Below are 72,089 nucleotides of genomic sequence, written 5' to 3'. Positions count from 1 at the left end.
TAAATGTTGAACTTGTTTCAGTTGAGGGGGGGGTGCAGGACATTGCTTTCTGCCTGGAACAGTGCTTTGGCCTACTTGTTAGTTTGGCTGACGTATAAAGCCCAGATGTAGTTCTAGAGCTGTTGTAAATTGTTTTGGAAGGCTTCTGCAGACAGATGAATTATTGTTGGATACCAGGATAGTCTGGATGGAATTATCACAAGAAAAGATTGAGGAAGTTTTCATTTGCTTCAGGCGCAGGGGTTTAGTTTATGTGTCTGAGCCAATGTTGTGTTTTCAGCAGAAGAATTGCTTGTGGGAGATTTAAGCCGGCCGATCAGGAATCCCTTGAGATTTGACAAGTCATGACCTTCATGCAGTAGCTGTTAATTATGTGTTTAATCGTTTAGGATGTCTTTACTTTCAATCTTAATAACTCACCCTTTCCCCTCAAGCACTTAGCAAACGCAGTAGATTAGCAGTCATGTTTGAAGGTATATCTCTAAAGGTGACGGCAATGTCGTTTTTTACGGGGCATAAAAATTGGCGCCAGGCAGAGATTTCATGTGGGCTTACAATGGAACCAAAAGGCATGTGATTTACAAAGTGGAAAGGAAAGTAGAAACACATCTATTTACTGTTGCTGCGACAGCCCCGAGTGATCAGATGTAATCCTCGAAGGTAGATAATAAGCTTTTATCACAGGGGTTTGTTCCTTCCTTTGTGTGAGGACAGAGCTGTTAACGAACACTACGCTCTCCACACTGACAAACGTGTGCTTATTTAACTGTTTAACATCAATTCAAAGGTCCTGTCTGCTTTAAAAGCCTATTCACGAAGCAACAATGCTCATATAATGCTATAGGTTGATTGAGCCTAAAAATCTTTATTAATTCCTGGTTTTTACAACTTTTCTTACAATGAATAATATTCTCAAGTTTCTCTAAAGTATGATGTGCTTTCATCAGTCAGGGGTTTTTATCTTTTTCACAGTTTACAGTCACAACTAAAAGTCAATGTTACCCAAGAGAACAACTAGGAAATGTGTTGCAGTGTTGTGTGTGCCACTTTTTTCCCCCACCATTTTTGGATTGAATGCCGCTTCATCGTTTGAGCTTTGTTTTCTTAGCTTTGATAACGTTGAATTGAAGCAAATCTTTTTATCCACGCAGATGTTTGCAGCAGCAGTCAGTAGTTAACGGTTCGCACAGCCCTGCTCCGGCAGCTGGCGTTACCTCTGAGGACTGGTTCAATCACAAGAGGCTTTCATGTGTCAAAGAATTTGAATAGTGACCTCTGTGACTCCGTGGAACGCTGGAGATGTGTTCTGCAGGTTACAACGCTAATCTTGGCTGAAGTCTAAACAGGGATTTATTAGCAATGCTGCGTACATGAATAACAAATTCCCATCTCAGTCACATTTTAAAAGCTTTTGAGTATTCTGGAGGTGTCGGCAAGGATATTTGGAGGTGAGTTTAATTAGAGCACAACTCCCATCTGCAGTGCTGGCAAAAGAATGCATAATAGCTTGAAGACACAAGAAAGCCGCTTTATAAGCTTGTCATGGTTTTGATTTCTTTACTCTTCACTTTATTTCTTCATGGTCCTAGAGGATAGGTGTAGAAACTCAAAAACGTTCTGTTATGAGCAGGACAAGTATTATGGCAGACATATAATAACCTTTTTTGCTTGCAGTATTAGTTAACCTCAGGCGCTCAAAGTATTTATTGGTGTCTCTCTCTGTTGCTTGCATGTGAATGCAGGTGTTCAAATATGAGCTAAAGCAATTGCGTTTTCTTTTCCTCCAGAAATGAGCCAGCAAGAGTCTGCAGCATGACGACACAAGAGAAGGGTAATTGTCGGTCATGTATATCTTGGCAAAATGCTGGCTCCTTAAACATCACTTCCAAGTAATGGAAGTGGGCCAAAGAATAATTCATAACAATTGCAGCCATGACCTTATGATAATATAGGAATATACACATTACATTTTGTAAAAGGGTTCAAGCAGCTGTGAATAAAATGAAAATAAATGTCATTATCCAAACAAAGTAATTGCCAGATTAAAGGATTGTTTATGTCTTGGTGTTCGGTGTAAGTAGGTCATGATAGATGGCCGTGTTCCCACCTGTTTTAGTCATTTTCCAAGGCAACCTTGCTTTCACACTGAGCTCCACTAAAAGCTGATAACTGGTTTAATGGAATTTTAACATGATCATGAAGAAGATTTCACCCTGTTAAAGATTGAGCACACCTGTGAGAGAGTGAATGACAATCATATTCACAGATTAGTCGGTAAGGATTAGGAGAAAGGAGCTCGCAGCTCAAACAGCACTTTTCATCGGGATACAGGGCAGCATGTGATCGCTCTCTGTCACTGTCCTGGCTCTGTTTAAAAACATTGCAGTGTAAGAGTGTGAGAATCAAGATTTCATGATTACTACTCAGATTAATAGAATATTACAGTCAGGAACATCTGTTTTGTTCTATGTCCAATCCTCTTTTAGAATATTAATGGCACAAATTTGGCTTAATACTGTGTATCTGCAGGGGTAGGTAATGACGTCTGAACAATGACTTTGCTACAGTTTGAGATTCCTACTTTACAAACTCAATTTTCAGCCCACACTGTCTGAGACCGGAAATGCAAATGCAAGGCAGTAGTATTTGCAGCATAATATATGTATATTTCCTCTTACAAGAAGTGGAGAAATCCAGTAGAAATCCAGTACCTCTACAGATAATGTTTCTGTTTTATCTCTGTTCTTAAGTCTCTACTGTTAAAATATGACATTGTTTGTGTCTGTTTCAATTCAAATGTATTTTTTTAAATGCTTTAAGCAGTACAACTTAAAGCATATTCACCTCAGTTGTTTTGGGTTTGGCATGATTCATTCAGCGACAGATATCTCAAAACATGGCACAGTACATGAAACCAAAGATTCTGCATCTGCTTGTCTTCATACTTACATTACAGCTTTTAAGATTCAAGTTAACTGGCCCTTCATCATTGCTTTTATAGCCTATCAGTCCTTTATTGTAACTGTAAACATAGAAAGGAAATGGTCACAAATTGTATTATTTTATTTTTTTAATTGTATTATTTCATTTTTTAAGTTGAACATGAAAATGAAACGGTGACCAGCTTAAGTAATTTAGCCACGAGGTGAATATAAAACAAGGGGTCCCATTATTCTCTTGGGTTAGTCTTTCGTTTGATCGACAGATTTCCTTATTCTTTATTTTACATGTGACTCATTTTGAAGGGGGATTAAGAGTCCTATTGTTCTCTGTAGTGAACGCTCAACATGGAAGCAGAGCAGAGGGGTGACCTCTCGCTCCGTTTCTCTCGTGATGTGGCGTTCAGGTATGAATCAGACAGCCAGCTGTGACGGCTGATCATGGAAGCTGTCAACCAGAGAACTTTTCAAGGCAGTCCAGGTTCATCGCCAACTGCTTCCGAGCAAGATTGATGCCAGAGCTGCGTTGAAGGATTGCTCTCTGGTGCAGTCATTGGGCACAGAGATTGAGGCTCACCCATGGCAGAGCAATGGTGACACGACTCATCACCAGAGAATTATATGGAGAGAAGGGAGATGGAAAACACAAGGTCCCTACTCAATCAATCCTGTTTACTGGAAAATCAGAATGAGCACCAAATTGGAGGATCAGAGTACAGTAAAACAGGACGCCTGGAGCTGACTAGCTTTTTATTCACAGTGCTGCCGTCGGTAGATATTTTTTTTTGTTGTTGTTGTTTTTACTGAATGTTGCTTGATGTGCTGAAACAGCAACCCAGCACAGCATCCCAGTGGTTCACAAACAAACCTGCAAAAAGAATGGCTTAAACACACAATAAATTCCCCATGCATTTCACTATTTTGCCAAACCATGTGCAATAGTAAACCCTAGTTAGATTCTATAGATAGAGGAAAACAAGCAAGAGGGGCTTTTGGCAGTTTAGCTGAAACTGGATTCTGAGTACACAGTGGCTGTCCACAACAGGCTTGTTTAACAGTGCATGGTATGCGTTGGAGTGCTGCAATGTCATCGTGTCAGAGAGAAATGTCAAATGTTGTGTTAATATTTGGTTATCTGCACATCCATAATGTGGCTCTTGATAAGAACGGCATTTGTATTGTCATTCACACTCAGACTGATAAAGAGTTTGTTGTGGGACTTTTATTCAATAACAATTTTTCACAAAAGATAAAAGTGTTTTCATTCTGTACCGACCTAGTTTAAAAAATGGCACATACCTATATTTCTTGCTTCGTTTATAGTTTTTTATGGTCCATCATTCATTACTTTCATCCCCTCATCATTTTATTTGTTTTCACAAAAGCGCCTCGTGCTCAATGATTTTTTTTGAAGTATAGATGGGCTCTCCAGGCAATTATTTTACCGGAGTGAACGATTAGCTCTCTAAACAAATTCCTCTACCTATTCCCACCAAGGAGGACTGAAGGTCATCCATCTGTCTGGCTCCATTTTTCCTGTGCTTTGTTGTTGAGTTGCTTTTCCAATATGTGAGGAGAGTCATTCCGTTCAATACACCGCCTGCCCCGGCACTACTGCTCGCAACAGTGATAAATCACAACACAGAGAAACAGAACTTTATTTGCATTCAGCTTCCATCCACTTTTGAAGACGCCGATTTGAAATTGAATTTTTCCCCTCCCAGCTCTCTCTTTCTCTTCAGTAAGAGGCTATGATCTCAGAGCTCTGAGCTATCTACCTTGTTTTCAGGGGGGAACCTGATTCAGCTTGAATCTGTTAAAGCACAGCAAACGTTTGCATACCCATATAAATGCCACTCGCAGGTCACCGTGTTCTCTGGTCAATAGCAAGAAATCCATGGTGGGCGAAAAAAAATATTATTTTAGTGCAGTAGTCTTTCAATCTAGCGAAAACATTAGAAGGTGCATGGTCATTTATGCCACCATAAGTTATGGTGATTACGCTGAGAGGAGAGAGCGGCTGGGGCAGGCCCAGAGGATGCAACCCGCCACCAGATTTTGGAAGATAAACAGCGGGGCATGTGGCAGGATGTTGACTGGCTCCCTCCTGGCTTTGCAGGCTGCAAAGGGAATCTATCACGTCAAAGAGGCCATAGCCTCCAGCGTTCTCCAGATTGCTCCCTCTGCATTACGTACTCACACACGCATGCACACACACACAAAAGCGTGCCTGCTCAAGGGCTGGCCCCTTCCACTTGACCGCTCTCGGTGGCAGAGAGGGTATATACTCCCTGTGACAGTGGCACTCTGTTGTCCTCCTGGAGATGGAGCTCAGCCCCTCCAACCTGCCTCGCTGCCGAGAGCTGGCCCACATCGAGCCTCGTGCGCTGTGACCTTCATGTCCTACAAGCAGAGGTGAAAAGCTGAGCGATCCTGGATCGACAACTTGCATCCGGCTTCTTGCCGAACGATGTTTCCTCGTTCTGAACGAATTAGAGATAATTTTGCATTCATCTGTGAGTAACATGAGTCAACAGTGTTGCCGGTGTAAAGCCAGGACAATTTGCTCTGCTCGATCTGTTCTGAAAATGACTGACAGAGTGCTGATGAAGCCCGAACAGCCTCAAAGCCACTGGGTCACCGGATGCCAAGATATTGTGCTACTTGGATTGCATTTGAGTCTGAGCCACCCTTTGGAAGCAGGAAAACAATGATCTCACAATATTTCTCAGCCTTTTTTATTTTGTTTTATTCATTCTAACTTACATCAGGATGCATACAAAGGACATGCTCATTTCAAGAATTATAAATTCACCCCATGTTGAATAAAACATAATGATCAATTAAAAAAAACTTATAATTCAACATAAAAAAGATATTAACATATAATATGTTATATTTTTTAAATACATTAAGCCTCAACAATAAAAGCCATGTATATATATTAAAAGTGTAGAGGTAGAGCGCTTGTCCCGTAACCACAAGGTTGGTGGTTCAAACCCCTCTACCGGCAACATGCCGAGGTGTCCTTGAGCAAGACACCTAACCCCAAGTTGCTCCCCGGGCGCTTCATTGCAGCCCACTGCTCCTCCGGGATGGGTTAAATGCAGAGAAATAATTTCCCCATTGTGGGACTAATAAAGGCTTAATTATTATTATTATTTTAAACTTATGCAGTCACAGAACTGAATTTCAGTTTTACTCTACATTGTGTTATTTTTAAATCGCATAAGAAAATAAGGGATATCCCCAATTCTCACGAGTTGTCAGGCTTCTGAAACAACACATTTATGTGGTAGGACTGCACTGTTGCTGCTGCTGCATGGATTTACATTACATCACCATAATCTAGGACAAAAAGTTCTACTGCAACTTTTCTTTTTCCTTTTCAAGAGTTTTTTCATGAGGCAGTGAGCTTGGAAGTTTTGAGCAAATACCAAACCTTAATCTACTTGAATGTTCGCCTTAAGCATTCAACATATTATTTATACATTAAGTTGTTGACTTAGTCATAGTTTCCCTATTGGTGTAATGTTACTTTTGAAAAAAGATGGTAATGCATATCCTCTAGAATTGTCAAACTAACCATTTACTGCAAAAAGTCCTCCTCCTAACCTAATAGCAGTGGTCATTTATGTCGCTGCATATCTTTTTTTAGAATAATCTTGATTTTACATTTACTCTTGTGAGTCCAGCAGATAAGTTTTTCTAGTAGCACACCTGCAGCTTGACTGACAGACTAATCTGTTCAGTGCAATAATTAACACTCTGAGAGGTTTCCACTGTCTCGGCACAGTAGCACTGGTTAAATGATTTTCTTAAGAGTCACAAGTTACTTACTATGACCACCTTCACAAAAATGGTTTTATGCACTGCTGGCCTTTGCACCATTAAATACATTAAGCATGCTGTGATTAGATCTTGAGTGAGGGCATTATGTGAAGAATTGATTTGATCCTTTGAATAATCATTCTCGCTTTCCTTAATACAGTCAATACAGTGGGCAGTAATGAGTAGAATGCAGGATTACATCAGAGGTCCTTCGACATTTCATTGGATCCTGGATTGCTTGGGGCACAGACATCCCTCCTTGCTAGGCCTAATGAAGCATTGTGCACTCCTGTGGCAGCCTACTTAATCTCCCCACCATGGCTGGATTGTTTGAGAAGAAACCCTGTGTTGGGAGGTTGGCTATGTGAGCCCAACTTCCCATCAGGAGTTCAAAGAGTCGACATAAGGTGCCATCTGCATAGGTGTGCAGTCCAAATGGTTTGAGTTGTTTAAGTGATTTTAGACTTGTTTTGATTGGTGATGATGCACAGAATCATTTGGTGGTTCTCAAATTATGTGTCTTTTTTCTCTGCTGCCCAGATCTTTAAGTTCTTACTGGAGCATTGATAGCACAAAATTTTGGGGGGGGGGGGGTAGAATAGTTTTTGTTACCCTTTAGTGTAGAAACTATTACTAGTTATTTCTTATTAGCCAGGTTAAAGGATATCTAAAAGTACAAAATCATATGCAAATGCATTTTTAACTGTATCCCTCTATTGTTGCATTGTTATGCTCCCCTCCGACAGGAATGATTTGGAAAATGTAAATGTTTTTCCATGTTAAAGCACTAGCATTTGAGGAGCTATACATAAAGCAGTACTCAAATAACCTTCTTCTTCTCACTAATCTACAACATTGAAGAGGACTGCAGATTAGGATGCAGTGCCAGTCACAGCACTGTTTGGACGATAGTTGCAGCACAGATACAGAAGAGAAGGTTCTTTTGTTGATGGCTACAACTGTAGGTTGTATCTGCTCACTTGTCACAGTTTGCCACACTGGAAGCCAGCAGCACACATCCAGAGAAAAAGTTTGACATCTCCTTTGTCTCTGAAAATGCTGGAGCCCTGACACTGCTGAACGCCGACTGGCTTTTCTTCTTTATGATTATAGAGTCAGCGAGTGCTTCACCAGATGTCATCACACTGTTCTGTTTATGTTGGCATGTTGAGGGGTGAAACATTGTTATAGAAATGCATTACCACCCTTCATTAAACTGAGACCAATCGCAGGCAGGATTATGTAAATGAACCCTGATATGAGAATCAGTATGCCCAGGACAACGGTGCCAAGAAGAGCTGGCTGGGAAGCTCTCACTCAGAGCCAAGAGTCTCTGGCTCCAGCAGTGGAGAGCATGTGTTGGTCCCGATGTTGGAGTTACTTTGCATTTTCGCTCCTGACAGTCTTCATCATCCGTTTGGAAATCGTAGAGGTAATTGGGGAATATGTCAGCACACAGATAAAAAGGTAGTCATTAACTCCTCTTGGAGAAAGCTTTTATTCCTTATTGTTCGTCAAATTGAGTGCAGTGGTCCATTTTTAAGAACGATACAAATCACAGTGGAAATCAATCAAGAAATGACCTTAGCCATCTGTGCATCTCCCTGTTCTTTATCACATCAGACTGGCTGGTTACAATCTGGCACGCATACATAGGCGCATACATACAGACACAGAGAGGGAGGGTGACACCACAGTCATTAGCAGCATATTTTTGGAGAAATCACTTCTGGTGTGATGCTGGAACTGTTGCAATTAATCTACACTGCTTGTTATATCACAAGCTCCTATGATAAACCGGCTGCATATTCCATTGAAACAAAGGAAGAGATAAATTGCACACATACTTTTAGATGTGTCTGTATTAGACAATTGAAACAGTATAATTCAGAATTGTACAATAACATTAAGTGGTCTCCACTCAGAGAGACTAATCCCATCAGCTCAGGGAGAGAGCAGGACCTGAGCAGTAGCTCCAAGAGGGCTCACATCCCCACACAATAAAGATGGACATCTTCCCAAGTGGGCACCACCAGGCACATTTTTAATATGCATGCCATAGAGAAGAGCCTTCATACGGAGCATCAGCATCTCTGAGTGTGTGGCTGCCCAGGGAAGTAAAGCTCCACAGGGCTGAAGGTAATGGCCATATTGCCTGCAGCTCTACCAGGGAAGGGATGAGTCTTGCCGGAGGCCACTGTCAGGAGAGGAGGGCTGAGCTCAGTACTTGTCATGGCTCCTGTATAAGAACCGCTTTGAGATCCCTACCCCGACAGAGTGCTTTCCTAAGTATTGGCGGAGGAAAATCCCACTGATATTAAGTGTTTCTGCAAAGCTCTGATGCCCTCTCCGTGAAATGATGATTAGATGACAGCAGCTGGAGAGATGCTCTGGTTTGAAAATTAGACCGTATCAATTATTCAAAGATTCACCTGGCTTCTTTGCTCACTTCCGGGCCCCAAGATTCGTTGACGCTCCTTTCAAGCCTCTTTGGGGATGTTCGCGGAGTGGCAGAGGCAGCTTGTATGGATGGCTGTGTAAAACAAGAACAACACTAATTTTGACTGATGTCCTGTGTATCCATAATTAAACCAAACATCATCCCTAGGGCTAGATATATATATCAGAAAAGATGAGTCATGCTATGGGCCTGTGGAACAGCATGAAATAATGCCCTTGGTTGTTAGCACTTTGTCATGGAGCCACAGATCACAATGACCAGACCCCATGGCACCACAGACCACCACTGGGCAGTGGACATTATTACAGGAAGGCCTGTGGTTCTGATGTGATATAGAGTTTACCCTGAGGATGTTCTGCACAGACAAAATAGCTATTTCTTTTCTTTAATGGTCATTCTGTCAGTGATGTATTGTACATAATTCAAAATGATTGGAAATGTGAGGCCTTCTTTAATAGCCTTTAGAATCTGGCAGTGCAGATTGTTGGTTTACTGATGTCTTTTTAAGTGCGCAGGCTCTCTCGGTTTCTTTGATATCAAATTGTCTTTTTGCAGGATTGTGATGAAAGCCAAAATGTATCTCAGCACATTTTTAGTCGTCCCCCCCCACGGTAATGACAGCATGCACTATGTTCAATATATTTAGGTAGTTTGCAGATAGTATTTACAATCTGTCTTCCGTTGCTGGTGACAAACACCTTGCCTATAGCGTAAGAGAGGGAGAGAAAATGGTTTAGATGGACGCATCACTGAGAGCTCCAGAGGACTGTCTGAGCTCTCTGACAGGGATTATACAGAGGTTAGTGTAAGAGGTGCTTGTCTCTTCAGCTAAGCACTTATGAGACCAGGCAAAAAGGTTGTAAGATATTGTATGTACATTTCAATACCAGTGGTATCGGTTAAGTTGCCAGAGCTTGTCTTTGAAGATTTTGCATTGCTGCCGTCCAATTTCATCGAACCACTCGTCATTATAGCATTATTAAAAATGCTGTACTTTAGAAAAGCCCAAGGGTTCTACCATTTATAGATATCTCACTCCTTGCATAATCAGTTAATAGAGGCATTTGGCATTGAGAATGACAGTTAAATCTAAGGTCAAAGAGAAGAAGGAAGGGAATCTGTGAATTCGATGCAGATGAACACTCGATGCCAACATATTGGGCAGCTCTGGTTGCTCTTTCTGGAAGTGTCCTGGGTCCCTCTGGGAGCAGAAACATGATCAGATTTATAGGGCAACAGCTGCCACCCCGCTCTCCTCAGGCTACTTGGCTGCAGGGAGATTTGTTAGTATTCACTCTCATCACTGATAATCTGATACCCATTTTTGACCAAGCAGCATAATGATGATAATTCTTAAGAGTATCAGCTTATCCCTGACTGCTTCAATAGACCAGTTCATTTAAGAGTGTGGCTTCCTCCCCACACATTGTGTGTGTGTGTGGGTGTCTACGTGTGTGTTTGACCGTATGGATATTCTTGACGCAGCCGGAGGATTTCACTATAAAGAGGTGTTGAAGTGAAGTCAACCTGATGCACATTGATCTGTCTGCACAAGGTTCATTGACTGTACAATCTATGGGTTTTTTCAAATGCTCACAACGTGTCTGTTGTAGATTTGATATAACTCGGTGGTACTTAGTTTCAATCAATCCATACGCTGAATTTTCTGTGAAAGGTGATCAGACTTTATCCATCATACTTTAGGACAACTTGCTGAAGAGCTCCGGCTTGTCAAATCCTTTAACACCACTTTAAAAACCTTACTGTTTTAGTCTTATTGTAGTGGAAGGTAGTGGTAACTAATTACATTAACTAAGTACATTTTGTTTTATTTTTATGGCTGCTGTTTATGCGTCAAACACTGCAGTGTTAAAGTCTTGCATGACAGCTATGACATGTGTCTACGCCCCCAGCTGTGAATCTGCTGTAGGTGCATTGCCACTGCTTTATTACAGCAGCGTGCTAAAAGCACAGATGAACGATCGTCTACAACGATGTAGACTGTCAACTAGCAGTTATGCTTATCAAGTCCATTTTTCTGATGAAGATTATTTGACAGCCAATATTACTAGTCTCTTTGCAAATTGTGTTTGTACTAACAAAACATGTTGTCAACAATGTGCCACTTCTTCACCGATTAAAGGATAAAAATGCTGATTACACATTAATTCCTCCACTAAACTAATATATCTCAATATGTCTCCCTCGTGTTGTAGTTGAAGTAGTAATGTTAGTAGAAGTTACTCAACAAGGAGTCCCAACAGTTACCAATCCCTACAGGTAATACTGTCAGCTACACAGATTGAGTGCTGTGCCTACTGGCCCTACCATGTAAGCCTTCTAAGTAGTATGTACTCTATGGCTGGAGAGTTGGAGGAGTTTTTGCAAAAAGTCACCACTGAGAGTCCTGGGAAGCCAAGGCTCGATAGTTTCAGTGAAAGAGAACGTTCATGCTGAGCCGATGATACAGTCTACCGCAACTCCAGCGATTTTTTTTTGTGCCTCTGTCTTCTGCCTGTGCTTCCTTGCCAAAATTGGATATCGTCCTTCTGTCATGAGTCATTGGCTCTTTTCAGTGTTGTTAAACCTGTTCAATCTGGCTCCTTCTTGTGTGCCGGTGAAATTGAATGAACAGAGGGCTTGTCGAAACAGAATGATTGGTTACAATTCATGAAAGAACATCAGTTTGTCTAAGTGATACTGTAGCTTTACCTGATGTTACATCTTTTAAGTTGTCAATGGAAAAGTTCAACAAACAGACTTTACTTCCCAAATGTTGCTGGATTATTCTTGATTAATAGGTCTCAGACTGCACTTTTAACTTGCCCTGACCCTCCTTAAACACACTCACACACACTTATCTGATGTTTCCTAGGTCCAGTAGCCTACCTACAGCATCGCTGAGACACTCATTAGCTGTCTTTTTCGCAGTTGATCCTGGCCTAGATGCTTATGCTAAAGCAGTTCTGTCAGGCCAAGCTGCTGGTGTCAGAAATAATGGTACTGTAGGTTTATGGGTATACGAAAAGTGCGGTGAGTGCACTTTCTTTCTCTCCAAAAGAGGAATAATGAAGTACATGGTCCGCGGTCCCCATGGGAGGTGTAATTTCATTTGCACACCTGACAGTCTGTGATGTGCATTCCTTTCTCAGGAGCAGAAAACATGATTTATTTGCTCTGCTATTTTTGTCTGACCTAATTGGACATTATTTGCATCACATCAATGACAGGTGTAAATGTACCAAAGGAATATCAAAGTTAAATATTATTCCCCAAAGGCTGAAAATATAGATGTTCAGGCTTTACAGTAGACTATGAAATATGTTATGCCTGCTGTCCTTGGTTAGTGTTATATTTCCAAACCCTGTCAGCTAAACCCTGAACACAGAATCATGAATTAACTATGAGACAACACAGAAAGAGACAGAGAAATACTGTGACAAATTCAGTCTCATCTTTACATCTTTACACCAGCTCGATTTCTTGATCATAGCCCCCTAACTGTGACCGCATGTGGCCACATAAACTGATGTTCTGCCACCCGTGTGAACAAATCATTATAAACTGACGGTCATCTGTTGAGGGTTCTGATGCTGTTCCAACCTTCACTTTTACTGTAGTTCATGTGTAAAATGTTGTTTGAGCTGCAATCTGCCAATATCCAATATCAGCTACCCTGTAAAACCAGAGCAATCTCTCCTTGTAGCTCTGTTATGGGATGTTCATCTCACAACAGATGTGTCAGTAATGTGGCCAAGATACGGGAGCTGTTGGTATTATAGGTTGGTATAAATTGAGGCCTTGTAAATCACGCTTTACTTCATCTATGACCGGCCCATCTTGGGATGATGATTCAGTTCCACTTAAAATAATTGAACCCTGATATACAATATTACTTGGAAATGAATAATAATTTAGTTTGAGAGATTGTCATGATTAACTGAGTGTTTGTACGTGGATGTAATGCAAAGCAGTAGATTCAATTGGGCATTTGGGCATCTCACAGGTGATTTTAGCCTCATTAGCTGCTGGAAATAGAATGCATTTTCCCAAACGATATGCTAAGCATATACGTATGTTCACCATTTGGCAAGATTTAGAGCTGCTGCAAGAGCCTGTCCTAAGCTTCAAATCATGAGTGCACACAATGTGTTTTTTCACCATTTCAACAAGGAGAAAGTTGCAATCTCAGTATGTGTGATTAGATTCAGCCTCAGAATTGAGTAACATTACATAACAGATTATGTCACACTTTATTTTTGTGGGTGGCGAGGTTAGTCAAAGCCCCATTAATCATCTTGTATTATCACTGAATTAAATTACTTTGTGTAATATGAAGGGGGTTGCTGTTAGTGTTCAACTATTTATCCCCACCCCCTCTCTTTTAGCTCACTCTTTCAAACCATTCAGCAAATGTGCTGTAAAACAAATCTCACCAAACACATATAATATATTTTTATGCTCACACGTATTCCAGCAGCAGCAGATATCTGATAACTTGGCTCGTTTAATGGTGAAGCAGCCACAGACAGGGTTGATGTAGTCACGGAGTTTAGCAACAGATTGACAATCCTTGTCCATTTTTTTTTTCAGATCACTTTAAAATTCCACAGTAATATAGTATTTTCTTACTTGAAAAAAATCATCTTCATAATGTTTTGCAACTAAACAGTAAAATGTGCATTGCCTTATTGGAATTATATTCATTTCTAAACCAGAACAACAATAATGCTACACAAACGTCATGATTTAGGTAAACCTACTGAGTAAAGGTTTAAGTGCTTCAAACTGGCCTGATTGTGATTTGTAATTGCTGTTGCCAATCTGAAACTGCCTGCAAAATCTGGTGACATTTTTACTAATTACTTTTTTTTGTTCTGCTGAAGCTATGAATCCATGTAGAGGGCATCCATTGCATCCAGAAATGCTGCTCATTCTGTACACATGACATCTATATTGCATTCTGTCCATCCTGGGAGAAGGATCCCTCCTCTGTCGTTCTCCCAGAGGTTTCTTCCTTTTTTCTCCCTGTTAAAGGGTTTTTTAGGGGAGTTTTTCCTGTGCCGATGTGAGGGAAGGACAGAGGATGTCGCATGTGCACAGATTGTAAAGCCCTCTGAGGCAAATTTGTAATTTGTGATTCTGGGCTATACAAAATAAACTGAATTGAATTGAATTGAACACAAAAAGCTATCATGAACGAACCCTTAAGCAAGTATTGTTTTTTATTATGTGATACAGATGACATGAATCTCAAGCAGATGGAGTTTGGCTTGTTTAATTGATGCAAGATGCACAACTGAACTGTATCAGAAAACAAGAATGTCTCAAGTCTGATAGGTGATTTTGTTTTCATGATGCTCTGGTTTGTTTCAGTGAAAATTGGCTGTTGTGACATTTGCAAAATAGCAAGGGCGAGCTTCTGTTTGACCCTGTACTGTGGTCAGATCTGTTGCATGTTATACCTGGAAATTAACATTTATCTATTTTCCATTTGTCAGTTCTTTAGTTTATCCTTTCATGCATTTGGAGGTCAAAAGGAAGCAAACCTTTACATTTTTTAAAGGCTTTGGAATAAATAAAAAACATTCTTTGACTTGAATGAAATAAACACGTGCAAAATGGTTTGGTACAGTGCTATTGCTGATCAAATACAAAAGTCCATACGTTGTAGATAATTTAGGGACATTAGATGAGGATGCTTGTTCATCATAATGTATAGGAGAAAAACATGTTTTCTACTAATTTAAATTACTTAAAATGACTGTCATTCATTTTTATTGTCTTATGTTTAAAGGCATGTAAGCCTTTGTGCTGTTGTTTTATTGTTATATTTTTCCACCAATAGACAAAATGCACGTTTTAAATAATAATTGGTGTGCAGTGGCTAATTTGATATTGGAGCAGACTTTCACCATTCAGAACTAAACTGTTATAAACTATTTCCATTTAGAATCTAAGTTATCCATTGGCACTTTAAATTATTGTTGATTTTCATGTCCCACTTTTATTATGTTAGCCCTGAACATTAATGTTCTAATTACCATAAATGTTAGATATACCACCTTTGATGTAAATACTTAATATCAAAACTACTCTGGACACAAATGGAACCTTACATTTTCTGGCTCACAAGGTTGATCTGTCCCAACAGCCAACTGCAGGCAATCAATCTTTGCTGAGGAAGAGTATTCTTTCTGTCCATTGTGTGAGGAGTGTGATGGAGGGCTCAGCCAGGGACATTACTTAGCCATCACCCCACCCAGACTCCGCCCTCTCTCTAGGGGCTAAAATGGTACTTCAGCAATGGTGTGTGAAGAGCCCCTTCCCGCGCCATGCATCCATCACTTCAGACACATAGCAATCAAGACACATTAATTATTTTGATTGCGGGGAGGTTGCTTGGAAGGAGGGTTAATAAAAGTAGGGTAAACTAAACGGCATGCCTTTGCTTCATGGAATATAGTAAACAAACACATGAATGATATCCTGCACCAGAGAGCATTTTTAGTCAAGGGCATTCAGCATGGCTTGACTCGGATGACTGCTGAACTGACAATGCTGATAAAATTGAAGCTCTTGTTTTTCTGTCAACATGGGGACATGAGCAAATCGGATGATTGTTAGTCTATGAAGGAACTCTCTGCTAAACTGTCATAGATATCATTTATGACAGTGCTAAATTACACATAGCACAGGACGCAGAGAAATGAGTGAAACAGACACTTGTCTGGACAGGGGACTGAGATCAGGACATGTTGAAGTTGTATTGAGAATGTGAGAAGCTTGCCCTGGCAACAGCAGTCAATAGTTATGTATTTCCTATTTTCTCTGGAGTGAAGAGTAAAGCCATGAATACCTAATTAAACAAAGGCAAAATAGTCCAGTACAAACAACAACCCCCATTAGTATGAGCATAAAACAAATTCCACTTTCTCTTCAATGTTGCTGCATGGGGAATAAAATCTGGTGGCAACATGAAATGCTTATAGAGCAGAAAGTCGCTATTAACACACAATGGATCAAATTCTTTAGAACAGAAAAGTAAGGGTTTTCATGTGATTGCAATAATGAACATACCGAGCCTTATCTTAAAGCAGTGTCTTCACCCTTAGACCCCTGCAATTGGTGGATGAGAGAGCTATAATTATCGAGCATGGTGGGAGAAAAAGGTATTTATTGGCATTATCTCAGTTCATGATGTCAGTCTGACCCGATTAGCTCCTCTAGTGAAGAGTGAATGAGGTTATGAGTCTTATCAGGTGGGATTGTGCCTGTGAGCTGTTTGCTGTTTGTCTGTTTGCCTTTGTCAGTCATGAAGACCTTCTTACTGATGGCTGGGGTCCGGGAGGCTAAACCGACATTACAGTTTTTAATAGCAGCCGTACAGATACTGTGCTCCCTGTGCAGCACTGTGAAACCTTTGTTCTTTCTGCCTTCAAGCAAACATGCCTTTAATCAACTTCTGAACCTTGTGCTGAACAGTAGCTTAAGAGATCTGTTAATGAAAGCATTGCCCTATGTCCTAGGGTAAGGATTGACACTTCGACACACTGCGAAAGATGTTTGCAAAGCTATCATCATAACAACTTATGTCTCCCCTCATACACTTGGCATTGTCTGAGGTGGACAGACTGAAATGGTGCAACACAGCCCTGATGAGGTGTTTGTTCTTAGCTGAAGATATCTGTGGCGATCTAGGCAAAGACAACAGATTGCACATGATGGGTGAACAGAATTGACTTGCCATTTTGAGTGCAGGCTCCAAAAAGTTGAATAAGTACAACGCTGACATCCATTTCACAAGGATTCAGTGAATCTCTTCTTATCATGTGGGGACATACTTGAAAAGCAATAATATCTTGAATGTACCTTTATTACAGTAAAGCCAAAGCACTCCCATACAGGAGGGAGGCAGTGGGAAGATGGAACTACAAGGGCAAATTATAAGAACAATGATATTTCAAAGAGAAAGAGATGCCTAGCTGGTGATTCATTTTCAATGAGCAAAATACAATGATTATCATAAGGATATGGCAGACATGTCTCGCTCCTTAAAATGTTCCTGTTTGGAGAGAAGAAAACAAGTGGACTCAGCTGTTTGATATCTTCATACATATGGATCTCTCAGCTGCTTCTGAGAGCATTGTTCGAACCCATTTGAATCATTGTCAGCTGCTCCTTTCCATGATTGCAACAGTTTTGCTCCTGCTGGGAGATAAGAGGAAGTTTAGGTTAGTGTGTGAAAACGTGGTCTGAATGAATACAAATTCTGTTAATCAACAAAATGAATGTGCCCTTGCGGTTATCCAAGGGAAATTTCAGTGTGTTACTTTCTATAGTCATGGGTCATTCAATACTATATCTTCATAAAAAGAGGCTTTACAACTCCTTTCAAATGCTGTTCAGTAACTGTAATCTGTGGATGGTGCAGTCTCAAGGTGAATGTGTGTCATTTCTCTTTCTATTTGCTATGACATGTTGCAGAAAGACTGGGTGCCCTCAGAGCACAACTTTGATGATAGCTTCTGATGGCCTGCCCAGGTGCAAGAATAACATTAGACCTGTCGGACAGGTGGCTATGAGAGAGAGGAGGGCTTGGAGGCTCAATAATGAGGGGTACGCCAGCTAGACCCCCATCTGTTGCCATGCACAGAACTCTGATCCATTAAATTGTGGCACACTCAAGTTTTGTCACAGATGAGAAAATGTCTACTCCTCCGTAGTGTGATCACTGGGTTTCTATTACCTCGGAGCCATTTGAAGTCACCTGTTAAAGCCCATATTTTAATGGGCCATCTTGTGTCTTTTAGAGTTATTTTTTCAGTGACAGTTTTTGTTTTTCTGAAGAATACCTACATTTGAGAGGCACAGTATTTAATTTTCACAAAGAATATATCATTTTTTATCTACCTATACTGTACTTGCTGTGTACCTCCCAATGCTAATCTATAGGGAAGCTATTTTTAAAGAGCCCACTCAGCCTGTGTATTCACTAATTAGAATATGTGGCAGTGCTCAGAGGAAGATGCCTTATACTGTAGGCAGTGAAATGCAATGAAGCCAGAGATAAGAACTCCTTAAAAATAGTTAATAAAACAGGGAGTCCTTCTTCTCAAACCCACTTTTCTTCTAAGAGGATCAGTTCATCCGAAATACATTGATCCCAGTTCATTGCAGGTGAATAGAATTGTCTCTGTGGTGCTCAGAGCTTTGACAAAAATTACATTTATTACATTTACGCTTTACAAAAAGAACATTTATATTACTTTTTTTTCCTTAGCCAGTAGATTCTCTGTTACTTTGGATAATCCACAGAACACACCCTCTGTGACTGTAGGGACATCTTTGAACTTTCCAAAGAAAGGGGACATTATATCAGGAAAGATTCATACCCATTGAAAATCTTAGGAAATTTATTTTTTTGATTTTTAGCACGAGAAACAAAACTCCATTAACTTCAATTCCATTAGGAAGGATACTACCCACACTAACTGAATGTTATTTCAGAAACCGTTAGGCAGTGTATGTGAGAAAATAAGTTATTTTGATATTTGGGTGAACCAGCCATTTATAATATATATGGAATGGAATATTGTAATAACTGTGTCGAATCAAACTTTTTCCAAAACACATATAAAACAAACACCTGATCCACCTGAAAGAAGCTTGAAAGAAATCCTGTCCTCACCTGAAATGCCTACTCTACCTGGGAAAGCACAGAGTGACATTCACATCATAGTGAATACATCTTGAGTGCATGTATTTGCTCACCGTTCTGCTTTTGTCACTTTGAAAATCTACTTTGACAATTACACTGTGGAAGTGTCATGAATAATCCACCGTATCCATAGGGAGGAATGTGGATAAGTACTGCCTTGGTTGAACCCAAACAATCTCTTCCTTGAGCTATCTTGTTTTTTTGTGCCATGCTCTTCTCTCTCTCTCTGCCTATCTCCGTCTCTCTCAAACTGTGTCATCATTACTGCACTAAATCCAGCAATAAACATAAAAGGGCTGCTCAAACTAAACATGATGCCCTTTGTTTTCTCTCTTTTTGGGCTCTGCTTAGATATTATGCATTGTTTTAGAGGGGAAAGAGAGAGTATTTTAGGGATTAAGAGTACATTGTGGCGCAGTGGGAACTGAGCTGCTGGGACTTACCCTGCCGACAGGGATGTTTGCGAGGCAAGCAGTTTCCTTGGATTTCCTACTCTTGGCCAAGTGGTTGCTGTGTTGCCAGAACCCGTGGTGCGCCCGATGTCAAAGAAAAGTGAATTCCCACATTCCCTGCCTCAATATCAGTCTGGGCACAGTGCATCTTCTGGCTTATTTCCAGCAGACACATTGTCTCAACCACAGCAGGGGTAGAGGGGGACATTTACTTACTATATTATCAAAACAGTGACATTAATTAATTATCCCACTCAAGTATTGATCATAATGTTAGATAATGTACCAGCTAGTGTCATGACAATAAGTGAGAGCTCTGAATGAAGTGGATTCTCAGTTAGTCACACTGACAATGACACTATGGGAAAAAGAGAAATTAAAAAAGTAAAAGGCTTTTATTTCTAACACAAACTGCTCTTTTTTTTAGCTTAGCTGTACAACTGCTGCAAATATTGTGAATTGTATTCCTTAAACCCTATGATTACTGTGTGGAGTAAATACTGTTTGTATTCCATGATTAAATTGCTTTTTATCATTTTCAAATGATAAATAATAGTTAATTATTTTCAACCTGCTCATTTGAAGTCATAGAAAGGGAAGGGGGCCAAAAGGTAATGATGATGAGTAAAGAAAAAAGAAAATAAAAAAAATATCAGCCTCTGACCACAGTAATAATGAAGGAGTTTTCCACTAACTGGCTTATATTGATTTTACATTCCCATTGAAGACAAGAGAAGGCTGCCGAATGGCACATCATATTAATGTTTTTCCACTGCACAGAGAGGACCAGCTGGCACTGAGCAGTTACTGAGTCCTGCCACGAGCCAAAAAAAATAAAAGCTCTTTATGGTCATGCTGATTCACTTTTATTAGTGAAAGATTACATGCATATCCCAAAAGGCACTCAGCAGGAAATATTTAGACATGAACTCCAAATTACTCTCCAGGTCGTCAACAAAGTATCAGGCAAATTGTGTCCAAAGACTGCCACGTAAGCATGAGAGAATAAAACAGCTATACTGCCTTAATGATCACCCTATAAAATCACAGAACAGTACACTGAGCAGTTTGATTCTTTTGAATTTGCACTTTTAAATATTCTTTAGTGATCACATCTAAATAACTTAAAATTGGCATCCTTCCCGGATTGTGCAACTCAAACTCTCGCCCCATGCAGTACCTTCACCATTCCAGGGGAAGGCGTTTGTACACATTGCATTCCATTGACATACATTTTGTTCACCAATAGCTTATGGAAATATTGTGCTGTAACATTCAATTAGAATAATATCAAAATAGATGGTCGCGCCATAAGCATGACTAATGGTTTGGAGACTGGGGCCACAGTAGCTGTTAATTGCATTACTTAGCCTAATGCTGTAAAGCATTGACATGAATGAAGCTATTAGTTTCACCAGGTTAATTAGTTGTGATGGCATTGAGCAGCACCATCTTTGCAACCAGAAGAAACATGGTTTATTAGAAATATCTTAATTCAGAGATGAGATGGGGCCTACTGGCTATTTGAGCCTTATTCGATTTTGGAAAATTGTGTCAAAATGAGTTCAAATGTGATAAATACAGATTAAATATGTTATGCATGCTAGCAATCTGAAGGATATCCACAGGTGGACTTGGTTTAAAGTTTTCCTTTAAACAACATCCCGAAAAACTTGGTTGCCTCATTGACATTGTTTAATTTTATTTGGCTTTCATAAGTAATGAAAAAACACGGAGAGTTTGGGTTTTTAAGAGAAAGCAAGCGCCACAGAGGATATTATTATGAAAGGCTTACGACAAAACTTGTGTTTTAATCAAAACTGAAAAAAAACCACTGAAACACTTGACGATACAGACATAAAAAAGTATGAACTGGGAATACTTGCTGAGATTTTGAGCATGCACTCAAAATGGTATTCTTTCGATTCATTTTTTGCACTGTCAAAGTCATTTTTAATGACAGGCTTTTGATCTTTTTTCAAAAAAGATCTCCTGTGGTTTTTTTCTTCCAGTTAATTTGATTTCCATATAGTCTCTATAATAAGGAGGGTGTGTCAGTTTAACCTGCCACGCACTCTGAGGCCATGACTTTTTTTCTTAACAGGAGAGCTAATAGTAATTTTACATGTCAGAAGCTCTGTGTGAGTAAAAGATTTTTGCAAATATGGACTTCCCAGGTAAGTTGACATGTACATTTTGAGGATCAATACAGTTAGCCCATTAAGCATTGATACTGTAACTAGCACCTTTTGCTAGTAATGCAATAATGAATGTAGCAAATATTTATAAAAGAGGAATGTCATACACCAGTTCTATAATTCTAAAAAATCTTGAATTACTTCCAGAACTGCAGGTGTTGCACTGTAATTATTAGCTGTAGCCAGTTATGATGCAGTATGTAATGTAATTATGTGTAAAACCATGCAGCATTGTTTGAAAAATGTGTCTTATATGTAGACAAGAGACATGTATGTGTTATGAGGCTAAAATGAATTAACTTTAGTCATGTTGCTCAGAGGATAGGCATCCATCACTATCTATCTACTATCTAATATGGAACCTGTTTCAGTTTCTATCGCTACAGTCCTCTGGCCGGCCACTGGTTCAGCTGCAGCTGAACGTGATTCCGACAGGGAGGCCAGGTAACATGGATCCAACTAGCCCCTTAATTTCCTCTAGCAGCAGCTTTTGAAGGGACTCCAAACAGGCACAAGTTGGGGTGAATGATGGAGATGGACTGTTTGCCAAAATCCTGATGCCAAATCCTAAACTCTTTTTACTTTATAAAATCTGAATTTTATGCTAAAAAATACAGTTTCTAACAAATATTATGCATGTCTTTGTGTGTTTTTCTATTGAGTGCCTATTCTGTCTCTGGCCTGCCTGTCACTGACACAGACCCACGACTTAACCTGGTGCCACTCACAATGAGACGATAGTTTCGTCGTAACTGATTTTAACTCGTCTCATTGTCTTGGATGGCTTCACTAACAATCACAATAAGTAAAGTACCGTTCTATCAAATAAACTAAAGCAATTGATAAACACAAAAGTCAAGTCTCTTTTTGGCCATTTTAACAAAAAAGATTGTTTTCATGCCACTCTTCACACTCTTGTTGACAAAAAATGTAATGTGTAATGCTTGGCATTATTACACTTGGACTGGATTTAGATTTTTACAGAACAGATTCATTTTAATGACCGGTCATGATAATATATTACCTTTGAGGTATTATGATCATGATCTGTTCTCTTACAAAAAATAATTTGGTTTGTAACTTTGTGCACACTTGTTCTTTAAAACCTGGACAGCGGTGAGCTCAGAGAAGAGATTAAGGATATGAAGGAGAGATAAGAGATTAATGTAGCCTTATAATTTGTTTTCCTCTGCTTTAGTTTTGTACCCATTCATAGAAAATATAACTAGAAAAATGTGATAATAATAATGATAATTTGGAAATGCTCTGTTACAATGGTGCCTATAGAGTATAAAAGGAACGTTTTAAAGAGAGTTACTGCAGCAACTGTGGGCGATTTTATTCCACTGCCCCTGGTCAGTTTCCCTCTTGCCTAGAGCACCTGTTTGGGGGTTCAGTTGGCACCTGCATTGGACAGGTTACCACCTGCCTTGCTCCTTTCCAGGAGGCTCTCAGGCGTGTCTCTTGTGGTAGTTAATCACAACATAAGGCCTTTGTGGACAAATGCATCTTTGAAGGGTGGAAAACAAGCACTCTTTGAAAAGCACGCCATTAAGGTGTCAATATTCCAAAAGTTGAGTCACTCTTGCCCTGGATAGCCGGTATTTTGTAATGGGATCTTGAAAGGCGGTGTTTTGAGAAGGGCCTCAGCAGGTTAACCCTAAAGATGAAGGCCTCATCGCTGATGATGAATGGAATCCAGCTCTTAAGCTCCATAAATAAGGGAGGTCAGTGAAATTCCCAGGTAGCCCTGCTGGAGTTCCTATCCAAAGGCAGATTCACAGTGTACCAGAATCACTCCCCTTGCCACAGGCACCCCAACATCAGTGAATAGGAAGCGGTAGTTTGCATCTGCATCAGCCAGGAGCCCTATCGAAAAGCTAGCTTTCTATTTTTAAAAAGGGCACACTGGCCCTTAGTATGGTGGCGCCTGGGTGACAATGTGCCCTACACTCAAAATCCATTTCTGCAAGAACTTGGCAATGATTGTTATTGAGTGAAACTTCGTCGGCTGGTTTACAGAAGTGAGCCACTTCTCAACTGGCAAAACTAAAAGTGGTTGTTAGCAGTGTTCCATAGGGGACAATTACATGAAAACTCACAGGAAACCTTGCCTTTGGTCCAACCTTCTTGTTTTCAGCTAACCTGTGCTGTCATATAGAAAGTGGGACATGGAGTTGGTGATTATGAGCTTTTCCTCCGTGAAAATGTAAACGGGGCATCAGTGGAGGTCAACCATACTGATTCTCCCTCCTCATTATATAGAGTATATGGAAATCCCTTCCCCTTCTCTTGATCTCAAACTCCTCCTATCCATATCAAGAGTGAAGGGAAATTGTTTCTTTATAAAAACTAACACAACTAAAAGAACAATGAAATGAGAATATATCAATATAAAAATATGAATAGGCTGTTCCTGATTTAACAGAAAATCTAAATGCAAAAATATGTATAAACAAAAAAACATTGGAAGTGCATACTGAAAAACTAAACATTTATCATACACTGATGCCATTTTGAAAATTTGCCTTTTCTTGTTCAAGTTAACATTTTAATATGACTGTCTTGTTGTTTCATACCAAACTATATTATCAATGCCAAAAAACAAAGTCATTGAAGTGTTTTTTTGTTCTTGAACTACTGTGAGTGTTAAGTGCCCCTCATCGTAACGTCTCCAACACTTCATATTGTCATTCTCAACAAGTTTTCAATTCAGGCTGATGTGTAATAAAGCGCAACGTTGTTTGCGAGCCGAGTTGATTTATGAAGCATCTATTTCATATCAAGGTGGAAGTCGATGACTCCAAAAGGCTTTAAGGATGACACTTTGAGAATGTGAACAGATTCATCAAAGTGGATTATCTTTTCGACCGAAAGTACTCTCCAGAGGTTGACCTTCTTTAGAATTCCATCACTGGGACATGGAACACCAATGTGAGTGTGTTTTGAAAGATAAGGGACTGATCTGCCAGGAGGGTGATGAAGTGAGTGTGTGTGTGCAAGCGCGCCTCACATGTGGTTGCGTTATGACATAGCACTATCCACAGTTTTGCCACACAACATTTGTATGAATTACATTTAGTTAAAGGGTTTGTCACCGTTGACAAACGTCTCTCTCCCAGTTTTCTGGCATGTAATGACCTTGAGAATGTCACCTGCAATTCTATCTGTTTTTCTACCTCCGAGGCAGGAGCAGTGAATGGAGGCCTGACATGACGGACCAGTGACGAATCAAAATGAACACACTTGACCCAACAGTTCATTCAATTATGCATTTAGCTTCACCCAACCTGATTTCCATAAATAGCGTCAAAACCCATTTTAACTTGGCAAGAAACACTTTATTCAGTAGATGTGACATGTATTTGCTCCAAGTGAACAGCATTATCTATGTTTCACAGCCTGAATTCCTCTTTGCTTAAAAAAAACAAGGGCAGAGTGTCTGTTTTACCTTCAAATATTTCCACATTAAAGGGCAAAATATCTCAAAAACTTGGAACTAGGCCCAGACTAACAGCCAGGCGTCACGCAGGGTTTTAACTTCATGTAAACACCTGCAAATAATATATCCGAAACTGACTTGCACTCACAGCAAGACAACTGTAAACACATCCTGTATTCCTCTGAACAGCACAAAGTGATGGGAAGATGTAATACAACAAAGTACAGCATTCATTTTTTTGCACTTGTCACTCCCTCCTGCTGTTCATCACATCTCTCTTAAGATTGCTTTCCTAAATACTAGGTTGCGTTTTGGAACGAATCCTTCTTACACCACAAACGTTTTGTCTAAATGTACTCATTGAGTGTCATTTTTGCAACATTAAAGTATTGTGCTTTCAGCAAATACTGTAAAATGACCCTGCTAAATGTAATTTAAGGGTCCAAATGAAACTTCATTAACTTTCCAATTGTGCAGGACTTTGGTCAATGTATAAATCGAGTGAATAGAGAAGAGGATGAAAATGCAAGTTCTCATCTCAGAAAACCATTGGAATATTATTGCTTTATCAAATCAAACATGAAAATTTCAGTATAATAGGTGCATTTAAACCTTGTTCCCAACTTTTTTGTTCCAGGTTGGTGGTATAAATGGGGTTTGGAATTGTGCATTTCCCTTTTGTGCTATATGAATCTGACATTGACACCATCATGCTAGACTTCAGTCTAGCATGATGGAATGGTGTGTGTGTGCCATCATCCTGGTGTTGGCAGATAAAGACTTAGTAGGTTTGAGCACGGGATTGCCTTGAGCAGGGACCCTCATCTGCATGCACAGGGCCTCTGCAAGGCATTGGTGCAGCCACATAATGTCAAGCAATTTTCTGTAACACAAGAAAATTTGATTTCTAGTAGAGCGATGAGTAGCGACGGACACTCCAAAATCACTTTGAAACATCTCAGTTTATATCAAATACTGCTCAGCTGGACTGAATCATAGCCTCATGGCATGGTGTCCTGCACCCCGTGGTGTGCACACCATAAACCATCTTGCAGGTAATGCTGAGTGATAGAGGAACTGCAGGCACTGAGGTTGTCTTTGTTGTGGTGTGTTTCCCTTATCAAGACTACCACAGGGTTTCATCATCTAGCATACCTGTACACATGCTATTAGAAGATTTCCACTACACACAATGTTTGTTTGGAGGCCACGTCGGTTGCAGGCATGGGCATGGGGAGCGGTGCCCCCACCCAAATGCTCCTACTGACCCACCAACACCAAGTGTCTTCGCTTCACTCCAAATTAAAAATGATATAAAGTATATTATCTTGTCATAAAAGTGCCACATAAAATAACATGTTTAAATAATATCTGATTAGTTGGTTTGGCCCTGTAAAACGTGGATTATTCTCCTTAGCAATATTTCAGCACATGTTTACTATAGACAAACGGTTTCAAATATGCAATATTTAAGATATATGATGGAATCGTGGCATTAGAATTTGCCAGAGGCCTAAATATTGCTTTAACAGATGATTTTTTTCCCGTTCAAAGCAGTTTAGAACCAGGCCTGTTTGAAGGGTGCATGCTGTACAACTACCTGAAAGAAATAAGCTTGTGTCTTTTCATATTAAATTGCAAGTCTGAATTCATGTCGCTGCATCGAAAAGATCTTATTACATCCACTGCCAAAAAAAAGGCAATGTTGTGTCGAATGAGCTATTGAAATGGTAAATCTTGAATCAAATCTTTGTTTTTGCTTCAGTCAAAACCATTTAAGTGCCATGGTAAAGTTTAAGGCTGCTATGGACAGAGTAGTGTAGAAGAAAAAGTGAAAAGTGAAGCAAAATGATCGTCAACACAGTTAACGTCATGGCAGTCTGAAAGCTATACTACTGATCCTAACAGTGTGATTAAAGGCTGCATAATGCATATGGTTAAAAGAGGGCAAGGAACATGCCCTGAATATGTACAAATATCTTACTATACCTCAGTTTTTGTATGGGAAATCCCCTCTTGCCTTCATATTTCTAGTTGGTTAAAATGAGCATTTGAAATAACCTTTCTGACAGGATGTTCTGTTTATCCAGAATGTCTGTTACACTGTTCATCGTGCAAGTTTGAAATTGTCCGACTTTGGCAAAATAGCTAAGCAATTTGTTATAAGAATTTTTTTAATTTTAATTTTTATTGTGAAATGGTGCAGTAAGTATTGTTGTATTTTAAAGAAGTACCAATAAGTGATTCTGTGTCGTTTTTTAAATCACACTTGATATCCACAATAAGTTATGGAAAATGAGGGTAGTAAACCTTGTGTCTGGATTTCAGTGCAGTTTTTTGTTTTCTTTGCAGGTTTGACTGACATCCTCCATTACGGGTACAAGGATTGTAAATTGCATTTATTTTTACAAATACCAGTGTGATGTGAAAAGATGAATAGGTCTTATTCCCAACACAGTGGCTATAACATGACACAGTAGTGTGAAAACAGCTTTTCTCAATTACTCTGGCTCACCTTCCCATGTTTGTGTTGGTCTAACCGGAGGGACACTCGCAGGCTTTGTTACATGAAGTGCTCCGATAGAAACACAGAAGAGACATGATGAGAAAATTGAAGAAGTAATTGGTTTGGGGAGTTGTCGGGAGGTATCATATGTGTGCCTGTAATGCTAGCTTTAAAAGTGCTCTAGAAGTATGTTTAAATTGTGGTGTTTTCATTGGACAAGCAGCAGAGACGCGAGCTTCTGCAGCAGCGGATGCTGCCACGGGAGAGAGAGCATGGTTGTGTTGCTCTGAAGGGAGCCGTTACTGTTTGTGGAGGAGTTGGCTCTTTTTAATCGGATTATTCATTCGGTATTATCGTTGTAAAAAGCTGGAGGCAGTGACCATTTCTTACAGCTCAACCTCATCAATAATCCACTAAATCACTAAATTATTCACAGAACTCAGGACACAGGTGAGAGGATATTACAGCTGTTGAACTTTGCCAGCTTTTTCACCTCATGTTGAATAGATTGCACATCCAAAGTTTTTACTTATCTTAACACTCACAGCTTTTGTTGCTCTATTGTGATTTAAATCCTCCTACACAAAAAAGCATAGTTTTCCATCAAGAGCTGCACAAGTGTAGATGTTCTTCTACAAAATAAGGTGTATCTCTCCTGAAAGTCTGTATCATGAACTGGATTTGCAGCACTTAAATAGCTTTAAATGAGACTCTACATAGTATCTATATCTGCGCAAATCAAATGCTAGTGTGCATTATAACAGTGGGAAATCTTGGTTAATGGTTGTATAGGAAGTGAAGCAAAAAACTATTTCTGGAATTATTAGATAATTAATTAGTCCTTCAATGAAAAGATCATTAACAATTATTTTCATAAGCCCTTGATTTTTTAAAATCAAAACAAGCATTTTGAAAATGCTTAGGTATTTGAATTTTAAAAACCATACAGTGAATTCAAAATTAACAGATTAATTGATCATTTAAAAAAAATATTGTTATGCAGCCGTAAACTATATGATTGAAATACAAAACATGCTCCATAGATAGAGAGAGAGAGCAGATTACTGATGCTATCTCACAAGATCTTTGAAGCCCAACATTTCAGTTACCTGCTTCTGTTGGAGGGCCACCAACATGCACAGCTGCCAAGAGCAGCTATTTAAACTGCCTTGTGATGCCACACACACACACACACACACACACACACACACACACACACACACACACACACACACACACACGTGTGTGCGTGCGTGTGCGTCTGCGTGTGTGCTGAATAAGATGAAGTACTTCCCTGTCAAAGGGTTACTTACAGGCGCGTTGTCCCAGGAGAGTTTGTTGTGTGACACTGGCAGAGGGAGAGCAGTGACCCCTGTGATGGCCAGCTGAGGGACCGAGGCCGGCTCTCACTGTGTTAGAGGACAAACCTCTCAGTGGTCGGTTAAACTAATCACCACAGGGACCAGCGAATATTGCTTTGTTACAGGCCTGCTTCCCCACTTCAGAAATGACAGTCAAATGAATGGATTTCATTCTGTTTCATGTTGTGCCTAACACAATGCAAATGCAGCTAACAAGCAGTCTGACTTACTGCTCCAAATGTGTGCCTCTGGTGGCCAAACTGGCCAAAGTCCAATCTCTCTGCCTCGCTGTGTTTCTCTTTCTCTCATTGCTTTCTTATCTCATTATCATTGACATGCTATTATCCATGTCATTGTTTTGTTCCGGCACATATTGCACTCATCGGTCTGGTGTGGTATCCTTGTTTATCCGGCACATGTTTGTTTTTTTCCATTTTGTCGACCGCTCCATGTCTTCACTGAGGTTGTTAGGTAAAGCTAAGTAAGCTGGTATTTTTTTGTTTGTTGGTTTTGGATTGTGTAATGTTTTCCATTGTCTTAATTTGTTAATCATTAAATGAGATTATTAAAGGTATGATATCTGGCATTATATTTTGGCATATAAACTCATGTTATTTCAAGAGTTATTTTCCGAACCAAAATTTTTCAAACTTGGGTCACAAGGCCTTTTTGAATCTCATTGATGAGGCAGTGAAGCAGTATTGTCAAAAGAAAACTAGTTTATCAGACTATATAACTCATTCCAACTCAACTAATTAGTAATGATGCACTGTTTTCCATGAAGCAAATCAACAGATTATTATCAAACTACGGCAAAATAATCCTTAACGCTTTGGAGTTTACTGTTCTAAACTTTAGAGGTGGGCATGACAGATTGGTACAGGGTCATTGCTGCAGTGAAGAACAACTGAAATAGACCAATGCAGTATCTATCACTACAATTTGCAGTAATAACCTACAGTGACACACTGTTGTATCATCCTTTGTAATATGTTTTGAATCATCTAATGAGGATTTGTTTAACACTTTGCATAGCTACAAAAATATGTAGGTTTTAAGTTATAAACAATGTCGAGGAGTGTTAATTAAAGTCACTAATATTATAATGTTGTTGATTATATTAAAAAAATACCTGAGCAATGCTTTGTTTAAAATATATATAAACTATGGTTTTAGTGTATATATACAAAAAACAATTGTTTTTATTTTATTTTATTTTATTACAATTACAATTAAAGCTTTCACTTACTGTATTCAGGTCAGGTAATCATATTAACACAAACGGCAAGATGTGTAAAGTATTTTTTACACAGTTTGGGATTTATTTAATGCACTCATGCATTTAACCATGCGATTAATGTGTTAAACACATTGACATTCTTACAGAGAAGTGTGTTGTTTTGTGCCATGCTATAGATTTTCAGTGAACGTCCTCTTAGGAATGTCAACATGTTATACTTTTCAGATGGAATACATTGATATGCTTGCCATGTGCTTGCAAACATTTCACAGCAAGGATAATCTTATCATGCTGTCTGACTTTGTCAACACTATTACATTTTGAGGGAGTCAGAGATTAATAACTTCCACGTAAAGAGAAAATAGGAAGAGGCGCAGGTTTGTGAGCATACAGAAAGATTAATGAGTGTCGAAAAACAATGAATTTTCCTCTATACAATACAATGGCATGTGTCAGTTGTACAGTCTTCCCAGTTTCCTCATCAGACAGGACTTTGTTCAAGGATCACTAAGAAATGACCCATATTTGTAGATAAACATTTTGTCCTGTCTGCAGACTTCAGATTAACACTGACCTATATATAGTCAGAAATAGTATTTTTTTCCACAAGACTTCATTTCACTATTTATGGGTATTGTATGAGGAACATGACGACTATTTGTATTTTTTTTCCTTTAATGTTTGGCCTGTCTGTAAAAGAAATGCAAAGATATTTAACATGTAGGAGCTGGTTACTGAGAGAAAAAGGCAGATTGCAGGACAATCTTTGAGGCTCAGTGTACGTTATACTGAAGGTAACAACTTGTAAACTCCTAAACACACACGCACACGCACACGCACACACACACACACACACACACACACACACACACACACACACACACACACACACACACACACACACACACACACACACACACACCTTGCCTCTCAAATAGCCATCTCTGCAAACTTGCCATCATTGTTATGATGGATGCTGAGCAGTTCTCAAATATCAGCAGGGAAACACATTAATACAGCATTGATGCGCATGTTGAATACAGATATAACTTTGGGCAGCAGAAAAATGGTAAGAAGCAAAAATTATCCTTGACAACAACAGAAACAAATGAAGTGTGTGTGAACAGTGTAACCGGCACCGCCAGCTGGAAGGGAATGGGGTCCTGTTGGTTGTTAAACATTTCCCATAATAGACAGGATGTCTCAGCACTCAATGCATTGTAGACCGGAGGTGGAATAAAGGTAAATACTACAACAGGAGCTTATTTCTCGAAAAGCCAAAAAGTGCCCTTGTCAGTCAAGCTCTGCGTCCACAGGACACAGCACATTGTATGACCCCCAGCCGATGCAGATATAAAGGAATAAAGACATTTAACAAGTAATGCTAAAATCCACTTTTCTAGCAGTGTCTTCTCACAGGATGACAATTTATGGATGCATGGAAGCGCAACGACACATGAATACCAATTAAAAAATGAATAATGTACGAACCATCTAAACAACAGATCCTGCAAGCAAACACTAGGCAACATTCCCTGATAAATCAGATGTGAGCTGTAAATTCAAATAACCTCCTACCCCACAGATATACTTAAATATTAAGTCTTGCAGGAAGACAAGTAAGTAGTGACTTCTTTCATACAGCTTTCTGTTTTTCTGATGTGTGCAGTAAATGTGTAACATCTGGGGCAAATTATAAACTTGCATTCCTCAAGAGATTTCTCAATAAATCTATAGTGTTTCCATTATTTGTTTTGTGTGTACAAAGACAGAGACACAAACATGTCACCTTTGAGGTGGGTGGTTGCCTGTTTGATCCTCCTCCTCTCATCGTGTGACCTGGGGAAATCCAAAAGTGAATGTTGAATTCCAGCCTAGTGTTTAACTTCTGTCTTCTTTTTTTTTGCTTGAAATAGGCAATACTATAATCTTAGCTCAAGGTAAGCAAGTTAGCCAATTCCTCTAGTGAACAGAAGCCAAAAAAAGTCAGTGCACCTCAGCTCTTTTGACAAAGTTTTGCGCATTTAAAAGCCATTGCTTTAATTCTTCTATCTCAACAGTTTTTCCATCACCACAGACATAGTGCTGTAGTTTATTATGCTGTCGAGGGTGGGGTGTTTCTAGAACTTCTATGGTGTGTGGTGCTTTGTCTTGTGTTGGGCACACAGTTCTACTTCTGATTAGCATTCAGTGCTGATTTTGTTGTTCATGCAATGAGTCCTTTTCAAAAATCTTACCGGCTGATCTACTGTTAATCTCTTCCAGCCTGAAGCCTTTGGTAACAATGTTCTGTCCTCATTACATCTAACTAAGTGTCTCTACCTGAAAGACAGCACCTTTCTTTATATAACCAGAAACACTGGAAAACTGTCTCTTGAGTGATGATGAAAGGAAACTGTTTACCAATCTGCCATGTTACCTATAGTAGTATGTAATTTGCACAGAAATTGAAAAATGAAAGTAATTGAGAAGAATTCCTCCTGTGCACTATCACACAGATCAGCCCCTAAGTACGCATCGGGTAGCTAGTGAAATGTGTTGTTGTTGTTCTTGTGTAAAATAACTGAACTGATAAATTATATCGGATCGGTGAATAGACTCACATGCTCACCACCCATTTCAGATACTTGTAGAGTTATCGGAATAACTCTAAACACTGGCACAGCAGAATATAAAGGTCCAACTCCACAAACAGACATTTTCATCATTAACCTGGTATGCTGCTCCATATTTCATGAACTCAGGCATCATGGACTCTGCTTGAGTTTGCTACTAAATATTTGTTTAATACCGTTCGGTATATTACCACATAAAGTAGAGCCTATCATTTAGGTCATATTAGAGAATACAGAAACATAAGTGGTGTTTATTTTGCCATGACCTTTGTGTAAATAACTATATACTACTCTATATAGTGCATAATTGTTTGTAGATTTGTTGAGGCTTGTTATAGAGGGCATAATTGTATTCATGTTTCCTCGTCTCTTGTTGTATTGTTAAGTTCTAACATTTGACATGTCATGACACGGACATGGGATAAATAAATGCCCACTATACTACTTACATTTCCACATTCTAAACATTTAATCTTATACTCCCTGTCAGCATGGGTAGAGCAAATAATCATTGTGCTTTCACTGTTACTCCTTCATACTGTACTACCTATCTAACCTGCTCTTCCCTTGCTTTACCCCCTCATGCTATCAGTGGCTGGGACAAAAAGCAAAGCGAAAGGTGAGTTATTGCCTCCATTTTCTTGCTACATGATTTATGTTGCACACAGTTCCTAATAAACAATGTTTGGATCGCCCTTTTATCTCCCCCAAGAGCCTGGAAAGCATTAACATACGCTGCCTTCAGAAATGTTTTCTGGGCATTTTTTAACCTTTATTTCTCCAAGAGAAATTTGCCAAACATGCTCACTGTTTCTCAGATACAACCTGCTTCACATATGTATAGATTCACACGTTCCCACCAGGGAGCTGCTCGACTCACCCAGTCATGCTTTTCCTCTATTTGGCCACTGTGCAGCTCCAGTGGAGCAGCTGGGGGTTGTTCCAGGTTCAAGGACACCAGCGGTAGATCAGGGAGGAGAATGTTTCTCATTTGCTATCGCAACCCAGATTTTCACAGAAATACTGTGCATTCAAACTGGAGACCTTCTGGTCACAAACCTGCTTCTCATACTTTTTATTTTACCACTGCCCTTCAGTGGGCTAAGTAATGCTTTGTCCTTATATTTGGTGTTGTAGGTTTTCACCTCATTGCCATTGAACCTGAACCTACAACATATTTGATGATTCAAAGACCGTTTCTCTTCCTTTCATATTGGATATTAATTTTCTGTTATTGTTCATGTTCTTTCTGCGGCTGATACTATTGTAGAATCATAGCATCAATACCCCAGTGTCTCAGTGGCTCTGCATGTATGTTTATTGATGATGCCCCTGAGCTGTAACTAGGGGATTCCTTAAAAGAAAAAAAAAAAAGATGTTCTTCTAAATTGTTTGCTTTAGTTGTGTAGTGGACCAGTTTGAAACATTAAGAGTTTACTACTGTTGTCTTTCCTGTGTTACAGTGAAATGAATAGCTTCCCAACATACTAACCAGAATCATGTGCCTATGCATTATTTATTGTATGCCAGTGTTTTGGTTTGTTTTGGGTTTTATTTGTTTCTTTTGTTCGTTTTTTGTGAACATGACTTCAACAAAACCCACTAACAGCCAATATTGCTACTGTTCATGAATGGGTTTTTCTTTTTTCCCCCCACTTTTTCAAAATGTAGTGTTTTGTAATTACAGAAGCAATTAGGGGGCTAGTTTTTAATTAACAGAAGATACACATTCAGCATCCGCAGCTCTGGAATCTCGTTCAACATTAAGAAGCCTTTTTTCAACAGCACTTTCAGCTGTAATTACGGTTAATAACGATGAAGATAATGAATATAACCCCATGTATCAGTCTTGAATATTGATTAATTGGTTTTGTCAGCTTTCCTATTGCATGCTAATAATTGCTGTGTCATTTGTGAAGTGTACAGTAGAAACCAGGGAGAAAGATCATCCTAGCAGTTGTCATTATAACGTAAAACATGCCTTTGGATTTAAATAGCGGGACCTACATATAGATTTATATCAATTATTTGACCAGTGCACAGAAAAGGAGAATCATTTATTAAGTGTAGATGCTGTTTATAGAGAATAAATTGCATGTAAACTCAATGTAATTATTTTTACTTATACAGACAGGGAAGTTGCCTAAAATATACTTGCTCTAAGTCCATATTTACTTTGCCCTATACAGAAACTGTTTGGAATAGCGGTCTATCATATAACAACTAGACTAAATTGTCTTTTTTTTGGTTTTACTTTCAAACTTACAACGAACTGCGCCATACATAGTTGGGTTTTTGCCCACATCCTCTCTTACGCCACCCAAGAACAGAAATTGATTGAAATGTTCGATGCACTTGCTCATGCACTTTGTTGTCTCAACCACCGGCGTTTTGTCGGGAGTGAACCAATCAGTACTGTGCATGTGGAACTCTCAACAGAGATGAGAAAGAAGCAAGTTTCAAATTGAGTTTATTTATGAGCACATAAAAAACAAAACAAAAATTAAACCATTGTGCTTTACATTGGTAAAACAACACAAAATGTACAAGAAGTAACTCCTAAGCTGCCTCCATAATCAGCTCTGGAAAAACACGTGTTTAATTATTTTTGACCACTTACCCAATTGAGCAAGTGAGTTGAGCAAGTGAGTTGCTAGATTTACTGACCTGACGTGGCATTTTCACTGCCCCCGCAAGCAAGTAAAAAAAAAAATTTAAAATGTCATTGCCATCCCAAAACGTTTTTCATCTAGAAGTTGCAAGGCAAGTTTTTTGGTTTTTCTGTAAATGGGAGAAAAATGCAGCAACTCTATACGTAGTAAACCATATGGCAGAGGTAAATAATGAAACTGAAATCATAGAGCACAATTGTGTAAGCATTATGAAAGGAACATTCAGGCAGGTTGAATGTGAATTAAACAGCATTTCTGATGGAGTTTATTATACATTTGAATAGGACGGGGCAAGGATTCTCAGTGTTATAAGGTTTTAATGAACATCTAAAACATGATTCTGAGCAAATTATACAGTGGGCTTTGTGGAGATGGAACATGAATGCATATCTCATGGAACAGTCTTTGTAAGTAATATTTGAAGCGCATGTGGTAACTTCTCGTTTTCCTCTTGGCTCCTCAACTCTTTGCTCCTCAACATTTTAAAGGAAATCTATACTTGTGGTTATTTCAAAATATGCCCCATAAATCACAATCTAGCTTGTGCTCCACTAAATTCTCATCAATTCTGAGGCAAATGTAAGATTTGTGATATTGGACTCTAGTCCTCTAGAATTGGGTTGATCATTATTGGGGGCAGTTCTTGTTTTCATTGCCATTTGTTTGTCATTATTCAGACTTTTGTACTCAGCAGAATGAGTACCAGTACACATAATCCCAAAGTTCATTTGAGGCATATCACATGTTCGGTCATGTAAGTAGCGCCTGTTGATCGTGATATTTACCTGGTCATCTGGAGACTACAGTATTTCTGACCCACTTTCTGAAGCTGATGTATTGCCACTTTCCACTTACTGCACAGCAACAAAAAAACACTGCTAAGAGTTTCCCCCAGCTGGGATATTTATTGCCAGTTCTGTGGATTGTCCACCCCCTACCTTCCCCGTACCTCCCCCACTGTGGCAAATCACAGGGGAGCACGGCGCTCAGTACCACCTCTGAGTCGAGGGAGGTTTACTTTTGCTCAGGTGCTACTCAGTTACAGGCACCAAATGTCCTTTTTGATGGAGGGTAAAGCTGACAGACAGCTCACTTCGTCTTGGTTATTTCCTCTCTAACAGGCTTCAGCGGCTCTGTAACAGCTCAATCAACTGACTGCATCATTTAAGATCACACTATCGTTGCCGGCTATGAATGCAATGCAGAGCTGATACAAGGTTGTCGTGTTGTGGGTCATCGCAACATTATCATTGTCTACTGTAAACTGTTCTTATTTACAGGCAATGGAATCTTTGCAGAAAACCACTATAATCCCAGTTCAGATAAAGGATGCATACGCTTGAATGTGTCTTGATAAGATTCCACACAAACACATTTGATGCAAGAAAGATTTTATGAGATTTGGAAGAAAAAAACACCAGGAGCCATTTGCACCTGGAATGAAAGAGCAGTTGAGATAAAAAAAAAAAAAATGAAATAACTGCAGCTGCATTGCATCTGAATAAAAATGTTCATTCACGAGTGACATGTCTCCTCCAGCCTCTTTGCATTTGTACTTTATTGCTTGATGCAAATGGGGTGCAAAAGTGAATGACATAGAGTACATTACATATCTTGAGAAAAGTAATCACAGCCTTTGTTTTTACCATAATTACATATGGATTTTCTATGACTGAATGAATTGCATATTAGAAGGCCTGTATAGTAAAATTTGAAATGTTCCCTGTTGATTTTAAATTGTGACATTATCTAAAGCTGACTAAGTTCAAACCAGTAGGTGCACAGTTTTCAAACATGGATCACTTTGGACAGGTAATTTAAAGATTAGCTGCAGTTAATGGATCAGATCTAGATTTAGTGCTAATTAGCTGCTGGCCCTAAATAGTTGCTTAAATCTCTCCAATCAACTAGGCTGATAGCTTTTAAAATGGTGCAGCTTGAGTGTCTCAGATCAGCAGGTTTGCCATAAACATAAGAAGCATCTCTGCTGTTGTTGAACCAATAGGACTTAAATTACACTGTCAGCTTATATGATTGATTTTGGTGACAGGTATGACCTTTTTGTCATAGAAATAAATGATATGATGTTTTTGCCATTTTTTCTCCTTTTTTAGAAAAGGTCACTCGAGGTGAAAACAATCGGGTATGATGGGGTTACTTCATGGGCCAGTTGCTGAAAGAAAGCAGCCTGTCTTTCCTACTCTCATAATCATTCACTCTCAAAGCATTTACTTTATCAACACTTACAGTTTAAGGTAATTAATGTGTCAGCCAGCATATTATATTCAGATATTATTTAAATGACAGTGTGGTCAGATTCATCACGCTGTTTGCAACATCTCTGTATATTCTACGATATAATATCCTGTATTCACGGGTATACTGTAGTCCAGGCCTAGACTGTAATTAGCTTTTTATGTTTTAGTTGAAATCTTGAGTTTTGCTTTGATGATATCCTCTTTTCTTGTTTTGTTAAACAGATATTTCATCATTTTGAAATAGTGTCCTCTGTTGCCCTACTCATACAAACTTTATATTTTCCATCATATGCCCTGAATAAATAAGCAATTAGTACCAGCTACAAACAAAGCTGTTGCAATCTCTACTATTTAAAATTGCGACAGACAGAAACCACATAAGGGTTTTGCATGCATTAGTATTCTGCATGCTGGCAACATCTAGCCCCCATTTTCAGAAGTGGTCTTATTTGGACTATAGTGAATGAAACATGTTGTTTACATGATGTATTTAAAAGAAAGCGTTCGGAGCACGCTGGTAACCTATAGTATGGAATATTAATGTGCTGAAAAATGCTGTTTTGCTATCTGTTTCTTACCAGCAGATAAGTTAGCGGCAGAGCTAAGGCTAATAGCAGAAGATGTTCCTGTTTTGTCAAAGTTTGATAAGAATTAGACATAACAACCTCTTTACCTACGAAGAGAGACATGTTAGTAGAGTAGCGATGGCTTAGTTGAATAGATTTCCTGAACTATTATGTGAACTGGTTTAATTGTTTCAGAATGAAGGGTTGTGTATATTCTTTTTCAGCAGTCCTCCACAGAAGGGTCAGCACTTCCCTCCCTTTGAGGGAGCACTGTTGTTAGTGTTGGCAGGAAGACCACATAAATGGCACTAAGCAATAATATTAATACTACTGTGGAGAATCATGTGACAGGCAGTCATTATCTGGACAGCCCGAGACCGACACTCTCGGACCTGATTATGGGTCTCTCTGAGCAGCTGCATCAAGTTTGGGGTTGAGAAATACTCAGTTTTAATAATTTTCTGATTCAATTTTCACAAGTTTTCCTGAACGTGTACAAATTATCCTCATCTCCTATGAATCACCCAGGTCTCTCTATTCAGGGTGTGCATCTTTGTAAGAGATGAATGTGACAAGTCAAAGCAAGTCATTAATTTTAGAAACAAAATCTGACTGTCATATTAGAAGTCTTTGAAATTCATTAACAAACTGAGGCTATCACTGTTGAATCCAGTCTGGCTCTGTGGTAACACACACGTCCGACTGTGCCCTGTTAATGATGCTGAATCAAAGTGTATGGCTCAGGGGATCTGCCGAAGTTTTGTTCATTTTTTTTAATTCCATGTCACTGAGTAATTGTGAAGTTGAAAGGAACAAAGGAGTGATGAAGAGCAAAGTACACCTATACTTGAACTAAAATGTTCATATCAAGTGATACATCTTAACCTCATTTCAGGCTAATGGTGTATAACGGTAACAGAATCCTTGGAAGTGTTGGTTGTATTTATTTCATACAATAAAAGGAAAATAAAATACAAAACTACAGGAATGCTTACCACCTTTAGTAACTAACATGAGTTTACATTCAGTACATACCTTACCAATCTTCTTTCATAACAGAAAATAAATATTGTATTTACGAAAAACATACTGTATTGAAACACAAATAGTTTTGCACTAATTGTACAGTTTGGAGAGTGTTTTTGCCGACACAAACACCAGCTCTTCAGTCCAGGGGAAAGCTGAAACCAGTTCTGTGGCACTATTAAAATAAAGATATGTTTTTCAACAATGCTGTTTAAAGGTACTAAGAGGTCTGTTTTCATTACGGGCTACTACAAAATGGTGTGTTTTAAGTAGATTATTCTGGATTGGGCTGTTAGAAGTTTCTTTTCTGTTAATGCTCCTGGGATTTTGCCTTTGATCAGATTTAAAACATGCTTCCACTTTTACTAAAGTTGAACTTATAAAACTGTGGAAAGTTAGATTTTTCTTCAAAGTGAAAGGAATGTTTTGTGTATTTTTTTGTTGTTTCTGCATCTTTACCCCCATATTTGCCAGTTAAACCCAGCACCTCTCCACTGTTACAGCTCCCAAGTTGGCAAAATAAAATGGTTTTCATCACAGAGGCCTGTTTGGTTAAAACAAATTTACCTGGATTTTATTGTATCTTCAGAATACTGTTGATTGCATCAATGTGAGTATATAACAGACTAAATCATCCTGAAATGTGCTGCTAATGTGTTTTTTAAGTGGAGAACTGAGCATAACTTGGAAACCATTTAAACACTGGCTTCACAGATTTGAATTTGTCTACATTTTCATGGTTCCCTCTGCTCGCTCTCATGTCCCTCTTCAATAACCTTATTGCAAAACTCTAAGAAGCAATTACCAAAGAAAAGCTGAATTAATGCATTAAACGACAATTATTTCCCTTGACATATCTGCTATTGTCAGAGAGGCTTTACAGTAGACCTGCTCCACTTCACACTGTGCTTTTACCGCGTCTTGTACTTTGTTTAACAATGTAATATTGCTGCTAATACAATTACCAATATTTCTGCTAACAGAAGTCAAAAGTGCCTGCCAAACAAGCAATTAAAATAATTTAAATTTAAATTTGAAAAGGCCTTTTTGTTCAGATGGGATTTTAGAGCCAATTTCATAGGATGATGCTGAATTAGCAGTCTGAGCTTGTCTGGCAGGACATCTCACAGCCTAGGTGTCCTGTCAGGGAAATCCAGTCATCTTTCATCTTGAACCCAGACTTAGCGACTGCCAAGAGCTCTGCCTGTGGTGTTAAAGCTGCACTCTGATGTATGAGGGGCCAGAAGGTCAGAGACATAGCTGAGGGCAAGGCCTTGACAAACCATCAGAGTTATCAATTAAATATTGACATTAGTTTTAAAAAAACAACAACTAATGTTTGCCAATATGGCCTCTTCAAAAGTCCATTTCATTCATATAGCCCAATCACAAGTTTTCCTTTTCATGGGGCTTTACAGTCTGTACAGCATGCAACATTCTCTATCCTTAGACCATGGAATAGAAGATAGAAGGCTTGCCAGTTAAAAGACGAGAAGATATAAAAGTTATATATAAAATATATTAATGTATGACTTTCAGCAATAGTAGAGAAATTTAATTTTGGCAGGATTACCTCGTTGGAGAAAAATTAGAAATGTTGAAGGTGAAAAGCTGTTTTGAAAAGCATTCATTTTTTTCAGAGTTTGTCTTGAGAAAATTCTTAGATGTGTAGTCGAGGACACCAGCTGAACAGGGTGTGTAAAACAGCCAACTTGGTTTAACAGACATACAGTAGCTGCCTAGTAGTAATAGTAGCACCAGAAAGAACCGTTTGCATGACTCTTACCCATTATGTAATTATAGTGAAACTGTACCCATAATTAAGCCTTGGTGTAGCACATGTAACTGAAAAGGTGAAGGAATCCAGGTCACCTATAGAAAACTCAAAACATTATTGTCTCACAACTACTTGGAGTATTCCCAGAAAAGCCCACCTTTCACCTGTATCTGCTCTAATATAAGATTATTCATACATTTGGGCAAGATGTTGTCTTATTGACATTTTCCAGAAATATATTTATTAAAGAGCACACATTTCATCAATGGGTATACACTGTAGGTATTTAGTTAGTATTTAGTTAGTAAGGAAGGTTTCTTCAAGGTTGGGTTTCTTCAGAGGAGGCTGTTTTGGATTTTTCAAAAATGCTTCACAACCATTAGTGCTGGAGTTATTAACAACAGAGAATGTAGTTGGTGTTACAATCTATGTGGCCTCTGAAGAATTACGTCTGCTGAACTGTTGGATGACTCATATGTGAAAGTGTCTGTTAGTTCTTGTGGAGAAAGTGACTGAACAAGTAAGGATAAGTTATTCCAGAAAAAGTAAAAGAGGAGTAACACAGGGAATCCAACAGGATGTTGAGAGCAAAATGTAAGATAAGATAAGATAATCCTTTATTAGTCCTGCAGCGGGGAAATTTGCAAAAGCCAGGCTTTTACAAAACTTCACACTGAGTTGGAACTGAGAGCTGTCTGTATTTGTCTCACATGGGAGATGGCAAGCTCTATTATTTCTTGTGCTCTCCACCAAGGAATGCACACCACAAGAGGCTTCAAGTTTTAATTAAATGGAATATTTATACACTGCGGATGTTCAACTTCCTTTTCGCCAAACATTCTGGCAAATAGGCCAAGCAGTTTAGAGTTAGCCAATTAATTACAATTTTGTCAAGTCACAGCAATTGCAGTGATTAATTATTATGTTCTCAAGAGTATATTGTCTATTTAAATACCTGGTAAGTAATAATGCAACATATTTTTCTTTTCTCCTCTCACTTTCCACCTTCACGAAATTTACTGTGTAAACAAAAATGAGTATTAATTTATTTTACAAACAGAGGTTTGGTTTGTTGTTGTTGTTGTTGTTGTTGTTGTTGTTGTTGTTGTTGTTGTTGTTTTTAAATTTGGCAATTACTTACAGAAAGACAGTTTCTAAAATAAGTCATTATTTCCATTAATTACATATTTGACATACTGGCTGTCTGAGATTCAAATTCAATATTAATCCCTGGAAAAAAAAAAATGAAAAATGACGTAGATTAAAGTAATTATGTGTATGTAAATAACACATTACTTATTTATTTGCAAGATAATTTCTCAGACTACATGGAAAAGAAAGTTTTTAAATGTGTCATTAATATTTAAATTAAACAAGAATGTATGGATTTCATACATTTTCTTACCATTTTATTTTAGTGGCATAAAGAAAAAATACTCCTTGAACTTGTTTTTGGTATTGCCTAGACTTAAAAGTATAAGCAGTCTTTACATTGCAGTTCAACCAAATCAATGTCATTCAGTTTTTAGTGTGGATCCATATGTGAATCCTGGAGAAATGTTAATATATGGCATTTGGTCACTGGCAGTATGGCTATGAAGTTGCCATAACTTATTAGCAGAAGGGAGCTCAGCACCTCCAACATCTCTATCTGCAAAAAAGCCCTCAAAATCAAGCACCAGAGGTAAACTTCTGGTTTGATAAACTGCCTGGAATTAATTTTATATGAAAATTAATAATTGTTAGCATTCAGTAATGAATGGAGGCATCGCCGATTTCATGAACTATTTTCTGAGTTATTTGTTTTCTTTTTATGCTGCCTTCAGTTTACAGTTTATTCTGCAGTGGTGTGCTTGACTGCTCTCCAGCCATTCATCAAGGCACTGCTTTCCATTATTTGGTGCAGTCAGCTGAAACTGAGAAAGGCTTTTGGGGTGGTATGGCTCATTCTTCCTCCACTAACTCTCTTTTCTCCTCAACAGAGATGTTCCTCGTATTTTTCACCGTACGACCTGGATCAGTGGTCATTAGACGAGTCATGAAATTATACATACAACACGGATATCAAATGATCCGGTTTTTCAGACTTGGTTTCCCAGAATGCTGTGATTTTCCATGAGAATTCTATTGAAACAGAACCAAAAATATTTCACATCAATAATGATAAAGCACTCCATTTACATGCATCAGAGATCTCTCTTAATCCTCCCGTTAAGTCCAATCATAAAGATTTCTATCTGCCTCATATTCACATTTTCTAGATACCCACCCAGTCCACAAGACTCGCAAAATCAATAAACTAAGGTATCATATTCTTGGCTTCTAATATTGTCAGACTCAGATTCCATCAGGGTACGGTCTGAACTGCATTCTGATAACAGCATGAAGAGGGACTTGTTGAGATGAAATGAAATAGTTTATCGTTAATGCACACTCAACAGACAGCTATTCTGAACATCTGTATTCATATTTAAACTCTACACCTGCTGCACAGACCTCATCCCACACTAAAATGGATAAAGATGAAGAGCAGACATTTACATTTGTGTTTTAGCAGACATCTGTCTGTGGTTCCCCTTTTAAATCTAACCATCAAATATTTGTGTTTACAATGAAGATGCTATCCTCTTCTCCCCATTTACATGTCTACCTTATTTCAGCTGTGCAGGTAGATATTTGATTCATGAGGCTGTGTCACTTGATTCTGTATGAGAGTTAATATCACAGCGGAAAGAGGCGTCAGCAGCATTCTGACTGTGCGAAGCACAGCAAACAACTTGACTAATCTCATGTGTGCTGACATTGTGACTGATGATCAGTGTGCTGGTGGCCCACCTGAATGTGGACCATAATCTCCTAGCTCAGGGTGATATTGCCAGTTTCAGCTTTCACTGGAGTGGGCTCTTTGCTTCAGCAGTAAAAAAAAAAATCAGCAGCTCTCAGATCCATGTGGCCGTCATAAAAAAAACATTGTGAAAGGGGAAAGCACTGCCAAGGGACCAATTATAGCTTTAAGCTTCAGGCCCATAAGCAGGCTGATGTTGAAAATATTTTTGATTAAAAGCACATACGCACAGAAACAAAACAATAAAAAGCTTGGATTTTAATTGATTAATTTCAGTTTAAGTGTAAAAATGCGATCATTTAAGTTCAGGGTTCAGCTTTCCATGTATTTATTCTTTACCTCCCTTTATGGAAAGCTGAAGATAAGCTGAATTGGATAGAGAAAGTGGGAGAGAGAAACAGTGATGTGATTTATCACATATTGGATTTTTCTTTTACTATAGCACTTCATGATATTCATGGATTAAATAAGAAGAGTTTCCAGCATGAAAAAGCTAACGCTAAAAGGGCTTGTGCCGGAACAAGGTCCTGTTTATGGGACCTTTCAGCTTGAGACTGCCTGTGTTCCGGTACACATTTGCGCAGATCTGGTATCCCTCATCGAAAAAAACAAAAATAATAACATAATAACAGCTAAGCAAGTGGGCGTTTGTGCTCTGAAATGGTAAAATGGCTAAATTTGGGCGTGCGTAGGGAGGTGCGGCAGACATCACTTACCCTGCTTGCTTTTCATGGTTGTAAATTTTTGTGACAAATTTCAATTGGGAAGAGAGAGTTAGAGAGAGAAAAATCTTTGTTTGTGGTGATGGTTTTGTTTAATTTTAACAGCTTGCACCTAGACGTTGTCCAATGTGCTCCAGGCACTGTGGATTTTTGATTCGTTGCGTGACTTTTTCTCACCCCCCTCAACCTACTAAATTACAAAATGAAGAACCCGACTTTCTGAGGGCGCCTGTTGCTTTCATCAAAATATCTCAGGTTACTCAATCTTAACCTTACCTATTCAGGTCTCGTACTGTATGTGAAGACTGTCAAACTGCAGTGCAGCTGGCTCTGACTGAAAATAAGTACCCCCTCTCATTTACATATAGGCCTACATCTAAGTGCTTCTAAAGTGATACAGCAATGCCCAGTATGGAAATCCTTTAGCCAGTAGAACTGATATGCTTTGTGTTTAAGAGATGGTATATCCTCCACAAAGGCATATTGCAAAAGTGCAGGTTTATTCCTAATTTCATCACTGCACTTCCCTGAGTCGTCTTGGGTCATCACTTAAGCAAACAACCTTCATACCTCCATTACTCCACTCAGAACTGTTTGTTCCCTTTCACTGAGTTGGCTTTTATAGAAAAACACAGCCATGGTCCAACACCATCTGCACTTTTACCCGGAAGCTTTTATTGTATCTTTCCTTACCTACAGTATTTGTTGGTTATTTACTGCAAAAGCCAGCATGTGTTGCTCTATTTTATTTATTCTGATGTCATACATTTTGTTTTGTAGATGAATGAGACAATCCAAGTGCAAATTGGTGGAGTCTTAGTCAGAAAATCCAACATTTAGTGGGTTTCATTTAATCGGTTTTAAAATATGTTTTGTGTTTTTGTCTAGCAGTTAATATTACAAGGTAATAAGGGTTGATATCTTTCGATATTAACCAATTGTTAAAGGTTGCGACAGATGTCAGTCAAACAGTATGCATATGCCCATACAGTTTTAATCAGGCAAAGTGTTTGAAAATGCTTTATGGGTGTACAATGGGTGTGTAAGGCCTTTAACTAAGTTCTTTTTGATTATTGTCCTCGTATTTTTACCCATGTTACTCAGTTACAGAATTTAAACCCCAGTTTTAACATACAGCCTCTTAGTTTTTAACACAATATTATCTGGTTGTTACCTTTGTGATATTCCTGGAATAACCCCAGCACAATATATTAACCACTTGTAAAGTTTAGTGCTATGACATCTTTATGTACACAATGTGCCTCAATTTACACAAGTCAAATTAAATATGTCGTGGATTAGCCCTCTTTGTCACACACACCGGAGCATATGCGTCTTTAAAGTGAGGTCAATGTGTAGAGGGTCACACAGCACGGTGTAGCGTCCGTGCATCAGTTTGTGGTACAGTGACTTTTGAGACTGTTGTTTGATACTGTACTGTAGAAGTAAAGGAGCCGCCCTCCAATCACCATCTCAAAAAAAATTAAAAATACAGTCTTTAGTTTGTGCAGGGGATTATGTTTCCGGAGAAGGGACTGCATTTGCCATACTCTGCTACAGAATGTCAAGACTGGAATTTCATGAATGCATTTGTGAAACCCAGTTAGCTGGAGTGCAGCGTAACCTGCACTGACACTTCTTTTAAAACTACCCTCACGTCACAGCCTTACTACCGATTATGTGAACAGCTTTTATTGGCCTCACAGGCATAATTAAAAGGAAATTCAGCTACACGTTTTTGCAATTCTACATACACCAACCAGAACTTGAGGGATTGAGAATTATATGCATTGCTGTTTGGATTTTACTTGTTGTGAATAGTGATCAGTATACACAGGCAGCAAAGATAATGGAGATATGGGGGGTAGATGATATGATAAAAAAAGTTGAAAGATACGCAAGAACTGAAAACAACACCTCCGAATGGTAGCCCACACACGATGCATCCGCATCAATTCCACTTTTTAGTATGACATGCATAGCCGGTTTTGCTTGGCTACCTACTGACATTCAGCCAACTGCATTTGAATTATTGTAATGATGACATGATGAAATGGTGACTTGTTTGTTGATGTGATATTGTGTAATTGGGGGGAATGAGCAGATAAGTAATGTGCACTGTTGGAATCCTATTCCAATCACTATTTATAGTCAGCCTCACCTTAACCTCTAGCTGACAATGGTCTCTGTCAGGACAATCGAGGTCAAGGAAGGTCCACAGACTTTCTCCCCCATTTGAGCTGGACTAATGAGGCAGACAGCTGCTCCCTTAGTTGGAATGTCCCTGTGGTGAACTGTACCTTGGAGAGACAGAGACAATGTCACCTTCATATTCAGGCACATGACAAAAGGAAAGCAAAGCAGACCTGTGAAATCAAAAGAAAACATCGACACAGATTAGCTTGTAGACAGCAAAAGGCTACCAGGCAAATACAGCATATTAAGATTCACGAATGAACTCAAGGGCTTTAACACAGTTGTTGTTTACTGTTGTCATCCTTAAAGGGGCGGTCTGGTCAGGCTAATATTAGCCTACACTTTGTCTTCTCACAATTCCCTGCAAAAGAGTATTGGTTTTAGACATCTGTTTCTGAAGCTTGGCAGAGTTCAATAAAACACAGGCAGGATAGAAATGCTTCTGCAATGCAATTAGGGGACTTTGCTGAGACGACAAGTACAAATGTGGAATAAGAAGGTAAAATCCAGCAAGGCTGGGTGATTAGGCCTCATTTGGATGTCTTCTGCACACTGTGACGAGCGGCTGTTTCAGGGCAAGCCACTCGCTCGGATCGAAGGTCCACAGTGTCTAGGATTATGTGTCAATTTACCACCCAGCTGCAGCTCTAGACTCTACAGCAGAACATGACTACCTCTAATTAGGCCATGCTACCAATTAGGGCCCTGCAATAAGGCAGCGAGGAAGGCGCTCTGGGACTAAAACCTACCATTGTCTCCACCGTAAGAAAAAACACTGTTTTCTATCACCAACAGCTGTCGAAGGCTGGAGTCCATGTCAACGAGGCTTTCATTAAGCTATCTTTGGTTTACTGTGCTGTAATGAAGACATTAATGTAATTGGGCGATATGATGACAGAACATTAACTTTGAAAGGTGTCAAGTCTGAATGGTACATTAATGTGATTCAATGAAAAGTCAGTAAGAACCAGTCCAAAACAGCAATCTATTTATGTCACGGCCATGACCTCAAACTCTGTCTTATACTCCCACAGGTAGCCAAGGTCAGTTCCCCATAACTCAGAATGTGACGGTGGTGGAGGGGGGCACAGCAAACATGACCTGCCGTGTGGATTACAATGATAACACTTCCCTCCAGTGGTCAAACCCTGCACAACAGACCCTATTCTTTGGGGACAAGAAAGGTGAGTATTATTCCCAGGGGATAATGGCTGTAATGATAAAATTATGAGATATTATAAAGATGTCATAGCCAGATCACATTCCTACAGGACTCGTCTTCATTCATTTTTCAAATTTGGAATGTACAAAATTGTCCCTTTCTGCCTGAGACCAAATTATTTTAAAATACAGGAAAAAGACGGGATAAGAGGGAAATGTGTGTAATGTAGAACCAGACGTTTAATTAATTTATGTCTCCATTGATGTCCCAGGGCACAAACTAAATGGAAATAGACTGTTTTTGAATTGAACTTTTGTAATCACGCAACACTGACAGTGTTGTTTACAACACAGTAATGCCTGTGGATTGTGAGATGATTGGGCTTAATTAGCATTTGAGCTGCCCTACATTTGTATAGCTGTTTGGATGTCACTGAAAAGGAAGTGCACTGTTGCAACCTTGTGAAACAAGGCCCAAGCCAGAATGAATTATAATGTGCTCTCACCAGCCAAATCCAATTTAAAGGTGACAAAAGTCTGGAGTTGATAAATTGGAATTGGGGTGAAAGGGAGTATAACAGTGGACTGGTCTTGTAAGGGTTGGAGTGTTCATCTTTCAGTGTTTCTCACAGCATATTACCCATTCCATTTATGCTGTAGCTGCTAATACAATATCATTGGTTCAGTGATTGGAGATTAACTTTCCCTTTGAATAACAATTGATAGGAGAGGGAAACGCCAGAGTGAACCAACAGAATGAGAGTCACAGTCTGGTTTGAAGAAATACTTTCTCTCGCGCAAGTGATTGGATTTAGTAATGAGGTCTTAGGTGTTTTATTAGATGAAATTACTTCCAAATACAATTAAATGAAAGTTAACTAAATCTTAAATAGATACTTTTGTGTGAATTGTGTTAATGTGACCAGAGATTTGAATTCAAATTCATTGAAACAAAACCATTCTCTTTGATTGTTATTTTTTCTGTATTATATGGTGTATAGGATGCAACATTTCATTATTTCACTTTTGAAAATTCCCAAATTTTATCTGAAAAAATCTCAAAAACCTTAAACACTTATTTGTACTCTGAAGAGATGTAACACATGATTTATCATTCAAATCAAATCCATGGATATTGACCTAAATTAAGCCAGTTATGTGTGTTTTGTTCACATTTCTCATCTCTTGTTAATAGAAAGCCATAATCTGTATCCACATGAAAATCCAATGATAGAATACTTTTCCTGAGCAATGTGGATGACAAAATGAATGTAGTCCTCTCAACAGAGCATGCCAAGGCTAAGTATGGGAACACGTCCTCTCCATCTCCTTTTAAACAGCCAAATGAAAAGCTTTATTGGCACAATTTATACGGTGCCTGTGAGGCCATCAGGAGAAACGGGAGGCGTGGAACAACACAGGCTTCATGTGAGGAAGAGGGTGGGACACCTGGGAAGAAATCTCTGCTGTGCCAAATCACCAGTTAATTGCTTGGCAGAGGGCTGCAACTGTCCTTCTCCCGTTTGTTGTGCCTTCTTGTAAGAGCCAATGAAAAATGTTCGATTCAACCTTATGCTATATTTCAGTCCAACAACTAACTGCAGACTGGCTGAGCTTGAAGTAGGGTGTTGAACAGCTGGTCAAAGACTGCTGTCATTGAGTAGAGTTGCATTTTTCTCTGTTTTTGCTTCCTTTTTTACCTGCTGTTAAGATTAATCTTTCATTTTCCCTGCGCTTGTTGTCTCTGTCCGTTGTCTCTGTTGTCCACTTCTCTGCTTACAATAACCCTCTTGGGTATCCATGACAGCATGGCCATATGCTAGCATTTGATGCACATGCAAGTCTCCCTCACTCACTCCTCACAAAGGTAGTTTGCCATTGTGCGTGTGTAATCCAAAGGAAAATCTGCTTTACAGCTTTTATGTGTGATTCCGGGTGCTCAACAAATACAAGTGATGATGATAAAAAAAATACATCTGCTGTTCTGTCTAAAATTAGAAAAAATGCTCTGCAAGGCATTTTTTTGAAATATACTCTTGCTCTTTCCCTCAAGCTCTGTATGAAAGATAAGGGCATTTGACTGGATGTGTTTGGAGTTTGATATAAAATGGTGAGGGAGGAAAGACTATTAAAATGACCTTTCAAATCTCTTTCAGCAGCTATAGTGGAGTAAAGAGAAACATCTGTAAAGAAGCTGAGGTTGCGTCTAATATCAATTGGGTTTGACAGCTGCTGGGTAAAGTAAGACAAAATCTGATCTTTGCCCTCACTATAATTTGTTCCATTTTAATTCAGGTCTGACAAATGAGAATATGAAAAAAGCCCCAAAGAGTGGCTATTACAGGCTAGGAGAAAAGGGATGTCTGTGTCTTTCCTGAATTTTAAAGACACTGAATACCTTAAGCCTACTCCAGTCTAATAATAACCAAAGCAACCATGTGTATATTTTGCATCAAACATTATTCAAACACGAGTGCCAGTAATGCAATGTAATGCAACTACTGACTGTAGTAGTGTCTTAAAATACTTGGATATAGTTGGGAAAAGATATTGGTTGGATATTAGTGCATTGGATTTGAAATGAAAATGAAATGTGGTATCTGGTGTCAAAGTCAGGCATTTTGTATGCAATCATCATGTGGACCAACAACTGATGCTGTAATTTTTCTGGCAAGGACAGTCTCTATTAATGATTTTAAAGATTACTCCAATTAACTTTCTTCTGTTGCTTGTTGCAATTTCATTAATAGAAGGAGCTAAAAGGTGCACTATTAGTTTAAGAACCCATTGGGAGTCCTCAGGTAGGTATGTAGGTAGAACATAATCCAAGCAGTGCATCCTACAAGTTGTTGCTTACGATTTGTCAACACAGCAATGTTATGTCTCGCGCATATGTGGGATTACGGAAAATAGGTGTTTGCAGGTGGGAAGGAAGTAGTGGGCAGGTGGCTGCTCAATAGCTTTACGTATCTTTGGTGAAAGTGTAAATGATAAGAATGACCGCCATCTCATCCTCTCCCATAAGAGGATCAGTCAAACCTTGTGGAGCTCCAAGAGAGTGTTAACCTTGCTGGATTCCCAAAGCCGATCCATATGGGTTGGACTGTCTCTGCACATTTGTCTAAAGCTGAACACAGCCCTCCTCTTATACCATGCCAGCTGGCTCCTTGGCACGCTCCTCCTCATCCATTATGTATATCTGAGTCTTGGTTGATTGTTGCCACCTTAGAGGTTTCAGACTACACTATGGCAAAGACCAGCATACAGATTTCCATTTCACCGCCACCACAAACCTGAGATAACACAGATAGATCCCCTTAATAGCCAGGCCAAGACATAATTCATACATTAGACCAATTAGCAGGGACTGTTGAAGGAAGTAGCTCTGTGGTGAGCTGCCGCGATGAAGAAATCGATTTGGACCATATGTCTTTTGTAGAGTTATCCCTTTTATATGTTGCCGGGGTTAAGAATTAATATTAGTTAGCAGGACTAATGAAAGCAGAGCTGTCCTTTTCTGTCTTCATTATGATTTTCTTCAATTTTAATTTCTGTTGGAAAAGGAAAAACAAAGTAGTGATGCTTTAGAGAATGGTAATAATGTTCCTGGAGGCATGCAGGATGCAAGCTGAATCTTTTGTCAGAAACGGTGAATATGAATAATGCAATTATTGGGAAGATATTGCATGTTGCATGTCAAAAGCAGATAACCAATTGCTCATTTGAACTACAGTATGTGTTTGTAGCAGTGATATGGAGACATATACAACATAAACATACATGCTATGGCAAATTGTACAGCATTTTGCTCATCGGAATTCAATCTCTCAGAAGTTTATGGTTCATCATTCATGACATTTTATTGGGGCATTCAGCTTGGATCATAAAGGTCACAGAGCAAAATTGATCTTAATTGGCTTGTAGTAATCAAAATGCTGTTATGTGCTAAATGAATGCTCTAATGTGAGCATTAAAACATTCATTAGCTTGAGAGAATGAAGGATAATTACCAAGGATGCAATTACTGGAGTGAGCACCAATGAAAGCACATTTAATGTCTATTCTAGTAAACACACAACATTTGATGGTGGGTCTTTTTTTTTTAAGCAAGTGTATTGGATATTTACCTGAGCTCGGTCTTAGATATTTTTGTGAACATTTATCTTCAGTTTGAAATTAACATCAGCCAACATATACAGTTTGTTGTTGTTATTTATAATAATTATTAGTAGTAGCATAAGTGCTAGTGATAGTGGTATTGTTATTATTGTTGTTTTCTTGTTTTAATTTAATTGTAAGATTATTTTATGTACGCACCTGAAAAGCTGGAGGAAAGTGTAAAAGAAGGAAAATGTCATATACAATTAATAACAAACATACAAAGAATCAAAACAAGAGGGAAAGGTGAGGTTAAGTGTATAAGAGTTAAATACACCATGAGGTTGATTTATTAAACAGATTTGCTTTGTCATGCTTTCCCACATTTTCTTTAGAGGTCTTGGTAAAGGAATCTGAAGCGATGCTGAGGAACATTTCACAAGCCAGTTTGTTCTTACAAGTGTTTTGTTTACTTCTTAGTAACTGTTTTTATTGGCGACACAATGCAGATGGCGTCTCATGGCCACAGCTAATGTCTTTCTTCAGGGACTAATGGACTTTTAAGTGTACTGGGTTACCTCCAGCTTCACTGAAATGTGAATGTTCCATTATGGCACTATACACTTGGCTATTATCACTAATGTGAAGAGCCACACTTGTATGTAATACACTAAGCTCTGTGCCACACACACACACACACATGTATATATTAGCTCTTTAGAATAATGAAGAATATGTTGTATTTAAATTCCTTAGAAGTTTGAAACCCACCTAAAAAATGTTAAGATCCTTTTTACAGGGGCTGGTCAATTCAATGTTCTGCGTGTGGGACAAGTCATTGTTATGTTATACTCTAATCTTCTGTAGAAAACCCTAATATGTGTAAAGCTGCTTTGAAAACCAACAGAATTATGTAACCCCTATGTTACTGGGTGTGATGAATTCAATTAAATTTAGAATGTTCACAGGAAAAAAGGGACTCAAAGGCAGAAAAATTCCCACTGTGTACAATCAAGCTTATGTCAGTGGGCGGAAAAATGGACAGACAAAAATATATTCCATCTCTTTATTCACCACTTGAAGAGGGGACGTAGCACTGGGAGAATTCCTCCTTATTTCCTTTCCTCCTTCAAGCACTGAAAATGAGTCCAATTTGAGTAGCATCTGCTCTGTGGGATCTCTGAGAGTGCGGGCAGTAACAATGGCCCTCTGGAACAAGGCCCTTTCCTTCTCTTAATTGCAGCCACATGTGTGGTGAGAAAGAGCCCCCTGCCTGCATCACTAGCCCTGGAACACATCCAGAATCGCCCACACAGTCACTGAGTGAGCACAGCCAGCAGCAAACACACTCTAATTGCGAAGAGTGGAGCCCCTGGCTGGAGTGCGGGAAGGCGGGGCACCCTGTGTTCTCGCTGAAGGACAGCTAGTGCTTTCACATTCCAGTACTGGCTCAAAGTGGTTACAGGCCATGCAAAAATGGCCAAATGGGGACACTCGGCATTGCAGATGTAACATATTTTGGCTGAACCCGATAGCCATCAGCTTGTTTCCAAGACTAATGGATAGATGTAAAATGTATTTTTCTATCTGAACTGTCAGGAGATACTTCATCATTTTGGATTAGAAACATTGGGTAACATCTGTCTGCTGCTCAGTAGAGCGCAGAGTCGAATGCCATGTTATAAGTGCACTTCCAGTTCCTCTGCCTCCAGTTTTATCTGAGGACAGAGCTAATGTAGCCACCAACCAGACTGTTGGCGCTTCTCTTACATATCAAAAAAGTGCACAGTATTGGAGTAAGCTATTGTAACTGCTGTTTTACATGTTAAAACAGGTTCTTGGACATTGTACATTTAGATAACTTATAGCAAAATCGACATAGGTTGTTAAAACAGAATCTGACAAACTACTGTACTCTTTGGAGACCTCAAATTGGTCTTTCCACTTACATGGTCAGTGGTACAAAGGACTGTCAGGGAACCAAGGCAAACATTACTTTGCATCAAAGGGCAATAGCAACAGCATCCCTTGCCCTGAGGGGAAACCGAGTGTCAGTTTTACTGATTTGAGACAGCCTTGGTAAGGCCTCCATCACAGGAGATGTACTGCGCATTAAGCTGCCATGCTGCAAGGCTGTAGCATACACAAGGTCAGGGTGCCGATTTATGCTTTCTCTTAAGCAGAATGAGCAATGCAGGAGCTATCTAGGGTTTGGGGGAAATGAACCTTTTCATCACATTGATTCCCTAAAGCACCTGGAAAAGGGCTTTGTCAGGCGCTGGCATTTGGGTCTGATTGTGACGGATCTGCTCACAATCTGGGCCTCTAGCCTGGATTGGATGCTAGTAGTATGCTTTCCTGGCCATATGCTGTTTGCGTAAAAGATAACACTTGTTTTTGGGTTATTCAAACCTTTGTAAAAGTAATTGATCCACAAGCCATGTAGTGCAAGTGCCTCTCTAACAAAAATGCATATGCAGGTCGATCTTTTGTTTAACTGTAAATTGTTTCTTAGCCACTATTTAGGTTTAAAGTATCTGAATCCGTATTACAACAACTCAAATTTAGATTTGGTTCTGTTTTGATGGTAATGTGATATTGTTCAGCAGATAGAGAAAAAGGTGTAGCCTAACTTTTACTTTTCAATGGATTGCAAAGTTAATTAGTTTAAGGAAAGAAATGTCTACAACCACTCCTGCAGCATAATCCACTTCTCTGTTGTCCAACCAGATGCTCAGTGTGTTCGAAAGAGTTATAATTTTGGTTAAATATAGCTAAATATGCTACTATGGAGATCCCAGGGTCCAACACGGACGCTCCAGCCATATTTTGCCAAAACAATAAGACTGTTTAGATCAGACTGACAGTAGAGATGGAAGGAGGAGAAGAACATCATTTTAGGGCCGTTTCTATGGGCATTTGATTGTTTTTTGGGAAAAAAACTTCCTTTAAAAATAATCAATCAAAACTTTTGTAACAGACATGAATTCAATGTTATACCAGCTACTGGAGAAAATAAAAAAAAAACTTTTTACACCCACAGATTTTGGCTGGAATATCACTTGAACCAAAAGGTCTATTTTCCCCTGACAAATCACCGTAAGGAAACCGACTGAGCATTTATCAGAATATCAGAGGTTGCTGGAGCTATTCATTGTTTTGTAATATTTAAGGAACGGGGGGTTAAGAAGAAGAAAAGTTGGTCTGTTTCTCTTTTCTCCGTGCGATGCAGGGATGGAGTGGAAGTACAGTATGTCATCTTGTCCAAAGCTTTGATCTTCTCAGCGTGTACTTCCATATCTTCAGAGTTCCAGTACGATGTTTGTTTAGACCCCATCACCTCTTCGATGCATCCATCCACCAAAGGCTTTGCTTATTTCTGCCAGAGCCTCTGGGCGTTTTCAAGCTCTTTAGTGAGGATGCTTAACTACAAAGAACATCAGGCAGCTTTGTTTCAGGAAAGCGTTTGCTACAGTAAGACTATCAAATGTTTGTATTAAGCCCCATAGCACATAATAAGCTGGCTCTCTGATGGCACAGCTTGTTGTTAAATTTTAATTCTGGCTTGAAGATTGTTTTTATTTACTCTTTATTCTTGGATAACAAAGAGTCCCTAATAAGAAACTTCTTAGGGCCATCCATATCTCTATAGCCAATCTTTCTTTTTTTCTTTTTAGTGTGTGTGCGATTAAAAGATAATGATCATCAAATGATATGGTGTAATTGAAGCTGAAGAAGAGCGTTGTTGATAATGACCTATGTCTGTGTAAATCTAATAATCATTTCAGCCAATCTAAATTAACTGTTTATCACATGGCTGCTGTGTATGTTCATCGCTGAAATCAAATAAATGGGAATGGAGCAGTTGATTACATAGAGATGTCGTCTTTATCTGATGTGATTTTACATTGGCAACGTTGATTAAATCATAATCAACATCTACTTCTGCTGCATTTTGCCAGATTTGCCCCGTGTAATACAATCTAATATAGTTCAAATTACTTCAGATGAAAAAGTGTCCAGGGAGAGAGCTTGCCAGGCCTAAAGGGAGTGTGGATTAAGAATGTGTAATTTATTCAATGAAGAGCACTTTCCTTCCTGCCCTCTGTGGTTGGTTGCATGTAGTAGCAGGTGATTTTCAATTTGAAATTGTATAAGAGATGACAGGTGCGAGATGACCTTTTTCAGCTTAGCGGCGTGGTTTTCCCAGGTTTATAAGGGTGTGATCTGAATGAGGGGTGGTGAAGGTGTCCTAAGAAAACACTGAAAGGTTTAATTTCGAGGTGTTGTCAGAATGTCCATTGTGTTGATTATTGTATGATACATCTTATGAGTAGTAGTGATTTTTATGTAGCTGTAGCAGATATTTTTTATTACTTTGAGCAGTATATTTCTGTGTTTTACCTCAAGATTGGACTGAGCTGAGCAATTTGGTTGATTTTATTATCACGATATTTACAAGACTGTTTTAACACCATTGATGCTCATCATGATGAAGCAAATGCATAAAATTATAATATAAAATAATCAAATCAGGGTTTAGTAGTAATGTACAATAAATGTAATGAACAACTGTGAAACGGTTATACAATACATTTTTGATTTGTTAGTTTTTCATTACAATTTGCATTAAATCATTAATTTTGACAGTCATTTGTAACACATTGACATAATGTGATTATCCCGATATGATACTTTTGCTAAATTTTTATCTGCACTATATTTTGTTGGCCGACAGTTACAGTGAAAAATACAAAATAATTAAATACTTACTAAGTGGTTCTGTATAAGGCCTTGGTGAGGTTTTGATATCAATGTTCAAAATATAAAATGTCACAGGAAGAGCCAGTTGTTAAAAGTGAGTGTAAATCAATACCTGTAATGTAAGTGATTACCTAAATAGATATTGCAATCTAGGACTATAAACTTTTTCTGCTGCTACGCTTTGGTGCATCTCACAGACTGTCGGCTAGAATGCAAATATTCAGAAAGTGTTTCAAATCATTGGCCAGCACAGTATGTGTTTGCTGCATTTGACAACTATTTGAAATAACTCAAAGCACAGCGCATTCGGCCTTGTTCTTGTAAGGGTCAGCTGAATTACAAATGGATATTGCCATCACTGAATTCAGCGTGAATGGGCCCATTAGTAAACTTTGTTTTCTGTCTTTTTTCTGTGCACTCTGTGGTTCTTTCTGTCTTACCTCCTTATACAGCTCTGAGGGACCACAGAATCGAACTGGTGCGAGCCTCGTCACAGGAGCTCATCATCAGAATCAGTGACGTCAGCCTGTCAGACGAGGGCCAGTACACCTGCTCGCTCTTCACTATGCCTGTCAAGACCACCAAGGCCTTTCTCACTGTTCTGGGTGAGCATGTCTGTTTTGGCCTTGTCTCAACATGACCAGTTACTTGTGGCTAATTCCTCACGTTCTGACTGCATGAATACATTCCCATTTTTAATTATAGTCTGTTCTTTTCCTTCAACAAGCACGTGTGTCTTTGTAGGGAAATAACATTTCTGCATTAGGTTCACCCTTTTCTACTAGAATAAAGAATTGTAGGGTAGTTGTGTTACTTTATTGAATTGTCTGCCAGGCAGGACAGCCACACGAAAGACTGAATGGAAATCTTTTCACACCTGTTTAAGACAGACAGTTGATAAATCAACTCTGTACCATGATCTTCGTCTGGCATCTCGCTGCCGCCCATAAGGAAATTTGCCTGAGTTATCTAGAAGGAGGAATTTTGGGTATTTCCTATTTGACATTATAATATTAACTTTCTCATTCATACAATTCCTATTGTTTAGTTTTTGTTGGTTATATTTCTTACATTTCATACTACTCCTAAAAAAATCAAACAACAAAAGTTGAAATTAATTATTTTCTTGCCAATGAGAGAAGAATATATGAATATCTGATCTTAATATCAGTTAATTATTTTTATCATATACATGCATTCAGTATGTTATTTATAGTTATATTTCCATGCACCATAGGAGTGCCAGGACGACCAGAGATCACAGGATTCACCAAGCCTGCCATGGAGGGGGACGTAATCACCCTGACCTGCACCACACCAGGCAGCAAACCAGCTGCCAATATCCGGTGGTTCCGAAATGACAAGGAGGTCCAAGGTAGGCATGTGGTGTGGATTTCACAGAGCATTGTCTCTTCTGTTACCTCTTGTACCCTCTTGGAGTCATCATTACTGTCAAGTCATTCAGCTGCTGCATTCCTTTGTGCTCATATTCATGCATTGTTCCACTGGCTGGGGTTTAGCACTGCCATGATTCGCCTGGCTCACAGCCAGCATTGCTGCTGTTGTTGGATGCCGTCCAAATGTTGCTGGACTGTGGCAGAGCCTTCCACATTACACTACGTGACCAAGGTGAAGACATACTGTATAGGAGGTCCTCGTATTGATTCTAATTATAAAGTAAGGTGTTCATAAACAACAAGTTCTGCACAGCATTCTTTTTTCACTGTTTATGGCACTAAAGTAATGATGTACTGAGCCGGTTGATTAATAGAAACACAAATCAATCATGCAATAGTAAAGTTGATCATCAAAAGCGAAATTGTTCACTCTAGGGGTTTGCCCATTGGCTCGTGCTTGTTTTCAACTTACACTGCTATAGAACACAGAAGCTGCAAACCGTCACTTTTTAGAAGCTGAAACCAGCAAATGTTTGTCATTTTTACCCAATAAAATGTGGCCTCAGCTAATCGACTCAAGTATGCCACGGTAAAAAAATCATGCTTTTGAGGAGAGCTTGCCCTCCAAACAGTCTGAGAGAGGAGCAAGGAGAACAATTGCATGCTAGCAGCTTGAGACTGTGTTGAGACTGTGTGCTTCCTGTTTTGTGTTCACCTAAAAAGATACATAGGTGTTATCCTATGTTTATCCCCTGGTTACAAATTCCCTGTATGACCTACCTTAGTTCTGTTTGCATGTGATGAGTTGTTCCTGCTGGGAATTCGTTCTGCAGGTGGCTCTAAGGTGCTGTATCTTTTTTCAAATAGTCACAATTAGATTAGTCAAACGAGTCAAGGAGGATACAAAAAGGCCACATAACTAGCTTCACCCAGATGGAAAAAAAACTGTGACAGAGACAATGCATTAGGCAGCAGATGGTGCAGTGTGCTGATCACACTAAACCAGCAGAAGTTTTCTGTGTTTTCACACAATGTGCCTTACAAGCTTTAACTTTGTTGTATACCTCTTTCCACATTGTCTGAAGCTCTGCACTTTGTATTTTTATAGCTTTTATTTCTGCTTTAAAAATGCACAAAAAAGACAAAAACATTAGAAAATAGGAATGGAATGTTTTTCCTCAATTTGATGGCAGAGGTAAGCTGTGTGGAGCTCTTTAATGTAACGGAGCCTGCTGTAGAGACTCAGTGTGACAGTTGCTCTTTATTGAAGATTTGCACCAGAGAGCTTTTTCTTGGTGGTTCTGTCTGTGTCTGCCCAGCATTGCATGATGATTGATGGGAGAGGGGCTGAGATATGAAGTTTTCTTGTTGAAATGACATGCACGTAGATTCCTGAAAGGCCAGTGGAGAGCTGGCTCACAGCGTCACAACCAGACTTGCTGTCCATCTCGAGAGACACTGAGATGATCTCTTTTTTTGCTTTATGTCTTGAGGTATACTTTAAAACAATTCTTTAAAGCTCAAAACCTAATATTAACACACACACATATATATATATATATATATATATATATATATATATATATATGCATATGCACTTAAAACAAATGCCAAGAGGTAATTTAACAAAGTTTAAGGAGGGCCACAGATGTATTCTTGGCTCCAGCTCCCAGCTTTTATGGATAAAAAAAAAATGTGATAACTTCATCCCAGTTCAGCTTGCCTAACAAAGATGCATGCAAACAGAAATACAAAATTAAAACAAAAAAACGATTTTCTTCATTTATATTTGGTGTATGAAATGGAATTGGGTATTGCACATCTCTAAAACACACTATGTGCCCCAAGAGTACTCAAAACTGGTGTCTTGTTTACAAATGTGCTTTTATTAGTTTTACCTTCGTATGGTGGGTTTTATTAAGCCGCTTGGGCAAACAGACCTGGTGTGATGCATCTCCGAGTCAAAGAGAGATAAAGAACAAAGCAGAGACTGGAGGGCTTGACTTAAAAACTTCATTTCCATGTCAAAGTGTCAAAGAGGAGGAATGTCAATCAGTGCTCCGGATCCAACTCTTTTGTAGGCGCTGCTTTAAAGCTTTCTTTAGCGAGTATGTGCTGGGAGCAGCATGTTTTGCCATTGGTTCTTCTGTGGTAGATCATTGCCGCCAGTGTCTGCTGTCACTCAAATCTATCCCCACTGGGGGACCAGTCTACAAAGCTCCTAGATGACAGCAGGTGTAATGGCAAAAACATGTCATATTTATTTCATGCTTTGATGATTTGTTTTTCAACAATTTATATGAGAAGCACGCAGCATTACAAACCTCAAAATGCAACTGTCATCCAGTGTCAAATAATTTGTTTGCAGAGTATAGAGTTATACAAATTACTTGTGTCGCTGAATGACAGCTAGACTTCAAATTATAATCTATTGAGGAAAAAATCCACCCACTGTCACTCTCTTTGCATACATAAAGTGGCCTATATATTCCTTTCACAGTGACACAAAGGTATATTCAAATACACAAGAGCTCTGACATGCTGACTTATTAAATATATTCAGTTAGGCAAGATATCAAGACATTTAAATCTGGAGATTAAATATACTGTACATTAATATTATTATCATCATCATCATTATCATCATTTAATTTATGTATTCATTTTTTGTTAAATATTTGTGCTTAATTTTGATAAGGTACCCATCCTGTTCTGTAAGATTAAGTAAAGCAAAAATGAAATATCACAAACTTTGATTTGTATCCTCAACAATATTACAACCTTAGGTTATACAGCTGTATACATATTTTTCTCTCTGCTCTTTGCTGACGCTCACATCAAGTATACCCACCATGCAGAATTTTTTGCAACTTTAAATTGTCCAATGTGAAAAGCAACAACTTTCTCCAATCACTTTACTTTGCCTAAATTAGCTACTGTGAGTAGGGTCCGCCTCATCATCTATTGAATTTTCAGAATTGACTGGATCAAGTTCACTCCGACGTTTCTATTTACGGTCCGTTTAATCTTTTGTTTGTCCTCTATTTCTAAAGGTTAACATATTTTACTTTGCTTCTTCAGATTCAATATTCTCATCCTCATCAAGGCCATAATCCATATATGAGTGCCTCATATGTACCGAAGCTCAGTGTGGTGCTACTACTGGCATTTGAGCAAGAATGAAGTTGTATTCAATACCTTCAGCCATTACCAGCAGGGGTGATTTATTGCTGCACATTTTTTCACAGTTTAACTGTGATATTTGTTTCAATTATGTGAGTAGAAAATATTATAGTGTAATAATCATTAGTTTCATATTTTGTGAAAAAAGGGTGCTTGTCACAATGATTACAACTAATCAAAATAGAAGTTGTCTTTTTCTGGAGCGAGAACTATTTTTATGAGCTTTTTTTCTCATTTTATTTTATTGGTATCAAATCATATATCACAATGGCTTCTTCCTGTGCCTTTTTTGTTTTTGTAACTACTTTGATGTTCAGTTTAACCAGACACTGAAATATAAAAGCCTGTGGGGAATAAACAAAGAAGCCATTTTAAACTCCATTACAAACATATCAAGGCTTAATGAATATCAAACAATTATGTATCATAGCCATTAGAGTAGTGTCAATAAGTAGTTCAAAACCACCTGTCAACATGGACAGTGTTGAACGTTAATGTGTAAACGTGATTAGGCAGTGCACTACTACCCAAGAGCACATTGATTCAAACTGGCCGAAAAATATGTTTGCCATCTTACACAGGAACCCAACCACTAATTTACCAGCAGAGCAGTTGTTAGCATTTCCCATAGGCCTCTTTACACTCCAACTACCAAACACCAAAATACTAAATGTGCAAGATTGTTCATTAAGGATGAACAAGTTCTAATGTAGGATTAAAGACCATAACAACTGCTCAATGAGGCAAAAAACATTTTTCTTCAGAATGGGAGTTCTGGGCTTTCAACAGCAAATTAATTGAGAAATTAGGTCACAGAATGAAAGAAAAAAGGACATTTTAGGCTGTAATTATTGGTCAGTAGGCAGTAGGTTGCAAACTGCACCAAGCAGGAGGTTCTGGCGTTAAATGAAGCAAATGTGCTATTAGAGAATGCCTCTAATACCTTCATGAAATAACCATAAAATCCAATTTTTACACGCTCATTTCTTTAAGGCTAAGGACAACCTGACCCAATGAACACAAAACAATAATCAATCTGAAGGCAAGCAAAACATTTTCTTCCAACTATACACAGCCAACCCTAATATTACTCCAAACCATAATATATATATAAAAAGAAAGAAATCCTCCCACTGAGGTTCCTCCTTGTTAAAACAGATGCAGAGGTGGTGATTACAGGAGCGCCCCCAGTTGCCTGAAAGTAGATCTGCTTGCCTCTTGGGGCTCTGGTTCAAAGCAAGTGCACCTGGGCACATTCACATTCTTACAGAAACTGCCTCTGCATGCTCTCTGGCGATGCCAGCAGCCACCTTGAAACAGACTGACAGCTTCTTCTATGGCAGCTCTGATGCTGCAGGCAACTTGATGAATGAGAGAGAAAGCTGGAGAGATTTGTGTTTGACGCCACAGAGATACTTACAATCTCCCTCTGTACTTCAGGGCAAAATGCAAGGCCTCTGACTTTCCTGTTTGTTCAAATGGTATGTGATGTCTCAAATTAGCTCCCAAAAATAATCTTGTTTCTGATGCATTAATGGATAAAAGCATGATGTCTTAGAGGCCAGTGAGGTTGGACGGGAAAATGGCGATCTTGTTGTTGCTAACTTTTAGTGTTGAAGTTTGACTTATTGTGTGTGACAACATGCATACAAAAGACATTGTAATTAATATAAATCGTATTCCGAAATGTCTAAAAAAAGTACAAAAAAATAAATAATAATTTCACATAACTTACAAGATCAGATTTTCAAATCATGTACTTTTAACATACATTAAAGAGAAATCACATATTGGAAGAGGAAGAAGAGGAGGGGGGAGGATGAAGTGGGGAAGGATCTAAGGGGGTGAGGATGGAAGTAGTTCCGGTGAAAAGTATTTTCTGAGGCTGTTGTCAAGTAATGCCTTTGTCCTTTTTTGCCTTGTTCAGTAAAGCTCTTTCCAGAGAAAAGTGACGCTAACACACGAAGCATTGACAGGAGAGCAGCAGCAATCTACAAAGAAATGCTTCCAATTATAAGTTCAGAGGAGTCTCTAAATGAAGACGACATCACAGGGCAGGGACAAAACAAACACAAATCAAGATCTGAAGTTGTGTAAAGGGTGAATGTTCGGGCATGAACATACAACAGACAACTATTGGAAAGGTGTGACTACAACAGTGGAGATCCACTCTGCGCTGCCGGTTGTGTCTGTTTGTGTTGACTGGGATGTTTGAGAGGTGGTCCAGGAGGAGCAAACACACCCATTCAACCGAGTCAATGCTCACACTGCTCTCCCCTCACTATTCACTCTACTTTGACTTGACTTTCAAAGGCCAAGGATTCGCTCCCTCAAAGGAGATGCAGAGAAAAACAACAACAACACTGTAGCTGTCTATGTCAGAAAAGCAAAATCTTGTTTTAGTTAACATTCAAGCTGATTTCTGTTTCTTCTTTTTCTAAAATAATTCTTAGCATGAATGGCTTGCACAAAAGCCAGAACTGTTCTCCAATAACATTAGCAATTCACAAGTATATTGCACCCCTGTTCTTTTTCTGACGCTCTGCAGGCACTAAGGAGGTGAATGCCACAGGAAAATCCTTTGCAGTGAGGAGTAGCCTCCAGTTCCAGGTGGACAGACGGGACGATGGCGTTGCCTACACCTGCAGCGTGGAGCATGTGTCTCTGACAAACCCTTACATGACAACTGAGGTCCTGGAGGTCCACTGTGAGTGCAGTCATACACACCCTGCAAAAATGGATTAGGTGCAAGATTAGCAATGAGAAGAAATACAAGGAGTGAGATTACATTTATGTCTGTAGGTTTTGTTTTGCATTTGTTCAGGATTAGTGTAGGATTAGTTTGCAGGTAAGGGATTAGTACCAAAGCAGAACAGGGATATGGGCCAGAGCTAAGAGCTGCCCAATGGGTAAAGAACTAACTACTGTGGTGCTTTGCAGTGTTTGAGTTTAAGCCTCTAACACACAGTACTCTCATAGCATTGGAATTTTTTTGTCCCTTCTTTGCAGATGCTCCCCATCTGGAGATCACACATTCACTGATTATTCCACAGGAAGGACAATACCTCAAATTGGAGTGTGTGTCCAAAGGCAACCCAATGTAAGTTGAAATTTCTTTACAACTTCAGTTTGATGACTACTAGCATAGTTACTAGCATAACAATAGGCAGAAATTGGACTTAAACGTTATTTGTCTTCATTAAATAATATTTTTTCAGTTGATTTCAATATGTCTTTACATTTAGGATACCATATGCAGCAATATGAGATGTTTGTCTTTTCTTTCCCAGTCCTGAACCGGTGCTATGGTCTAAAGATGGAGGCGAGCTGCCAGACATCGAACGTATGATTGTGGAGGGCAGGGAACTAACCATCACCACACTAAATAAAACAGACAATGGCACATACCGCTGCGAGGCCAGCAACCACCTGGGGACCAGCAGTGCTGAATATATACTGTTTGTATATGGTGGGTACTGTAATGGTGAATACTGTAAGAAATATTTTTCAATTGAATCATAACATCCAATATAATGTTTCTATCAAGTAACCTGTCAATCATAACGACTTTTGGAACCTTTTTATTGTCAGTTTTGTATGACAAATCGATTATGTGCAGAAACTTTTGACTTTAGCCCTTTTACAGTCATTGGTGATTCATTTATGAATAGAAGCTGACATAGACTCCAGCTCCCTGTGGTCATGAAAATGGGTATATCTAATGGATGGATGGAAATAATTAATTACTTTGGCTATAAAATCATGTGCCAGTTCAGTTTAGGTCATCTTGGATTTAACTTGATTGCAAACACTTAAAAAAGACCCTGACAGTGTGTTATAAAGGTTTAGCTCCTCAACTGCAAATCATGTGCACATTTTGGCTGACCATTTTTGAAAGCCTGATGACAGTTTTAGATTGTTGGATGTATTTGTCCTAACCTTTGAGGCAGCCATTGATTACATTCATTTTGGAAAATATGAAAGTACTATATTATGAATGTGTGATCATGCAGTGTAAGTGCAGATTGATTTGACAAGGCTTCTTTGTGTGACCTCTCAACAATATTGCAATTCTGACAATAATTAATGCAGATGATGCTCACTGTGATGTACAACCAAACTCATTCGTTCATCATTCATTATCCATAACTGCTTATGGGGGGGGGTGCTGGAGCCGATCTCAGCTGTCATTGGGCGAAGGCAGGGTTCACCCTGGACAGGTCGCCAGACTATCGCAGGGCTGACATATAGAGACAAACAACCATTCACGCTCACATCCACAGGCATTAGAGTCTTCAATTAACCTAAGTCTTTGGACTGTGGGAGGAAGCCGGAGAACCCACGCTGACACAGGGAGAACATGCAAACTCCACACAGAAGGCCGTCTAGCCCGGGAATTGAACCCTGGCCCCTCTTGCTGTGAGGCGACAGTGCTATCCACCACACCACACCATGCAGCCCACAACCAAACTCAAGCAAGTTAAAACTAATGGCTACATTAGTTTATCTACTGCATAGAAATTAATGAAAACAAATGCCTGGATGAGGATTTCAAAAAAATTTGCAGCATGATAAATGGACAGCACTACATTGCATTTCTTGCCAGATGGTAATAAACGATTGGATAGAATAGAGAAAACCGTGGCTTCGAACAAATAAGTACGGATGTGAAATAAAAGTAGTAAGTTTGTTTTCAAATGTTATTAGATATGTATAACTTTGTGGTTTGAATATTTAAAATTAAGGTTAATGGAATTTTTTTCCCCGCAAGATTTCAGTCCCAAATCTTGCCTTGGCACTGCAGGGTAACACAGTTTCCTCACTGTACTGTACAAATCTACACAGGTTTAGTTTTTGGACTCTTCCTGTGAGGAAACAGGGGGAAAAGTGTAAAGGATGCAGAATTTAGCTTCTGAGTACTGCCTGGAGGAGAGATAAGTTAATCCCGAGAGAGTGGAGCGTCTGAGAGAATAAAGACAGCATGGTGCTGGAAACGGATCATTAAGGCCTCTGCAGCACTTGTTTATAACGTTTATCAAATACAGCCAAGTAAAAGAACAAAAAGAAGGACAGAATATTAAAATTCAACATGGATTTACTTGTTTCCTTTTTAGCCAATTAAACAGTCCTACAGTTTGTTTGGGAGCGACTTATCACTGCTCAGACGCTGGACTTATTCAAGCTCAGACGCTGGACTTATTCAAGCTCACAGGCAGTTAGTGGATGCACAGCAGCTTCTTTGTTCGATTTTAAAGGCAGAGACTTTTGGAGAGAGGAAGCCCTTCATTTGGGGAAAAAACAAAGGAAAAGGAGGATGACACATTCGTCCTTTCAGCTTTTGTTATTTCAGTCTCTTCTTTCTGCATGCTTTTTGACAGCGATGTCAGGCTGGTACATATCATCCTGTTATATCTGGGAGCCATGTGCTGGACCAAAGTTTCAATCCTCACATTCACTCATTTAAATTAATTTCAAAGAGAAACGTAGAAGAGTTTTATGTGTATGTAAGAGGGAGCTGTTTCTCAATTTTTGACGGATTTACAGAGGAAATAGCAAAATGTAGAACGCTTGGCAGCCCTCTCACACTAAATACAAAGGTCCTGGTTAGCAGGAAGGATGAAAAATTGAGTTGAGAAGGTAAAGGATATGCGAGACGGACTCATTTCCACCCATGATGACAGTCATTCTTCAGAGCTACATTGTGTCTGTCTGAATATTTACCGGGTCTCTTCGGATCATCTCAGCCTCTAAGCCTAATTTGCTAATGACAGGAGAGCTGAGTAGCAATAAATGTCATTGCTCCAACGCAATTTATCACCATCTGTAATTATGCTCCTTGGTACACTGTATTTAATAAAGCGAGGAAACACCGTATAGGATAATTACTTTGAGATGTTTGAGAGATGGTAACAGTTAGTAGTTTGGTTAAATACAGTTGAGAAATGACCATCTGATTGTGAAGCTGCATTTATGTGTGTCTCCCCCTTACCCTCACAGTTCACCCCTTCATTATACAATTTTACCTCAACCAGCATGACACATTATGAGTTTTACATTCTCTATGTGTGTGGCCCATTTACCAAACAATCAAGCTTGAAAATGTAATAGATGTTATAATTCCTTCATGTACAGTGTGACTCATCCTTTTCCCCAAAAGAATTGCTGAAAGAATTTTGTCATTTGTCCAACTCTTTCTATTTTATCACATGTCCAGTTTTGGTTATTATTTTGCCTGCCACATGCGGCCACATGCAGCCCAATACACCAGCCACATGCAGTCATTTATCTATGCTGTTTCTTTTTCCTGTATGTTTTGTTGAGCCTGCTCCCCACGGAGAGCTTTGTTTTTGGTCCCCCTCTGTTGCTGTTTTCATTTAGTAGACGTCATCACCTTGGTGCCTCCATCTACAGCTCCCCTTTTCTTTAGCCTCTATTTTCCCAGTCTGCTAATGCCTACCTTCCCACACCAGGCCCCACCTCCCTCCCACCATGGGCATGCCTCAATGCTCGATGCACTCACAAACACGACACTGAACACACAGTTGATGATTGATGAGCTAACAGCCAGGCTTTGAGCTAGAAAATAGCAATGTTTTACTGGGCTAATTCTATACTATTTTTTCTCTTTCTTTTCTGCTTTACACAGCTCTGTTACCCCACAAGCTTTTTTTTTTTTGCTGTTTCTGATTAGTTTTCTATTATTGGAAGCTGACAATATGCAGACACTGTAGGAGTACGTTACAATATCAGGTAGTTACTGTTTGCAAACCACTGCACAAATTTACATCTTCGCAGAAGCAGAAAATGGAAAACATGAGTGTTTATACTTTAGTTCTTAGGCTGAATGATTTTATTTTTTCTAATGATTTCATTACAACAAAACAATAAGAACACATGCAATTACATTTGAATAATGTTTACCAAAATCACATGCTCCATGTGTTTACTTCAGATCATCCCTCCTAATGGAATTCATGTTTTTTCCATACTGAGCTGGAAGAGCACTCTGGAGGTGAAACATGATAACTGCCTTAACAGGCTAAATAGTTTGTTATTGTGATAGAGAAAATTTAAAGGTTTCTTGGTTTGGGTGGTGCTTTATTCTGGTAATCAACCTATGAACCTTAAAGGTGCCCTTTGGAGTTTTTCCTGTAAATTAACAAAAGTTTTGTTAATATTCAGGGTTTCTTACCAAAACCCATTATGTTTATCCTGCACTCATACAGGTCTAGCAAACAGGTCTAGCAAACCTGTTGAAGGCATTTATTTCCTCTTAAAATACTTGAAAAGGCGTTTCTTTTTATATATTTGAAATTGTGTATTGTTTATGTGTCTACTAGCTTGCAGTCTAACTGACAACGGGCAACTGCCAATCAGCAAAATAGTTTGCACTGGCGGCAGGAATGTGTAGTACGTTGACCACATGCATGTGCATGCATTCTAAAAACAAACAAATCGGACATAAAGAAAAACTCCACAGCGTAGATTAAAACTATAAGGATTTGATTTCTAAGAGCTGTGACTTAACTCCGGGCAACTTTCCATTTTGCCGTATTTTTATAAACTTACTTATCTTTCATCATAGAATGCCAAATATTTAAATATTTATTGTTGAATAAATAGGTGCTGGCAAATCACATTACTTTTTTTCTTTTCTAAAAATTTGTTTATTTGTAATTTTGACGCAGTACATATTAAAAAAAAAAATCTCAGTCTTTCCGCCATTGTTCTTCATCTTGTCGTTAGCTTGTGCTGCTCTCCCAGTGGCCGTTTCCAGTAACTCCAGTTACGCATGCATTTGGCTGTGATAGCGAGCTTTGCTTTCCGTCACTTCTGCACGCTTTCAAAGTAAAAAACAGACCATGCTAATTTCTCATGTTTCCTATACAAACTTTGTGGTCACTTTTTTTATCACGGTGTTGTTCCCCTCGTCTTCCCTTACTGCTGTCACTGTCTGCAACCATGGCAACAGCCAAAGACTTTCCAGGGCCTACAACAGGTAAATATCCCACTAGACGATCATTGCAAGCCAGATTTACAGTGTGTGATGCTGAATCTGGATCTGGGTCAGGACACATCACAGCCTCCACACAGCATGAGCCAGACCATCACCATGCATGGATGCTCACTCTGCTGACGCCAGCCGCTTTCTCTCCAGCCATGTCACAGGCTGCATAAGTTATCACCCAATATGTTTCTGGTTTGGTTTGTCTTTGCACAATGAAATGGACATCTTTATCTGAGTGAAGCTGGGCTGGGGATGGTGTCCGTGCCAGTGTGTAAATATTCAGTTTCCTATCATCTGATTACTTGTGATCTTTAACATTTCTGATCACATAAAAACATACATCTGTTCAACATATTTGTCTAGGTATGTTCACAATTTAGTATATGTGAATAGCATGTGGTTGCTGCATAGTTTGATATGGTATTTATATGTGAGATCTACCAGATACGATGGAAATATAATAAAAACAAGATTCACATTTCTTCCTTGATATAACTAAAAGTATTGCAAATTGAGTCTTTGATGTCCCTGTGTTCCGTTGAAATGTCTTGCTTTGTGACAGTGTGTATGGTGTCATCTTAGATATTTAAGAAAGTTGTTCAATTTTTTTGCATCTTGATTTTAAATAAATCGCCTCTCTCTAGTTTGTTACAGGATAGACATACGAATAATCAGTGTATTGAACTGAAGCTCAAAAATCTGGTTGGGCAAGTTTAAATACTAATTTTGTCACATCATAAGTGGAAAGCATTTTTAGCAAGTTGTGTCGAGGTGACACCTTCAGCTGCAGTTCAACGAGAGCAGTTCAGATGTGCACCAGCCCAGTATGATACGAGAATTGCTTATGCCCCTTGTTGACAGCGGAATCACCCGTACAGATCATTATATCCATCGACATGCAACCAAGATTGAGTTAATTTAACTGTTGTACCAAAACAGTTATTGCTTCAAAGTGTGAAGTGCCTGCTGAGTCCCTGATAAAACAATCGTGGTGGTTCTATCCTGCATGGATTTATATAAACTGCATGTTTCACAATGCCATCTCTTTTTTTTTTTTAAGTCCCACACTGGGTTGCTGAAAATGATGGTTGCAATTCGTTAACAGAGGAGTATAACGAGGTTTTGTAGGAACATACCCGCCGTCATTTCCCAGGGTCACTTTGCAAATCTGAGCACAAGCCATAGCCATCCATCAGTTTGAGATAATGAGAGCACACAAGGTGCACAGTAAAGACACAGCCACTTACTGTTTATTACAGGACAGACACAAAGGCATGCTCCTCCCTGGGAAACCTTCAGCTCGCTCTCTGCCCGGAGGACGCCTCATGTTAAATAACACTTATTTAAAAAACCTGATCCTCAGCAGCTGAATGTGGCAGCAGGCAAGGGGAAAAAACGAAAGATAGCATGTGTAGAGGCTTTTGCTAAAACAAAAAAAAAACATCACTAAGGGCTAGAATTCAGTTTTCTTGCAACATGTTGCTGTTTCTAATGCCACATTTTTGAATTGTGCAAAGATTTGTGCTATTTCCTATGATTACATATTTTCTACCTCAATTCAAGCATTTCACAGCAGCGATGTCAGGTTGCTCTAAATATGATGGAAGCTCATTTGGGTCTGTGCTTTGTTCGTGTCTGTCAAAGTGTTAAAGCTACATCAGGATTTTGTCATGATACTTGCAAGAGTAAATTCATTTTAATGCACTGAAATAATGTCTACAGTTACATAGAATGCAGCTAAACATATTGCAGGTGTTTCTTTTGTCTTCACTTTTTCCTTCATTTCTCTCTGTCTCTGTCTTGGTACAGATCCAAATGCTTTAGGACAACATGGACCTGACCATGCTTTAATTGGTGGTGTTGTTGCAGTCGTCGTCTTCATCACCTTGTGTCTGATAATAGTTCTTGGACGATATCTGGCCAGACATAAAGGTAAAAGAGGTTACTCGAGCTTCCTTGAATAACAATTTTCTTGCCTGGAGTAAATGTCTAGTGGTTTTCAGCTGGTGGATGACTTGCTGTATGGCTCTGTATGTCTACAGGGACGTATCTAACACATGAGGCCAAGGGAGCAGAGGATGCCCCAGATGCAGACACAGCCATCATCAATGCTGAGGGAAACCATGTGCATGCAGAGGAAAAGAAAGAGTACTTCATTTAAACTTCCTTTTCCTCTTTTCCTTTGTTTCACGTCAACTTTTGACAGCAGACATGCAAATTAAGCTGCCTCAGCGTCACTACATAATCTGTTTTACTTTACTTAATATTCTTTTTTCTTCTTCTGAAAGCTCATGCTTGGATACGCTTTTTTTCAAAGAAGTCGCTGACAAATTAACCTTCTCCTTTTGTAATCAATGTAAACCTTGTACAATTAGATTATTTTCATTTCAGTTTAATGGTGCCTAAATGCTGTATATTTTCTGGCATTTCTTCCATTGCTTGCATAACTTTTTTTCCTCTAGTCTCTCTTAGTTTACCTGTTCTACAACGTTTTGCAGATTTTTTAAAATTCAAAATTAACAAGAAATGTACTTCAACTCAAGTTTAAGTCAAGTCTTAGCTTTTCAAAAGGTTTTGCTTTAAGAGTGGATGTTAAATACATGAACAGGATTAAACAGTGGTTTTAGATGTTGCCTGGAGCTTACATAGC

General features: G+C 38.9%; 1 protein-coding gene across 1 annotated transcript; it reads left to right on the top strand.

Moving 5' to 3' along the window:
- The first annotated feature begins 47,366 nt into the window (after window positions 1-47,366).
- cadm2b (cell adhesion molecule 2b) lies at window positions 47,367-71,600 on the top strand. The gene is made up of 10 exons (XM_054606435.1): window positions 47,367-47,427; window positions 47,863-48,012; window positions 57,304-57,456; window positions 58,089-58,226; window positions 63,980-64,138; window positions 64,441-64,531; window positions 64,722-64,900; window positions 69,404-69,430; window positions 71,249-71,371; window positions 71,482-71,600. Exons 1-10 carry the CDS (start codon window positions 47,367-47,369, stop codon window positions 71,598-71,600), a joined length of 1,200 nt encoding a protein of 399 aa, XP_054462410.1.
- The last annotated feature ends 489 nt before the right edge of the window (window positions 71,601-72,089 follow it).

Source organism: Anoplopoma fimbria, chromosome 1, assembly GCF_027596085.1.
Source record: "Anoplopoma fimbria isolate UVic2021 breed Golden Eagle Sablefish chromosome 1, Afim_UVic_2022, whole genome shotgun sequence".
NCBI lineage: Eukaryota > Metazoa > Chordata > Actinopteri > Perciformes > Anoplopomatidae > Anoplopoma > Anoplopoma fimbria.
The sequence above is the reverse complement of the archived record's forward strand: the minus strand, read 5'-3'. Positions and strand labels throughout refer to the sequence as shown.

What these genes read in the sequence shown, in the direction of transcription:
- cadm2b (XM_054606435.1), top strand. Translation starts at nt 47,367, where the DNA reads ATGTCTTCTGCACACTGTGACGAGCGGCTGTTTCAGGGCAAGCCACTC. An exon ending in ATTCTTTGGGGACAAGAAAG is followed by an intron (nt 48,013 to 57,303) that starts GTGAGTATTATT and finishes CTCCTTATACAG; the next exon opens with CTCTGAGGGACCACAGAATC. An exon ending in GTGTCCAAAGGCAACCCAAT is followed by an intron (nt 64,532 to 64,721) that starts GTAAGTTGAAAT and finishes TTTCTTTCCCAG; the next exon opens with TCCTGAACCGGTGCTATGGT.